Below are 72089 nucleotides of genomic sequence, written 5' to 3' on the forward strand. Positions count from 1 at the left end.
AGTAAAGTCCACCTGTGTAGACTGAAATAGGGGTGTGTGTGTGTGTGTGTGTGTGTGTGTGCATGTACCTACATGTGGAATTTCTCCTTCTAGGTGGCTTTATCCTTCCAGCTGTGTTTAAACTTCCAGCTGGGTTTATCCTTCCAGTTGGGCTTAACTTTCTATTCAACATCTGTGTTCAGAGAGCCTCGGGACTGCTTTCAGAAGCACTGCCACCTCCTCTAAAAACACACACACACACAGCCCCAAACAAGAAATGAGTGAACAGGGAGGCAGAAAACCAGGGCTGAGCAAAAGAGCAAGCAAATCCCCTTCCCAAATCACTAGGCAAAAAAGTTTGTCCCCAGAGGAATGATAAACTATATTTTTGCCCAGCAGCTTTTACAAGGTGAAAGTGTTGCTCTGGAGAATAAATGCCTGCTTTGTGTGGCCCCCTGGAACCAGGAGGCAGTCAAGTCTGGGCTCAGCTAATGTATAATCTATATTTACATGTCAAAATCCCCCCTTATTTAGGTTCTTGATTTACAGTCCTTAGTTTTCATAAAAGTCAGTCATTCGTGGTGAAAGAATGCAGAGCAGATTTATAGGATCTGAATTATGCCTTAAATCTTAATAGCATTTTTAAAGCACTTTTATGACTCATCCTAAGTAATGTTTTCCCTCTTTTTTATTTTCAAGGCATTGCTGTGTAAAACCAAATACAAATCCTTACCTTAAAAATAAGATCAGTTTAACCAACCCTGCTGGCATCAGCCCTGCTGCAGTGCCAAACCTTGTCAGCAATGTCCTTATAAGCCTCTGTTTCCAGGCATTTGTAGCTTGAATGTAAAATGTGCTTTTCACTGATATTTGCCTGATGAGATCTCAACCTGCATGAGCAGTGAATTTGTTTTCACCATCACAGTCAAAATAAAATAAACCTCTGGAGTCTGCTGTGAGGTAGACGAAGGTAGAGGGTCTGACCTGTGCCTTCTGTCCCACACCAGGCTGCACTTTGCTTTGATAAGTCTGCTTGGAATATATGTCAGCTCAGGAGCAGTCCAGTCTAGAGCAGAAATATCCCACATCCATTGATCACAGGCATAGGCACAGAAATGCTGGGCTCTGTTTGCATCCATGGATGGGCCCAGCACTGCTGTGCTGGTTCTTAACCAGCTCTCCCAAGAACTCTCGACCTTTAGGTAGAAATTTAAATATTATCAAAGGAGTCAATAGTTCAGTGGTGTGTCCCAAGGTGATTTTGTAGGGAATGAGTTTCTCAAGCTTTTTTTTTTTTTTTTTTTTTAGGAAACCGAGCACCAAGAGTTAATATGTTTTAGGGGAGATCTTAGAGCCCCTTCCAGTGCCCAAGGGGGCTCCAGGAGAGCTGGGAAAGGACTTGGGACAAGGGCATGGAAAGACAGGACTAGGGGAGTTGGTTTAAACTGGAACAGGAGAGGGATGGATGGGATATTGGGAAGGAATTGTTCCCTGGGAGGGTGGGCAGGCCCTGGCACAGGGTGGAATTCCCAGAGCAGATGTGGATCCCCTGGATCCCTGGCAGTGCCCAAGGCCAGGTTGGACATTGGGGATGGAGCACCTGGGACAGTGGGAGGTGTCCCTGCCATGGCAGGGAGTGGAACTGGGTGATGCTTTAAAATCTTTTCCAACCCAAACCATCCTGGGATTCTGTGACTTCACCTGACAGAGCCAACAGTGATGGGGACCAAACAATTGTCCCCAAAATCTCCTTGGCCACAAGCCAAGGATTTCTTTAGAGAATATATTCTAACCTCTGGTTACTTAACCCAAAAGTGCTCAAAGGAAATGGAAAATATCTGTTCTACACTGGGTTATTGTAAGCTAGAGTAAGTATACATCAAATACTGTCAACAGAGAAAGAAAAATAAATTTGGAACAACAAATATTTCCAGTAAATTATAAATATACTTTAGGGTATCTTGAACAATATTTCAAAGAACTCAGAATGTTCTCCCACTAAATCAAGTATTTACTCTGGATCCAGTCTTGCAACCTCCAGCCATATGAGAGTCTCATCCACAGTAACTGGGTTTTGAAGGTAAAGACCACTCAGTTCAATACACAGTTTTAAAGCCTGCTGTTATTCCCTTAAATGCTTTAAAATTAAAAATTTCCATTTACCATAGCTCTGGATATGAGAAACGGGTTTTAAAACACCAGTCTCCATTCCAAGCTGGTCAAAATTTACAGATAAAAAAATCCATCATAAATGCAGCTATTACCCTGGTAAATATTTAGATATTTCAACAGACTTGGTTAAAGTGTATGAAATTTTGTGTGAACAACAATTAACATCAGTATGTACTATGCATAGAAAAAAAAATTAAAATAAACCACCACATTGTGACAATTTATGTTAAAAAATACCTTCTCTCAGGGAATTCATTAAATAGTTAAAAGTCTAACCTAATGACTGGTAGGTACTGAAAAGCTAGTCATATTTTGGATACCTACATACTACTTTTAAATCCCCCAAAGAGGTCAGCATCAACAAGTAAATAAACCCAGAATTCCTACCTCCTACATTGCCACAGACAAACAAGCATTGATGTTTGTACACAATCAGTTAAGCATATTCATAAAGGAAGAAAGAATAAAGAAAAGCCTGAGGACTTGTCAACAGAGCTGAAATTGCTTCCAAACATGCAGCATTAATAATACACACCTGCTTTAGCAGGTATCAACTTGAGATGTGATTATACAAGGTTCAGAGCTCTTGGCTTTGGTCAGCCGTGGTTAAACAGATGCTCAAACTGGAATATGTGAAGAGTGGTGCTGGGACATCCTGAGGCTGTGTGCCAAACACTTGGGCTCCTCAGGCTGCTCCTCCAGACCATCATTTTGCTGCTCTTCAGCATTTTCAATGAATGAATTCGAAACCTGAGTGCATTTTCTGTCCTTGGCTCATCTTTGCAAGGAATAGGAAACAAATTGAAAACCTGTCCTGTGTTTCCCCATGCAGGGCAGGCACTGGGGGCCACACCAGCCACAGTTCCTGTCTGCTGTGTTCCTAGAAGTGTCCAGCCAACTTCCTGGAGATATCTTACATCAGTTGGAGCAGCTCCATTGGGACAGGCTGGATAAATACTCTTCCAAAAAAAGAGTGGGCAAGTGACATTGTTCTGCACTCCCCAAACCCAAAGCTGTACATTCCCGCCTCTTCACAGAAAGAGAATTGTCTCAAAGGCCACCACTGGTCACATTTTCTCCTGATTCGCAGTGTCTAGAGTCATGTAGATAGAAATTTACTGATAGAAATCTCTCCCTGATGAGCCCAGGAGAGCAGGCTGCCCAAGAGGCTGTCAGCCTCCATCCTCTGAGGTTTCCAAGACCAGATCCCAGAAAACCCTGTGTGATCCCAGAGCTGACCCTCTCAGAGCAGAAGGTTGGACAAGAGCTCCCCTGGGGTCCCTTGCAGCCTGAATTGCCCTGGAGTGCTGAGAAATCATTCTCCCTCTCTCCCCTGTACTCCTTCTGCCCCCAAAATCAAGCCTTCTCTAGGAATATTTTCACTTGTGCCTTAATATTTTCTTCAGGAAGTCTGCTGACCCTGAATTAAAAGTTCAGTCTGAGCGGGAATTACGTCTTTATGAACACTGTCAGCTATCTCACACTTTCACTGTTACTTCATTACTGTCACAAACCTTTTGCTCCCCAAAGTGAGAGCTGCCAGCTCCAGCTTCCAAATGACCATTGTAATGAAACACTTGATTTTCAAATGTTCATTGAAGCAGGAAATATCTTGAGCCCCCGACGTTTCCAATAGCTCAGGAGCACACTTTTTCCCTCTTAACAAAAGTTTCTAATAGCTCAGATGTGTGATCTGTGTGGAGGAGTTTATGGCTGAGCACTTTAGGATGCCTGGATGCCAATTGAAAGGCAACATCTCTTTAGATCAACTATGGAATGTCATTTATACAGGCAGTGAAAATATATTTTTCAGACATAAAAGTGGAGTGCAAGAGGCCATGAGATACCAGTCACTCAACCTTCTGCCCTTGGACAATCAATCTGTGCTGCTCCCAGTAAACAAGTACCTTGGTTTCTTTAAAAATAAAACTTCTGTGGTATAGATTCCAAAATCTCCCTTAGAAATTTTTTAATTCAAGAGGCAAGGACATTATAGCATGCTCTTATGGTTTTAGCTGTTGATGTTATTTGAAATATGTCCCTTTTTTGCTCTATTTTCTACTTTTTGCCTGTGCACTATGGGTGCTTGGACACCAACTGACCTTGTGCTAAATAGATGTGATTACAACGCTGCCTCACTGCCTGTACACCTGGGAAAACCTATTCCCTGGCAGCCTGGGAGCTGTGCACTCAAGTGTTGAGCCTCTTGACCGCTCAGAGCTGAGCATTGCCTTGGCAGGAGACAATCAGCAGGGACAGGCAGGGGCAGGCAATGGGGCTCAGACACAGGCAGGCACAGAACCTGTCCCAGCACGAGTTACTGCTGCCCTGGGACTGCATTAGCTCACACATTCCTCTCCTGAAAGCTTCTTTTTATTAAGAGTACACCGTGGATTCCTCCGAGCAAGCACTCCCTTTCTGGCTCCATCCCATTTGGGGTGGGAATAAACCACTTCAGAGGAAGCTTTTCTGGGGATGATGAGAGAGGTATTGGCTACTGCCCTGGGCTGCCAGCCTTCACCTGCTGGCCCAGGGCTGGCTCGGGGGCTGGGGATCTGCTTGTCCCCTTGCAGGAGCACAGCCTGGCATTGCAAAGGTCTCCGGGAGGTTCCTGAGTCACCAAGCCAGCTCCAGAGAGGCTCTGGGAGCCAGGAGGGAGGGCAAAACAGGAACTGCTCCTGAAAGAGCTTGGAGAAACGAAAGGTGGTGGGTGCAATGGCAAAGCAAGTATTGCTCAGAGATTTAACAGCTTGGTGGCCAGGGGGTCACAGGGACTCCCAGGCTGCTGGGATGACTCTGACATCCCCACTGAGCTCCATCAGAGACACAACAGTTTTAGCTGCAAGATCTGTTTTTGGAATCAGATGCTAAAGGAAACCTGCAGGAAAGGTGGAGAGGGATTTTTCACAAGAGTGTGTAGTGACAGGACAAGGGGAAATGGTTTCACGTTGAAAGGGTTTATGTTTAGATTAGATATTAGGGGAAAAAAAAAAATCTTCCCTGTGAGGGTGGTAGGGTCCTGCACAGAGTGTTCAGAGAAGCTGTGACTGTCCCTGGATCCCTGGAATTGTCCAAGGCCAGGTTGGATCGGGCTTGAAACAACCTAGATTTTTAATTTGGGCTCAAAATACTACCAGAGGAAAATTATAAGGAGCAACAGTCCCCAGTAAACTCATAAACTCAGTTCTGTAAAGATCATCCAATTGTAGAATGTTCTGCTCACTTTTCTTTTTTTTTTTTTTTTTTAAATGAATGCAATTCCACAAACAGGGAAAAATGGAACTTAATAGAAGAAACCAGGTCTGGTTTAGAACAAGGTGCTTTAATAAATGCAGTCTTTGCATTTAATCAATATTAAAATAACTGTCACTAGCCTGTTGTATATTTGTGCATGCCTGAATTAGTGAAGATGAACAGAATTTAACTGTCAGCATTTAAAAAGAAATATCAAAGGTTTGAGAGGGAGTTTTAATCCCTGAACACCATATCTGATCCTGATTCAAAACCACATGCACCAAAAAACTCTCCAGGCCCCACTGAAAGATCTTACCTGAAAGTTTTACCAGAAAATAATTCTGCTGCCTACATGCCATGACATTTTGGTGAATTTTGTGTATTTTGTTAGCTGTAGCTGAGCCAGACAGCACTGGAAGGATCAGGAGCAGCACAGAGGGCAGTGATTAAAAGTGTGAGCAGGGGGAATGGCAGTGAACGGGGCAGGGCTACATCCACTGTGCCCACTCCATGTGGGAGCAGAAATTTGGGAGCTGGGTGTCCCTGGCAGTGCAAGATGCTGTTGGGATCGCCCTGCCCAGGGGCCAGAGCTGCTCCCACCTGGCTTTGGCCAACAGAAACTTCCTCAGGATGGATGAAAGCTGAAGCCAGGCCAGTTCCATCTGGAGGGGCAGCACAAGGGTTTTTAGCAGAGCTGTAATTTTAAATGGGACTGAGAGCTGACCTCCTGCCTGACCAGAGCCAGAGGGGCAGCCAAGGGATCATGTGGCACCCTGGGAGACAGGCTGGCTTTTCCACCTCAGGAATTCATGTATATCAAACATGAACTTCATTTTTATCCGCTCCCACTGTCCAGAGATGTCAGAAACCAGTATAATTGCACAGACTGTCAGGACTCCCTGGGAATTATGTGTATTTTCTCTCTTTTGCTCTCATACAGAATCCATCTTTCCTCTAAATAATTACTGCCAGAGCTGAATCAGAGCCTGCCAACGTTGCAGAAAAGAATCCAACCCTTTTCTACAAATTTTCAAAACAAATATGACTTCACTTTGCTGATTTTTTTTTCTTAATTTTTTTAGATCCTGTCATTTGATTCTCTTTCAAAAACTTGAATGAGTTCAGGGAAGGCGTGGTACATAAGGAATCTTTGGGCAGATGCTCAGCTGGTATACAATTGGCTTCAGAAGAGAACTGCTCAGTTACATCCTGAAGATGCCTCACAGTGAATTTGAAAAGCTCTCTTGGAGATTATTCACCTCATGTGAATGCCACTGTTCCCACCAGCTATGTCATTTTAAGGATTTTAGCTGTTAAGTCAGAGGGCAGACAATAGGATGGGACAGAGCCCAGGCAATTAACTCTTCACTCGGATTTATTACTGAATCCTGAACTGGACTCCCACAGGGAACCTGTAACATGCTATTCAAAGGAAAAAGGGCAAAACTTTAAATAATTAAAAGTTTGGAAGATGAAATTAAACAGCAGCCTATGATTTGCACACAGAAACTTCAAGAAAAACCCAACAAAACAGAATAAAACCCAAAAGGACATTAATTGAAACCTTTAATCCCAACAAAGTATTCATTCTGAGATAATTACTGCCATAAAACCCTCTGACACTGACAAGAGAGCTGTTTTCAAAAGTTACATACGTAAGCAGCTTGGAACTTGAGAGAGGAGCTGGCAAGGATGAAATCCTACAGAGATGTGAAAAGGAGGGAAGATTTTGGAGGGAACTGAGCCTTTCAGTGTTAAGTCACTCCTCTGTGAAAACATGTTTTCATCTGTAAGAGACTGCAAGAGGAAAAGGATGGGGAGGATTTGCCAGCAGAAATTCAGTTCCTCCTATAAATAAGAAACCAGTGGGTAAAAAAAAAAAAATAAAAATAGTAGCAACAAACTGGACCTTAAAAGGCATTTGGGACAAATGTCAGCAATACGAAGTAGTTAAAACTGAAATCACACATTTCCTCACTGCATGAAGTGCTGCAATCTAAAAATCTCCTGCTGGGGTTCCTCTGCTCTTCCCAATTACAAAAGTTTCTGACATGCACAAAATTAAGGTTGTCACTGTCCTTTGCTCCAGCTCTGCTCGTTTTGGCACTTCCCCAAAGGATGACAGTGACTCCTGGAGCACAGCAGTGCTCAGGCCCTGCTCCATAATCGCTGGGTTTGTATTCCTGGGAAGTGTCACCTGCTTTTAACAGAGACCAGGCTGGCTGTACCTTCAGTCACCTTATCACCCTCTGTGCGCTGGCTAAGAAGCTTTAGACTGACAGATAAATACTCTTGCAAAGATTCCAAAGTCTCTTTTCCTCTCCAGAACTATGGTTCCAAGCCCCCCAAAAGTGGTGTCCATCAGTCCTGCCTGACGTGCCAAGAGCTGTCCTGGGAAAATGTTCCAGACCATGCTCGTGGTTCTTTCCTACTGATCAGTTATTCCTATATAAGTTCAGATAAAAATAGCTTTGGCAGGTTTTTCCTGAACATTTGATATGGCAAAGGGGCATGCTCATCAGCAACTCATTTTGTTGATGTGTTTTAAAATGTTTTTAACAGTTGTATGGTTAAACATTTCTATAACAAATGAAAATTTGAAACAAAACAATTTGGGTATCTTTCCCTTTTATCTCATCAAGTGTGATTTTGTGTTTTAGAAGTCACATAAATCCTTGATGTACAGAGGGGTAGCGCTCTGGAAGTTACACGTAGTTACTTTGAAACATATTCTTACTTTAGTAAGGCAAAAAATCAGACTGCTTGTTTCCTTTTGGCCTTTCCTACAGTCAGGGATGAACTGTGGCATTTTTACTTACTTGGGCATAAATCTGCCAAAAGGCACCTTTAGAGGCTCTCACCAAGACAGCAAGACACCACAAGAAACACATATTTTGACAAGAAAATGAAACGGACTCTTTTAGAGCAGATATTCTGGATTCAGGTGAGGTTAAATGACAAACCCCCAGGCAGAGCCAGACCTGTAAGCACAGACCAGGGGCACTGGAGCAGCCTGGCCAGCAGTGGCCCAGCTTTGATACTGGGAGAGGGAAATTAGTTTCTCTTTTAAGAGGACAACTAAGAAAAAACTGCCTTACTGATCCCAGAACTGATGTGGGGGAGGGAGCTCCCCCGGCACTGCATCACCTTGATTTATGTGAGCAATTTATCCTCTCCTGGGGGCAAGTGCTGTGAGTCTGAGCTGGCCTTGGGCTAAACCTGCAAGTGAGGGAGTCAAGAACACTCAGAACTCAGAGCATCTCACCCCAGACTCCTGGGAAAACAAACCCAAGAGCTGAGACAGAGCAGCCCCCAAACCCATGGGATGTGGGGCTGCTTTTTGGGCAACCTGTGCCAGGGCCTCCCCCCTTGGAGGAGCTGCCAGGGTAAAGGTGGGGGTCCTGCCAGTGCCAGATTTAATGTTCTCCTTGTTTTCCTGCCGTTTCTGACCGAGAAGAGCTGCATGCAGCTGTGGAGATGCTTTGGTGGCAGCACAAGAGGAAACCTCACTGTGCCTGTCCTGCACAGGGTTTGAACAAAACCACATCCTTTGCAGAGCTGGTCCTCAACAAATGGCACCACCACGGACTCTTGTCACTCGTTACAGACATCAGATGCTTCTAACAAAAAATTAAACCCACTCCTGTGTTTGTTTTCCAGCTGCAAATGCAGAGGTTGCTTCCTGCTGAGCTAAAACTGCTCTGGGCTCAGAATTATCTCGAGTGGGAATTTAAGCACCATGGCAAGTGCACATGGAAAGAAAAATAACTCAGTTTGGTGTCCCATCAGGGGGGATACCCTGAAGGGAGAGTTTGGTTCCTCATGCAAGAGTTAAAAGTTTTAATAACAATAATTAAAAATTATTCTGGCATATCTGTTTTCCCCAACTACACCAGTGCCTCTGTCCATTTGTGTTCACAGTACTTTTTAATTTACCTAAATATACTGAAATCATATAAAATTCACAGACAACTTGCTGCTGACCTGAGACACCCACACCAGCAGGTGCTGAGGGTTACACCTTTGAAACCCACCAGAAAGAACTTCTCCTGTCATAACTTTTCACTGATTCTTTCTTCTTCCTACCCACAGGCACAAAGGATAAGGTGCTGTGATCCCAGCTGGTACCCGGGAATGCTGCCAGCAATCCACTGGGGGTTTTTGGCACAAGAACCCTCTGGTCCCTGGGTTAATGCAGAAACAGTTTTCCTTCTGCTGCTCCAACACGGGAACACATTGCAGTTTCTGTGTGCACATTAGATCTGCTCCCAGGATTCTCAAAGGAGCAAATCTCCCCTTTACTCTCAATAATTAAGAGGCAATTCTTCAGCACAGAAATAAACGGAACCAGACTCGAACACAACCAAGTTCTGAAGCAGACCCCACCTTCCCAGCATTAGGTGCAAAATAAAGCTTTAAATCATACTTATTGATGCATTCTCAAGGATTTCCTTTTGGCCGAATCAGAACAGATTTCAAGTGAGGCGTGACCTCGTGTTTAATGATGACCTGAGTTTCTATTTTTATAAGAAAACTGGACACTGTCAATGCCCTTCTTTCCTTTCCTGTAGCTATTTATAGCTGACGCTAAAATCCATATCTGAGATCATTCCTGCTTGGTGCCTGGGAGCTGCCACTCCTTCAGGACTCAAAATAGGGAAGGAAGAACCCGGCCCCTTTGGCAGAAGGGATTTCACCGTGGAGAGGCTGCTCCCAGCCCTCTCCATTCGCTGATCTCTGCTGCCCTCTCCTGCAGCAGCTGCAAACTCACAGGATTTCAGTGAAATAACTCGATATTAAAGCTGCTATGGTGAGGTGTTTAAACTAAGAGGGGATGGGGCAGGAATTTTAGGAGTAGGGAAAATTTAAGCTGAAAAGGGAAAGTGCTCATGACAGCATATCGAGCACAGCAAGGGGAAAAATAATGGTAATTACAATAATGCTAAAATTATAATAATGATAATGATAATAGTGATAACAATAATTATAATTAAAATAATAGGAACTATGGTAATAAATTAAATAATCATATAATCATTAAAGTTGGAAAAGACATCAAAGACTAACAAATCCAACTTTTGACTTAATACCACCATGCCCACTAATCTGGATTGTCCCCAAGTGTCACATCCACCTGTCTTTTGAGAACTTTCAGGGATGGTGACTCTACCACATCACTGAGGAGCCTCTTCCTGCTTAACCACTCTTCCAGTGAAGAAATCTTTCCTAATAGCCAACCTGAATGTCCCCTGGCATAACTTGGGGCTTTTCCCCCTTGTCCTGTCCCTGTTCCCTGGGAGCAGATCCCAAATCCCCCCCAGCTGTCCCCTCCTGTCAGGGAGTTGTGCAGAGCCACAGGATCCCCCCTGCTCCCCCTTTTGTCCAGGCTGAGCCCCTTTCCCAGCTCCCTCAGCCCCTCCTGGGATTTATGTCCCTGAATTCATTTAAGATGTTATCTGAAAGTGCTGGAGTTTCAGGGAAACACAAACATTTTAAAAGTTCATCAAACATGAAGATGTGAAGGAATGGGAAAGAGAAAAATGTGCTTTGCAAATAATTTTGCGGGTGAGGAATTTGCCTGCAAAGCAGTCAGAAAGGATAAACAGATGATTTCAGTTCAGTTCAAAGAATGCTCCTTGGCTTTTTAGTGAGATGGTTGTGGCATAAAATAAGAAAAGACTCCCTCCACACTGGCTTAGTCCTGCTGGGAGAAAAAGCTGCTACCAGAAAACATCACATGCAGGTGATCTTTGACAAATTTCCTCTCTGCTCTCTTTCCATATTAGCCAGGCTGCTTTTCCTTGCATTAATCTGCCTTTCAGCTGCCTTTTAATCAAAGCCAGACTTAACTTCACAATGGAAAAAGAAAGCAGATGCTGAGGTAAACCACAGAGTAGAACTAGAAGAAACAGTTCTGAAAAAACAGGCTCCTTGGCGTGATAAGGATTTAAGAACTATTTTTCTAGAGGGAAGGGAGAAAGAAAATGCTCCATTTTTTTTTTCCAGCTTGGAAAAATGGCTATGCCTGCCTTCTTTTCCCCAATGTTGGAAGCATGGGCTGGTCTGTACAGCATTTTGCATATGCCAGCTCCAATTCAGTTGTACAACAGAGAAAAGGCAAAAAATCAATACTGACAATTTGAAAAATCAATCTTCAGATTGTGGAAATGAAATTTTTGTGCTGTCAGCAATTTCAGCAATTAAGAAACAAGCAAACAAGACAACAAGTACTCCAAATCAATCAGCTGTTCTAGGGAGGGATTGTATGCAAACCGCCAGAGATTGAGATCCAGCATTGCCATTACTGTAGGAACCAGTTAAAATTCCAGTGCAAGAAGTTATTGAAATAGAACACAGCAGGAAAGGAAAGACTCAGATATTTGAGGGGAGGGAGGAGCTTCTGTTGGGTTTTTTTGGTTGGTTGGTTTTTTGCTGTTTTGGTTTGCTGTTGTTTTTTTTTGGGGGGGAGGGGAGTGTTTTTTGGTGTGGTCTGTTTTTTGGGTTTTTTCTGTGTTGGCATTTTTTGGTTTTGTTTTGGGATTTGTTGCTGAGATCCCCAGCTGCCTTTCAAACATTAGGTCCATTGCTTTAATAAATGTCCTCATGTTCCCAAGGCAATTTTCTTCTTCAAAAGAAAAGTGGTTGGTTATCAAACCACCGAGGAAAAAGTTCATTTAGGAGCCAGGAAGATAAGACCAAAAGCTGGTCATGAAAAAAAATGGTATCTGAAACAGCAACCTTGCTAGTTTTTCCTATCACAAGCAAATTCTGGAGCTGAAGCAACACAAAAGAATTACAGTAAATCCAGACAAGAGATACAGAGCTCTGGAGAAGCTCAAAACTTTCCAAAATAGTTGGTCCTGCAGGTTACATAAAACACCTGATAAACTTGAACTCTTATATAAAGCATTATTAGAGACAGAAACCAAAAAGGCAAAAAGATGTGCATGCATAAACTTTCACAAACAATGCTGGAAAAAAGTATTTCCAAAGGGTCACCAAATTACACCATTATTTATGAGTCTGTGGTCAGATCCCAAAAGGAGGGGGAAAAAAGATTTATTCAGTAGTTCAGTAGGGTCATAAATATGGATGGAACCAGTTTGAAAAAAATGACTACCCAAAAAAAAAAAAAAAAATGACCTCTTTTTGCACTGAAATTTGTTGCCTGTAGCTTTTTATTAGTTACAGCAAGTGAAATAAAAGCCAGGCAAGTCTAATATAACTCTATTATCTCCTGCCACACCAGGGTGAAAAGCAATAACACTGCATTTTTTTAAAACCACCTGTGGGCATCTGTTTTGCCCGATGTATAACACGATCACCCAATAAACCTCTGGAAAGGAGCCACTGTTTGCCAGGGGGAACCTTCCTGACCTGCAGCCACTCTGCTAAATGAAGTAGCTGTGACAATGACATGGAAAAAATAGAAATATTTTCAACCTGGGGATCTGACTTCCAGAAAGAGAACCTTTAAACTGGGCCAAGAAAGTCACACTGAGGAAGTATTTAACAGCCTTGCCTTCACCAGCTGCTGTGTTTGGTCTGACAGACCAGACCAAACTTTGGCTCTCTCTGCAGCATCTGCTCATGAGCTGCTCCCTCCCCACCATCCACAGTCCCTCCTTTTGATGCTGCATTGGCAGGGAAGGAAAACAGGAAGGTGGAGGGGGAAGTTTAACTCATGAAAAGGGACCAATAATTTCAGTGAATAGCATGGAAATAAACCTAGTATCACCTACTTGCAGTTGCTTCTCTGAGATTTTCAATAATGAAATAAATTTAACTTCTGTGACTTCATTTTAAATGTGCTGCTTCCCTCCTTTGGGGATCTGCACATTTTCTTCTCTTCCAAATTGTTACAAGCAAGCCAGAAAGCCATTTTAAATCTCAAAACAAAAAACCCCTCACATTAACAGTGAGTTGAACACAATGAAATTCTAGAATTTATAAAAAAAATCCCCAAACTTTAACAACTAAAATCTAGGTGCTCTGTTTCAGCTCCATTTGCATGTTTTGTTTTTATTGGATTAATCAGATGGATGCCAGCTGTAATCCCTCAAAGTGTGCCTACAACTTCCACCTGGATGCTAAATTTTACCTTCTCAAGTATTTCCCCTTTTAATTACAACCTAATTTATTCAGATGGGCTGAGGAGGCAGAGAACAAGAGAGAACAGGGCAGAGTTCTCTGTCACAGGAGGTTGGGAGCCTTCTGCTAATCAATTCTTTAGAACAGGTTGTATTTATGCAAGTCCAGCCCCTGTTTGTTTCTATGAAAATTTGCTGGAAATCACTTGAATTCAGTTAAGTTGTGAAGATGCACTTTGGTAGGAGGGCTTCATTCACCACAGGTCATAAATACTCATCAGAAACGTGTTTCAAGAGGTGGATGTTGTATTTTGATTAAAGGAGAGGGAGGAAAGCACTTTGCACAAGGACAGCAAATTTTGACTGCATGCTCTGCCAAGCTCTGCCCATTCTTAGGGAAGGCAGGATTCACATCTGCCAAGGAAGTTTGTACTATCCTTCCACAGAACAGAACTTCAACGGGTCCAAATCCACCAGTCTGCAGCCAAAAAAAATTAATTTCATGTTTTTAAGGTGTTTCTTTACCCCTGGAATCAACAGGAGTGGACAAAATGCATTTTGCCTGGGAGGTAACTGTGAGATCCCAGCTCCACAAAGCAATGACAACACGGCACTAACTTGTGCAAGGAGGTGTGAAACTGGAGAGGAATTTGAATCAGCATGGGAAATGAACAGATATTAACATTGCAATTCAATCTTTCAGTGAGAACACAGCTCTGCTGAACCCCTCCTGTATTAAAGCTGTCACTTTTAAGTAAAATGCTTTTGCCTTGAGTATCTACAAACACCTCAGCAGCATCCACCTCCTGGTTTTGTTTTGCCATTCCCCCATTCCTACAGAAGCTCTTTAAGCACTTTCCCCATCCTTATCTTTCTTCATTCCTATCTTTCCCCTTCCTTATCTTTAAGTAGAAACTGAACAATTTACCATCAGAATTCCCAATTCAAAAATAGCAGTGGGTCAGTATCAGTCTCATTAAAGAATTTTATGCCACTGCTTGGATCTGTATACTTTCAAGTATAAGTTTTTTTACCCTGAACTCATTAATAGATATCAAAATTGGGATTAATTATTCTAAGAAATAATTCTAAAAAACTACCCCAAACCCTACTCTTTTGCAAGTTATATTATTCTCCTTTACCCCAGCTATTAAATTTTTAGTTGAATACAGTTTTGGACATCCAAACTAATACCTTTCCCCACTGAAGAATCTCTGATTGTCCTCATTTTCTGTCTCCAGAGCCAGTTGCACCAAAAATTATCTCAGATTATTTGCTCAGATACTCAACATCAACACTCTGGGCCAGGTTTCTTGATGTATAATAAATGCTCCTCTCTGGCTGCAGTGTCTCTAAGCTGGCAGACTGCATTCTAATGAAAGCAAATAATTTGCAATACAGTAGTAATCATTTTTACACTGCAATCAAGAATTTAGTGTTGTCATTTTCCCTAATTATTCCCCCTGAATCAATTCTACGTATATGTGTGTATATAAACACATCCACACACTATTAAACTGAATTTTTTGAGAAGTACTTCAGGGGTACTTCAGAAGTAAGGCAATTTTAGACACTGTTGGTCAATGTTTAATTTACAGGCTGTCTTTATTGTGAAACACATCGTGATCCAATTAAAACTCTAATTAGGGGCTGCCTTTGCTGAAGCTAAGCTGGAAGACCATTTTCTAGAATTTTCACTGACAGAATAAGTAAATCAACTACCATAAAACTGAAATAATTCGGACTTGTTTTAAGAATCACATCAGGAACTGAAAAGAAATAAGCCCATTTTTAAAATTCAGCTCTGCCAAAAGTCCCATGACAATATTCACCATAAGCTTCCCTCGGGTTGTACAACCACCAGTGGAATGTGAACACAGACATGGAGAGAAACTGCCCGTGGGACTGACTGAGCTCCAGAGATGTACAAATTCCAGATGCTTCACTGAACTGAAGACAATTTATGCACCCCTGCAGACTCAATCTTATGCTTTTGTTTGTTTGTTTTGTTGTTTTCTTGTTGTTGTTGATCATGGAAGGCCAAAATTATTCATTTAAAACAATGAGGGGGTAACCAGCAATACTTGTGCTGCAAGATTTTCTCCAGCTAGAAGTTCCTCATCTAGACAGCCTAAATGCCCCAAAACTTTCCTATTTCCAAAGGTCCTGGCCTTTTGCAAATGAATCTTGAAACAGGTAACAAATACTCTGCTCTGGTAACAAAACATCCCAGTTAATTAATACAAGGCTGGTGTTCAAAGACAAATACATGAAGGATCTCTTTCTGTTGACCTGAAAACACAATTTTACCATTTCCTCATTGCCAAGGATGGCCAAACACAGGTTCCAGTTATGGCTTCACTGCTGACAGAAGCTTCAAAATGCAAACCCGAGAAAAGACACATTATAAACCTCTGGGGCTACTTGCAGTATTCACAGTGCTTTGAGGAAGGAATTCTCAAAGGGGTTTAAAGAAGTTAAAATCATATTCATTTTAAAAATTCATTCAGTTCATTTTCTAGGTTGTGAGAACAGAAAGGGAGGGGGTTTCTTTCATGACTTATTTCTGTGCTTTTCAAAAACTCAGGATGTGCAGACCGTGTCCTGCTCTAATTTAACCCATACAAATTTTGCTGCTAAAGCCTGGGAATTAATACTGCTCAAACACAATGTTTCATTAGAACTAATATGGAAAATGTGACTCAGATGTACAAAGGGTAATCACTTCCTCTATTAAACCCAGCCCTGAGCATTGTTCCTGTCCAGAGGGCAAAATGACAACAGTTGAACAAGGAGCACTCAATTCCAGGGCAAGAGATGATGGGCTTGTATTAAATCAAGACACACAGAGATTTTAAAAATATTTTTATTATTGTAATGAGACTGCAATATTATCTAAATAAACTTTTCAATCACTATTACACTCTATTTTCCTCACGAAGGTTTCAGTTGGGAATGCCACGAGAATCCTGCAACCTGCACATTTGAAAGTTTATAGAAACATTCAGTATTAAAAGGCCTTTGCAATATGTATTTAAAAAAAAAAATCAGAGTTATAAATCCAAGAGTATAGTGAAGAATATTTATCTTAGAGACCCACTGACAAACAGCTTCATGACCTGTCCAAGAACAAGTTTGGGTGTGCTCACAACTCTGTGGGAGCCTTGTCCACAAGGGCTGCTACAAAAGCAAGAGCAGGGATTGAGCAGAGTTGTAGCAGTCAGTGTGAGCCAGAATCTAGGCCACTGCTAATTACAGTTAATTTTGATTAATTCTGTTGCTTATGTAATACTTAAGGCAAATTTCCTTTATACTCATTTTCCCAAGCTAAAGCAACAACATAAGCACAGTTCACAACACACTGAACAAAAGGTATTTTATGGTTATTTATGTAAGATGTGGCAAGAACAAACAGAACACACTGCAGTTAGAATTCCTACTTTTCTGCTTAGAACGATGAAACTCCCTTTTTCAGTTTGTATTCAAAAGGACTTGAACAGTCTACCTTTTTCCAATTTTATCAGAAATGTTGTTTAAGATTTGGACTAAAAGTTTTCTGGAGCTGGAGATGTCCCAAAGCTGATGGGAGTTCTCAGTACATACCCACAAATCCTTGAACAAAAGGAGAATCCAATGCACTGTCACTGTAAGTAGACAACACAAAATTACATTTAAATGAGAGACTTCTATAGGATTCTTTTCACAACAACAAACTCAACTTCAGTAGCTCCAACAAGCTGGGAAAAAGAAGAATTCAGGTTTTTAGCCTAAATGCCACAGTCTTCACCTTGCAAGGGCAATGTCCCTTCAGCAGCCACCCCTCAGCTGTAAAATTTCTCAACAGTAATACACAGAAGAGAGACATCTGACATTAGAAACAATGCAAACAAGTACTGAAATACCAAAATACTGGCAAAAAATCAGAAAAGAGGTTTTTGCTGGCATCCTTGTGTATGTGGACCATAAGATACCTTAGCAGAAGTATCTCATGAAAAAGCCATTGTTTTGGCTTTGCACAATGCTTTTTTCACCTTTTGTTAATCAGACATTCAGTAACAAAACTGACTGGGGACAGCACCAGCAGTGTCCTGACCTTGCTGCTCTGGAGGTAAAACCTTCTCCCATCCTTTGACAGGCAGAATTCAGTCCCCAGGGTGTGCAGGGAGGGCACACTTGAAAAGAAATGGAATATAACAATCCCTTAACTGAAAAAAATGATGTTCCATGGATTTCTGGAATGTTAGGAGAGTAACATTTTTAAGCGAACTTATTTAGGATTCCATCCCAGGCAGTTATGGAAATGACAATACAGTGAATTGATTTAAAATAACAGCAATTTTAAACAAAAAATTGGACTGAAAAAACATGATGTTCCAGGAAAGAACTGTGTGCTTTGCGATTTCTATTTATTTTTAAATATATTTATATTTTTACAGTACAGACTCAATCATTTTTACATATAAATACAACCATATTGAAGTCCTATTAAGATTTGATTTTTAGAAGTTAATGGACCAGACTTCTACACACGTATGGAAGCATTCCAGCACATTTTTAAATTTGATTCCTGCTACAGTTGAAAAAGTGGAAATACTATTTTATAAGTTTATCATAAGCTTCTTTCCCCTCTTGTGAAAGTGCAGACAAATTTAACAAAAAAAGCAACACCACAGTTCTTAATCCTGACTTTGAACACATTTAGCAGTATTTGCTCAAATCACACAGATCATTTATTACAGTGATTCAAAAGAAAAATGTGACTTCACCCAGTGGGATCCCAATCTGCCAGAAAACCTCACAAGCACAGAATTCTCACTCCTGTGTCACCTCCTCCTTTGGCTCTTTGAGTTCACTCAGAAGCTCCTTCCCACTTTCTCCTGCTTTTGAGGCAAAGAGAGCAGCTCCCTCCTTAAAACCCAAGAGCTTCAAGCTTCTGGCATAATCTGCATACACAGCATGGATCAATTTATGTAAATGAAGCATTAAGGAAAACACAAATTAATAGCAAAACAAAAAAACTTCAGAATCCTTCTTTCCCCTCTTCTTACTCCTTGGTTCTCCCAAGGTGAAAATGCTGACCATTGCTACCAACTGTGCTAATCCATTATTTTTCAGCACAAAAGAAAAAAAAATTCCTTTGAATCCTCCTTTTGAATTCATATTAGTATTTATAAAGCAACATGCATAGCACTGTAAACTAAACCAGACACATTTCAGATATGCTTTAGTACCTACCATGACACAATGGCATAAATCACAATAGAAATGTTAATGTCACAAAGATTTTTTCATTAATTAGACCTGAAGTTATCTACATGACTTATTAGAGGCATTTTTTATTTACAGACTGATGAGTCCATAGAACAGGATCAGGTATTATTTACATATGCATTATTATTTATAGTATATAATGCAAAAGAGTCTGTGAACTGCTCAGCTTTCCAGAACACCAGGTCAGATGTGAAGATTTAGTGACCAAAGACAGCATTTCAGAAAAAGGATATTTGTATCATCATTAACTTCAAATGCCCCATACTTCAGACAAGCTTCTACAAATAAAGCTGCTCTATCAAAGTACCTCATGCTGTTATATGGGAAAAAAAAAAAGAGAATAATTTGTTAGGATACAAACCAGAAAAGTATTCCAGGACATCACATCAAAACACTTGCATAGAGGCTTTCTAAAACTTGCTTATATCTCCCTTTCCTCCTTGAACACAAGAACTGACACTTGCTATAAATTTTTCTGAAAGATCAGGGCTGAAGTTACTCAGAAAAAAATCATAAATACTATGAATCATTACTGCTTGGTCCACGGGTGCTGGCAATCTTAAAGCACGTAGCAAACTGAATGCCAACAGTAGCCCAAAGGTTAAAATCCATTAAAAACACACTAAACTAGAAACAGATGTCAGAAATAAGCGTGGACAAGGGAAAACACAGGTTGTGCCGTTCCACCTGTACCTGTGCAACATCTCTGCAACTTTTGTGAAGCAGCCAAGAGACAGGAGGACAAGAAGGGCCTTGGATTTCTGGTTGACCTGCGGGGAGCAGAGGTGATCGACCCAGCGCCGGAGCACGTCCGCACACTCCTCCGAGCTCAGCCGGACCTGGGGGACACAGCAGGGCCTGACCACACACAGCACTCTGCTGCTGCTGCTGCTGCTGCTGCTGCTGCTGCATGCTCCTCAGGGCAGCACCCTGAGCAGGAGCTAGAGCATCTGAAACCACCATTCTTTAATGACGTGTACGCATATTCCTTGAATTAATACGGCATTAAGGAAAAGCAGAGATAGCTGTATTTTTATGCTTCACTTGGGTTCACTCCATTTTCACATGTGGTTAACATCATTTCCACCCCAAGCTGTTCTAAAGTTTTTTTTTTTTTAAATCAGGAAGTTACTCTGCCTCCTTTACTGAAAGCTTAAGGACAAAAAAATAATCTTTATTTTTCCGAAAAGCAGCATTTGCTCATTTAGAAAATCTAAGTACAACTTTTTCCATTCCTTCTTCAGGAAACACAGCAGAAACTTTACTTAAGGGACACTTTAAAGTCCTTACTGACTCCTGTCCATTTATAATGTGGAGAATTAATGCTGTGTCTGGTTAGATTTGCTGCAGTTATGGCTGCACACAAAAACAGAAGATGCAAATTTTTGTGGGTGGTGGTAATTTTGAAGTCAGCTCACACACTACACAGAGCCCAGCACAAAGTCACTCATCCACATCCAGGAGTGGGCTTTTACAGTTTATTACCAACTTTATACTGCTGCAACTATATGGACTTTCCCAAAGTGCTGAAAAGTTAGGAAATTGAGTATTGCAAGCCTTTTTAGCCCCCAGTCCTGTAATGGGGACAACGAGGGCAGACCTGTGTGGTCAGGCCAAAGAACCTGAACGCTGACTGAGTGCACTGGCTTCTTGTAACTGAATGGTATTTCTAGTTGGTGTTTCAGTTATTTAGGGAACTTCAGCACCCTCCTCAGCCTTCCTAAGCACAGATGCTAAGCAGCTGGTGGGTGTTATCAGCCCGGGAAGTGAGGAATTGCACACCTTGGCCAGCCACGCTGCACGGTTCCACTCGCCGTAGGTCTGCAGGTAGCGACAGGCATCCGCAGCCTTGTCAATCAGACACAGCAGCTGCACCCCCTCTGGAACACAAAAATGCACTCCATCAGGAAATCCAGGGGAAAAGAGTTGCTACCCAAGTGTGGAAAAGGATCTCCATATCCTCAGCACATGAAGATGTTGAGACTGCTCTCAATATAACCTGGGTGCCAGTTATTGCATCGTCGTGCTGGGCTACAGAGGCCACACAAAGGTCTCGTTTATCTTTGCTCTGAAATCAAATTTAGGGGCTCACAGGACTTCTCATCATAAAGACATAATGATCTTTGCAAATTAAATAAACAGATTTCATAGGTAGTTCCTCAATTTAATTTAATGTTGTCCACAGTGCAATTACTAACAGTCTAGAGAGTGGAAAGTCATCTTTCCAGGCAAGGACAGACTTTTAACTTTCTCAGCATGTCTGAGTATTTCAGTCATATGGTTATAACTGAAATATTTCAGTAATGTTTCAGCTCTTGCATTAAGCAAAACAAACCTGTACTTGTAAGAAAACATATATTATGAAAAATGTTCTGAACTGAAAAGGAGACAAAATCCATATTTTGCATTTTGTAACAGGACACCAAATTTTAGTTAATTCTTTAATTACAAAACTGGAAAATACGTATTTGTGCTCAGCTTCTTTTTGTGCAAGCAACTGCTAAAAGATGTACTCCAGAAGTAAGTTTTCCAGTGAAAATAAATCAAGACAAGCTGGATTTTATAACGCAGCTACTGATCATTTTTGTGTTAACAACTCTGCACAGTGTCTACTACAGCACATACAACTCATAAGATCTGTCACAGCAGGATTCACTCCTATTTCCACTGGCATCCTTAAAAATGATGGAATTATCAGTCTGCAAACAAAGAGATATTTTACCTGCAAGCTTTCCATTGGCTATCATGTTGGTTGCCACCAGTTTAATGGTGCTTTGAGATGGCCCTGAGGAGGTGACAGTTGTGACCAGGCAAGCCTTGAGTGAATCACAGTAATAATGTGCATTCTCTGAACTGGTTTCTAGCAGTAGTTGCACTGCTCTGTCAGTCTGGCAAGTGAAAAAAAAATGACAACTTTGACCACAACATATTAATTTTGTTTAAAAGCCTTTCCTATTTTTACCCTTTTTCAAACAAAGGAACAAATGGAACAAATAACAATGAAAGTTACTCTAAAACAGGCTACAAAAATATCTCCCCATCTAGTAATGACTAAGATTGCACTTCAACAGGACATTTGCAATAAGGACAGCATTGAAAACCCATCATGAATTTAACATAAGAATGCAAAGACTTTGCACTGGGCTCATACAAATAGAAAATAACAAAGTTAACAAAAGCTTTCCTTGAATAGGCTAAGTACACAAAACAGACAGGGAAGAAGAATAAAAAAATCAAATATTACCCACAAACCTGGCCCAAGAGAAGAAGTTGATCAGCACATTTCCTGGTATGATCATACGTTGATCTCTTCACTTCCTGGAGGTTTACCCTTTCCAGCTGGAATTTCTGGACAAAGAAGGAAAAATATTTTAAACCTAAGCCTACCATAAGAAGTAAAACCAGGCATTTAAAAGATATGTAAATATCTTGCCAGTTTTTGGAACAGCCTCTATTTTCAAGTACCGGGAATGTTTTAATCCAGACTAGTATGTTACTAACAAAAGTGAAATAAGTACAGACATCGCTATGAAATTTGGTTTTGAACTCTTTGACATACCTGGAAGTAAGAATTTTCACACAGTACATCATAACATATATCCAGAGGATTAACCAACTGCTCTTGAAGGACAATTGTGTCTCGTTTTGCAGGCTTTTCCTGGCATAAACTGTGCAAATAGTGGGCAGCAATAGTCCAGAAATGCAGTTCAGATTCATCCCCATAGAGTCTGACAAGATACAAAACAGGATGTGAAACAGGTTTGTATTTTTTTCATACACCACATAAAAACATGATATATTTCATTTTCTCCAGGACTGTGCATTCCTGTGGATGACACAAGTACTTTGCATTATCAGTGGGACAAACCACGAGAGAAGATTACAGAATGACATTCAGAAAGGCAAGTTACAACAGCAATTAAACTCCAGGAATGTTCAGCACATAAATATATGGAAATTGGTATTTATAATTATTTTACACTTAGTCACTTATATCCTCCTTCAACCACAAGTTACTAAGTTTGAAAACCATCTCAGAATCCAGCCAGACTAAAATTAGCTCAGTTTAGGCAGAGGAACCACACAGAACAAACACATTTGAAATAAACCCCAGGCCCTTCCCTGTTTGTACAGAACTATTGTGAAGTTCTGACATTCTGGGACATGAACAAATAATTGTAATGTGGCTGCCAGAACTGCAGTGCCACCAAGACTGAAGGAAGTTCTTTGTATCCAGCAAGCAAACAAAACTGTTTCAGTGAGGTAACATTTCATTTTGATCCTAAAACCACTCTACTATATGGGTAACAAAGTAGTTTAGGGACCCTGCTAAGTTAAAGGACAGCTGGGTGAGTTCCTGAACTCCAGCTCATTCCTGTGCATTAATAGCATCAAGATTTTTCTAAGAAACATTTCCTGTATTTATCTGAATCTCCACTACCTGGCAACCAGCAGACATCTCTGAAGGAGAGTAAAATCTGGATCAAGCAGAAGCTTCTTTATGTCACTGCAAAAGAGAAAGTGTTATACAATCTGTAAAATGCTGGGCAGGTTTTTTTGGTTGGTTGGTTTTGAAAGCAAATAGGATATATCACATATAAACTGAAAAGATCAACCCACAAAATACACATTTTCTTTTCTGAAATGAAAAAAAAAATCCTCTATGAAAACAATTACAACAGGAATTATATATAATTTGAAATAAAACTGATCTCCAGGAGCAAATGAGTGAGGAACTCTTTTATCCTTGCAATACAGGGAATCACCACCAGGGTGTATGCAAAGCTGCTAATTAGTCTGCACTAATTCTACTAATTACAATAAATAATCTTGCAGCTATGAATTTAGGTTTTCCACATGCATGAATTTAGGTTTCCCACAGATGTTTCAGACTGGATAAAAATAGGCTGTTACCTTTTCCATCCTACTAAATGAAAGGACGACAGGAAAATGGATAAAATTGTCTATTTACTACCTTTTACTATAATTGTCAAGGTTTAAATTGAAAATGTCAAAATCTGTTTTCTGTGTAGAGAAATGTGCATCAACATTATTCTGGAACTGTATCTTCAACAAAGGACTTTTGGAACAATTTTCTTCCTTAGAGCTCAAATATCCTAACAAACTTTGGAGAATTTAAGAAGCAGTGTCCAATGCAGTCTGGATCAGCATAAAGAAGCCCTAAATTCCTGAGAAGGATAAAACATTCCAAATGCTCACAGATCAGTTGCAATCATGTACTGACCCTATTAGTACCTTTAAAGCACCAAGTTTAAAATTGCATTAAAAATATATAAAATTATGTAAAAAATAAGTCTTTAAAAATGAAAATTGTCATTATTCAAGTGCATCTTCAGAGAGGCAAAAAGCATTCTTTCTTCATTAACTGGGAATTGCCATAAACTTCAGATTTTTGCCATTCCAGAATTTCATAGCTTACACAAGTAATAATAGGAAAATTCTTACTTGGACAATGAATTCAACTGCTCTTGAAGAAGGTTTTTAATATTTTCATTCTCTGGATAATCACTGGATTAAAAAAAAATAGACATTTTCTGTGTTACAAAAAAAACAGAATTATCTGAAATGGTAGAGCACCACTTGTAGGAGAAAAACACAAGTTCATAAATGGAAACAATCTTTCACATGCTTTTGGTAAGCCATTCATGCAGGATTCTTTATCCAGTTACCAGTTCCAAAACAGCAGTGAAAGATTGGGTTTGCTTCACTCAACCTCACAGTCAGTGTCAATCTTTCTTCTCCCTTTTTTTTTTTTTAAATTAACCTTGAAATTAATAAAAATGGCAATGCCTAGAGCATTATTACGTGGCCATGAGCCAATCCAGGACACAGAAATGTGCTCCTGTGATGATGTGAATGTGGCTGTCCAAGAGTACAGACAGGTCTATCAGGATATCAGACTATCACTTGCAGTTACACTTCAGGAACAACTCTGACTGCTGCATTAACTTCTAGAACAAAGAGAACACAGTTTTTCTCAGAAGCAATATAATGCCATAAAAATATTGCCAGGACTTAAAGCAGACTGCAGTTTTTAATAGCCAAATGTTGCTGAAAGCCAAAAGAAATAATTGACCTTAGAGCCTTACCTATTTATTACTTCTAGTAATAAACAATTAACTAATTGTATTTTTGACTGTCCCCAAGAGTGAGGAAACTTATACATCCAACAGTTATTGGCACAGAAAGACTAATAAAAGATTTAGCTTTTCAAAATAATAGTATGTTATATATAGATCTATATTTGTTCTTACATGTCCATAATATCTAGAGAATATTTCTCATCCCAAGGTTGATGCAGCAGGAATGCTTTTAAAGCTAATGAAGCCCTTGGAACAAGCAGGTAGGGACACCAGACAGGTTCTGAAACAAAAGGAAAAGATTCATTGTCAAGATGGTCATGTGCCTCCAGATAGCAGAGAAAATGTACCACAGAAAAGGGACCTCCAGAAAATGCACCACAGAAAATGGACCTCCAGAAAATGCACCGCCAGAACACGTACACCAGAAAATGCACCACCAGAACACGTACCCCAGAAAATGCACCACCAGAACACGTACCCCAGAAAATGCACCACCAGAACATGTACCCCAGAAAATGCACCACCAGAACACGTACCCCAGAAAATGCACCACCAGAACACGTACCCCAGAAAATGCACCACCAGAACACGTACCCCAGAAAATGCACCACCAGAACATGTACCCCAGAAAATGCACCACCAGAACATGTACATCAGAAAACGTCCCAGCTTGTTTGCAAGTACCAGGAAAATCATAAATAAATGTCTTTTCACACACCCAGCACAGGCTGCTAGACATAAAAGCTTATCTCTACACTCAAACAAAACCATTTCATAGAAGGTACAGGGTTATCAACCATGCTGAAATGAGAATTTCAGGACATTCCATAATGAATTTAGCCACAGACTCCTGGAATGCATTAGACTGGCATTAGGCAGAGCTGTGTACAATGATTATGGCTATTACTGGGCATGGTGCAAAGTGAGTAAAGCTATACCGAATATATCATAAAGCAAGTTTAGTTTTGCTTTGTCCCCATAATTCCTACAGTATAATACAAGGATTAAAGCCCATCATCTGGAAAGGATGGTGGGAAGTTTAATAAAATAAAAATCCCACATTAAGTGCCGTCACACAAATGTAAAAGTCAGTAAGTCTGTACTCAGTACAAAGGTGGGTGACAAGCACTAAATGCTACCCAGTGACTGAGCAAACCAAGTACCAAAACCAGCTCCATCATTAAAGATTCACAATTCCCTGTGCCTCGTGTGCACTGAGTGATGTAGGACTCTTGTAACTGTGATTTGGTAATTAAAATATTACCACAGAGCAGAGGCAGGACAGCTCAACCATAGGCAGCCTTACACAGGCACAGCCTCATTTCAGTGTACCTGGCTTCACAACATTCATCTTTGCAATTTAATATTGCAGAACACTCATTTGATAGCAAGAATGGCTGTGATACATTACATGTTCCCTCAAACAAACCCACACCACAGCTCCCCACATCACAGTTTATTACATATGCCTTAGAATCTACTGGGTTTTAAGGAAATTGCTTAGGAAATTGTATGAGTAAAGGTAGGATTGACTCAAAAGGCAACAACAAGAAGAGTTACTTGGAACACCAGCAATAATAAATGCAAAAAAATTTACCTTAGTTAACTAGTTAAATATTTAAATTCCCTTCTTAGACATATGGCTAAAAAGGCAAACAGCACTAATACTGCTATTTTAAAGTTCAATTTGAAGAAATTAGTCTACAGACACCTGAAAAAATTAGAAAATACATTTTCACACATAAACAAATGTTTCTAAATCATGTAATGAGTATCAGTGATACAGGTACTGACATCTAAATGATGTGCCAACACTTTTTAAGTCCATTTGCTAAACACCTGTACAAAAAGCCCTTATTTTGTTCATTTATACTTCAATTAAGATATTAAGCAGTATTAAACTTGTATTTAAAAAAACACCTGTATGACCTAAGCATAAAAACATTACCTGTATCTACGAAAAGCAGCAGAAAGGCATCAGAATCTCCACATGTGACAATGCCCTGCTCTAACAGAAATGCTTAGCTCCACTTTCTAGACAGGAGTACAGAAGCATCAAGCAGTGGATGGCAAAAAAGACATGAGCATACCTATTAAATCCTGCTCATCCATCCTGAAGCAGGAGGGTTTCATGGATAAGTCCAGCACTCGGATGCATCCATCATCTGAAGCCAGCACCACTTTGTCTGACGTGCACCAGTCCACATCCAGGATCCGGAAATTCACATTTCTCCCACTTCTTAAACTGCTCACCATTTGTACCTGCAAAAGTTCAGTTATTTTCTGGTTTTAGCAGCCTCTCCATCACTCACCGTGAGGCTGTGTCACACACCCAGGAGGCACGGCACAAAATTCGTGATGAAAGGTGAAGTTAGCCATAAATCATTTCAATAACAGTCTTTTCTGGAGAGTAGGGAATTTAGAAACTGTGGAGTAGGTCACATGGTTGTCCTGAAACAATACTATTTCCCAATTTAGAGCTGAGAAAATATCCTTCTGAGCATAGTGTACAGCTGCCTTTTTGTTGTCTTTTCTATCAGGACAGGATTAGATGTGTAATAGAACTGAGACTATAAAATATTCCTACAGTTATTTTGAAATACTTTCAACTGAAAATGTGAATTTAATTTTAAATGCTTTCATGTAGGAAACTCCTTTGTCCTAGGAAAAAAAAAGGGAACAGCTACAGGAGGAGGATCTTGTGGCATCAAAACTACTCAAATGTGCTTCAAGGAAAGACTCATTAGGTAAAAGCCTACTCTGCTTATGTAATTCACAGTAGTTGTTCATATCTGCTGTCCAATTCTTATCATCAGTGGAGCTTCATATTGCACTAATTAAGTGTCTGAGTTCGGAGCTGGTGCTCATTACAAAGTGAACAGGAAAAAAATTAAAATTCCTGTTTCATACCCTGATACCCTGAACTTACTCCAGGGGCAAAGTTAAAAGAGTACAATTTTATTTCCTTCCCCATGGTACTCTAATCCCCTGGAAGACCTACAAAGCAAACCCCAGAAGGTTTGTGAACATAACTACAGAGTTTCTGAGTAAAAACAGAAGCTAGACAATGCTAATGAATAAGCATCCGGTTTTCTGGTATTCCCCAACAAATTAAATCTATTGACCATACACAGAAGAAACCTGCAGTGAAAGCCATCTCCTGTCCACAGATTAAAGTCTCAAATTGGGGACTCCCCCTTAAATTTTCAAGGTCTGCCTCAAAACCATTACAAAAGGACGACAAAGAGGATCTCAGACAGTGTCAGCTTTAAGAGTGGAAGACACTTCTCACTGATGACAGCTCAAAGATGCTTTATAGGGAGTAAAAGTCTTCTGAGAAAAGCCACGTGACTTTATCATACAACTGCCAGCAAGAAATCCTGACTCAGTAATACTCAATCCTTCACTCATCCTGATTTTCAGAGGTGAGGTGTGGGCTTTGAAGAGAAGTGCCTGTCAAACCCACAGCCACTTACCTCTTTTGAATCCCAAATTTCTGCCCCATCGTTGTACATTGCAAGAAGTTTTTGATTTCCTTTCCCTGGGGCAAAGCGTATTTTTTTCACCCAGCTCCGGTGTGTAGGAATCCCCCTAAGGAAAGACAAGATTAGGGTCCATCATTCCATATCCAATACTGTAGGAAACTGAATCCTTTCCAGGAACTTTGCAGATCCTGGTATTGCACAGACTGAGCAGGACAACCTCTCTATACATGCACACACAAATGGATGCCTAGGTTATGAATTTATTCAACTAAAATGATGAAATGCTTAGAATAAACACGACAAACTTAATGTTAAACCAGAAGCCGTTGCAGATTTAATGTAAAAAAAGTTATCTAGCTGGTTTTAAAACCTTGATTAAATCTTAATTCTTCTGAAAACACAAGAGATTAAACGTAGGGAACTGCGACACAATAGACACTTTCTGAATTTTTATTCCAAAATAGTTGCATTTTTCCCTACAGCAAAGAACAAAAATGAGGAAGAATGAAAACATTCCACATTCTAATACTCATCATCTCATGTTTGACAGATTTAATTTGCATTCATACCTGGATACTCTAGCTTTCAAATCCCAGAAGTTTAAGTTTCCATCAACATCTCCAAGAACCAGGATATCCCCTTTCCAGGCAATACAACTAATGCTACCCATACTTCCCTGAAAATATTTAAGAAGCAGAAAAATATCTTGTGATTAACAGACTCAAATATATGAATAAATATTTCAACATTAGTATTCATTTAAAAATATTATACAACATGATAGACCAAAATCTACTCAGTAAAAACAGGAAAGAATATATATAAGACTGTGAAAACAGAACTACTGTCAGTTTTTAAGTTGAAATTCATATTTCAGATTTCCAAGTACTACATTACTAACTAATGCTAAGCAAAAAATTAAAGCATCAATGATACAGAAAAGCTGGAACTCACATCTGGAGGAATTCTTGCACTGTCTTTTACTGAGTTTCCCTCTACTGTGAGATGATAAACCTGCCCATCAGCACCTGTAAACACAAAGTGCTCTCTGGCAGAGATGTTCTGGCTCAGCTCTGATTTACTTTCAGCTTCCTGCAACAAGCTTTAAAAAGAACATAATGAGGCACAATTATTTCTTTATTGAAATCAGAATTGCATGACAAATTTTACCTAATGCACAGAAGCAGCACAAAAAGAAAAATATAGATCCTTTTAACACTTTATTTAACAGTTAACTCTTTATTACTTCCACTCTTGTGGAGATGTCCCAGGACAAGTACCAGTTTTACTTAAAGAACCAGGTAACCAATGGACTGTCACAGACACACCTGAGAGAAACAAGTACATCAAAGCCCCATGTATAAAAACTAAAGGGAGGTCCATAAAGTTGTTTTGCTTGCAATGTACTCAAGAATCAGTTCCAAAATGTTCTTTGCATTAGAAAAATGGCACATGGTGGAAAAACAACAATTGCTGTAGCACAGGATTCCAGCAGGAGGAGGGATACCTGATCACAGAGGATTCCACACTGCTGACCTCAGTGTCTGATGCCACTGTCTGCCGGGCCATGGCCTCCCTGGCTGCCAACTGCTTCTTCCTCAGGCTTTTTAAATTATGGGAAGGTGACCACTCCTGTGCAAAATGGCCCAGGAAAAATGGAAAAGACAAAGGTTTATTCCCTGAATTTACTGGGGCTTTATAATGATTTCCAAGGAGATTGCTTTCTGTAGTACCTCCCTCCGTCACCCAAGGGGCAGAGCAGGTTTCTTCACCAGTTTCTTCACTTTATCTGTATATGCTGCAGTAACACTTGCTGCAAAATTGTTCTAAAATTTTACACTATTTCAATGTATTACATTTATGAAAAGTTAACAGAATTTATTCCTTACCAAAGCAGTGGCTGTAGGGAAGTTCTTAGACATTTCTCTGAGCAGAGTACAAGTTCTGACATCCCAGATCTCCAGTGGTTTGTCTTTAAATACCACAGCTAGATACTGCCTGAAACAAATGAGAATTTACTCCAGCAAGAGTCCTTTGAGCATTTTACTTCATATGTTGTTCACACCAGCACTCTGGAGGGCCTCAAAAACTACGAGTTAGCAGAACAAATCAAATCCCCCTCTGATGCTCGTGATTCCCTCGAGTTACTGAGGAGCAAAAGAATGTCTGACAAACAGTTCTCTTCAAAGCTTACACAATTCTACATTTCTGACAGGTGGCTCTGCACAATTACTGTGCAGGAGACAAGGGGAATAATTCAGAGAGAGCAGCAGCACCTCTGATCTCACCATGTTCAGCCTGAGTTGATGGCACAAAATACCAGAAAAACACACCAAGACTGCAGGCTGGACAGAGTTTTTTCCCTCCTGCAGATGCATGCTACATCCTAATCCTGGGATAAATGAGCATAAAAATCACCTCACACTAAAACACTTGTCAGTCATGTCTTCAGACTGTTTATCTGTGGAGCTGGATGAGTGTAAACACCTTTAATCTACCACTTTTTACATTTAACAGAGGGCATGCAGTGATTTCTCCTCTCAGGCACTGCATTCATCTCCCTGCAAGGGAACCTCCTTTCTTGTCTCACTCAACACTCTCCAGACTCTTCATCTAAACCCATGGCTGTTCTTAATTTTTAATGCATTATTAAGAACATTATATGGCTGAACTCTTTCAAATTCTCTGGAACTCCTACATACAAAAATACTCCTGTGCAAGCTAGACACATGAATTTTTTCCTCTGCTGTAAAGAAGCTTGGAAGATTTAGAGACAATGCCCTATTAAATTCAACACTACTTTAATTTCATTTATACAAGAAAGTGGTTTTCCAGAGTACTACAATTATTATCTTTGATATAATGAAGATCAGGGCCTCCTGTCACAGGCTGAGCTCAAAACAATGAGGACTTGAAAAGAAACAATTTGGTCATTTATGAGCTGACTTTTCAAACAACTATATCTCACATCTGGTTTTCCAGAAGACAACTATTACAAAGGTGTGAAATACTTACAAAAGCTAAATAAACATGAATAATCATCCAACCTTTAATGCCAAACTTCCTAGTTTTAAGTAAGGTTTAAGTTATAGAAAAGAGAATTAATTCGTAACAGAAGAAAACAGTTCAGCACTTTTATTCTCCTTAATATTATTAAAAAGCCTGTTCAGTAAACACAATTCCTGTAAGAAATATCAATTACTGATTTTGCAATATGATTGGATCCTGAAGTGACAAAGCCAACCGCAGAAACATTCACAGCTTTTGCACTTGGAATTAACATTCTGAAGCATTTTCCTCTTGAAGCTGTTGAATATTTTTCTATACACTCCGAGGTGCTTTTTATCTTGGAATGTCTATGATGTTAGGAGGATTTTCATGCAGTACAGTGAAATTTATAAACTTCCCAAGGCTGATGCACTTACTTCAAATGAGACACCTTGATCATTTCGATGGCTGGCTCGTCGTTGCCTCGCTCCCCACGGAACGCAAGGCTCCTGCCTGGAGCACAAGACAGGGGAGAACAGAAAGAGCCAATAAACTGAACACAAACAGAGCAACAGCTGACAAACTGCAACCAGTTTACAAACCAGGGCAGAACATCTCCACATCACCTGTCACCTCTAACACCACTGGTGTCATTGCCAAAGTTTCACTGCATTTCATTTTACTGCATTTCAGAGTTTATCATTAAAATTCCAGTTTACATTCATTATACAGTCAAATCTAACTCCTGACTCACCTCCAGAGCACAGCAACTCAAATGGATGCAGCAGCATTACATAAATGCAGAGAGAGTTCAAAGAGGTATTATTTTCCACTAAAAGCCACTCAATGGAGAGATTCTCTCCACTCGCCAAAGAGGAAATTCATTAATAGATTTCAAGTTTGATAAGAGAAATTAACTCTGCCATGAACTAAATGTGAATGTATTTCATGGTGAGCTACATTCTACCCTTAACAGACCCATTCTCTCATCCTTTCCAACTGAAACAGTAAATCTTAAGAGTTTATAATCTCATCCCCAACAAAATTTTCATCCACTTATAGGAAGTGTTGCAGAATTATAGGTGTTAGAGGTATCACTAAAATAAATAATGACCTACAAACACCATCTCCTATGCAAGTTTCATTTTCCTCAGCTTTCAAGGAAAATTCAAGCTATAAACTTTAGCTCCTCTTATAGCTCACCACTAAATTACTTAAGCCAGCTCCATGAATAAATAAAAAATGAATAAATAGTTATCAAGAACATGAGTTAGAGCTCTCCTGTCAGAGGCTGCTGGAATTCTCTCTCCTCTGCTTTCAACATCTTAGCAATTTTCTTTCATATTTTTGTTAAGAAACGTACATTGAATTTTGTCAAAGTAAATCAGAATCAGCAGAGTTTTCCTAAGCTTAAAATAGAAAGCTGGGCTCCTAGGTGAGGGAAGAAGTAAAAAATCAAACAGTTGAAAATGCTGTGCCTTTCTTGAAAGCTTTAAAAGAGGAAATGTAGCATTTTTAAGCAAACCAAATGCTAAGGTTTCAGATACTCACATTCACTCAAAACTTAGTTGTGGGCAGACATTTTGAACCTTTTATGACTTCTATCTACCAATGTTCTATACTGACTCACCAGCTGAGTGAAAAAATCACATTCCCATTTTACATGAGATTAATTTCCTAATGCATGTATCTTTTTCTGCTTTGATTTTAAACAGTTGAGCAAAGGACATTATATGAAAAATCTTTAAAATAATGTTATGCTACAAAAATAAGCTCTCTGTGCAGCACCCTGGAAATATAAAAACTAGTGTTTTTCCATAAGCTTAAAAAAAATCACTTTACATAAAGCAATTCAGAACTAGCCATGTGCTACAAGATTCAGGCTCTTCAGTTAGAACTTAAATGGCTCCAGGTTTTCACATTCAAAAATAATTTAAAATTATTGAGGTGCTTCCTGTTCTGGGCTGTCTAATGTCCCCAGTTATACCTCGTTCTGTTGTGCTAATGTTGAGTTCATTATGAATGTATTTATCATCCATTATGGGGCCAAAATAGTTGAAAAAACACATGTAACTTGTTAATTTTGCTATCAACAGTATATTTTAACAGTTATTTACTTTCTAACCTTCCCAACTCGTTATAAAAGTACCAGTTTTTATTGTTTAAAATCCATTTTATAGTCATTCACACAAGTTCTGACCGTGTGCCTGGCCTGCTGCTGAAACAAACCACAATAAATGGTTCAACACTATTTCAGGAGCACATGAAACAGTGAGTGCAGATTATGACAAAACACATTTGGAAATATGGAAATATGTGCAGCTTGTGAACGAAATCCACCACTAATACCCTGTGTGGCTGCTTCTAAACCCCCTGCTGACACTTCTCATTGTTTTAATAAGTCCAAGATGTCTTTGCAAAGGATTTGGTTGAAGTCTATCTGCAGAACATCAGACAAAACACATCTTGTGGCTCCACAAATAAAGTTAAAGCTCCTCTGTATCATTTTATTTTGTCATGATAACAGAAGGAATAAAATAAAATAACAGGCAGAACTTGTTACTCCCCAGCAAATCTAGCAGCTCCTGGAGCAGATTTCTCAGGGAATACCAACCTGTTGGAAGGTCCACCAGCTGCAGCTCATTCCTGACCAGTCCCAGATTGTTGGGTGTTGATGTGGCAAAGGAAATGAACCCAGTCAAGCTTATCCACTCAATTCCCCTGGTATCAGAAGGAAATGCATGGAGCATATCAGCCAAAATATTTGAATTGCTAGAAGTCTGAACAGAAGTATTTTTTTCCATGTATATTCTTAAAAATCTAGCACAGACATAATTTTCTACACTTTCTGGAAATATCATATTTAAGCATAAAAAGAAGCTACATATTAACAATTATGGTGTGAATATAAAGTTACTGAATTAAATTTTAGATCAGCTTTCTTTTCAGACTGCATTAGCTCTACTTTGGTTAAAATAAAAAATTCAGGTAGAAACACAGTTAACTTTAGCAAAAAGCCCTCACAGATACCCAGCACTAGAGTGGATTAAAAGCCCTGCTCTGATCAAATCAGTGGTTACTATCAAACAACTCCAATTTCCAGCACACAGGAAAATACTCATGTGGGTGCAGTGTGGGCAGACTTCATTCTTTCACTCCAACAGAGAGATAAAGAAGATACAAGAAGAGAGACCTTGAAGAGATTCCACAAAAGAACCAAAAACCTGGTCTTTTTTTGTTTTGTTTTGTTCTTTTAGACCACACCAAAGCAGCTCCCAAGCAAATCACATTGCAGTGCTGCAAGGATGTAAAGTTCCAGTGCTCAGAACATACTGGTAGCACAGATGGATTCTCAGCCTGAAGTTCAGGAATTTCAATTCCTGAAATACACCACAGGCAAAAGGGACAGAAAGTGGCACTGGGTGGGACTGCTCCTAAACAAGATGCTCCTCCAGCCCCATCTCCCACACACACTTGGTGCCTGCAAAAAATGGCTTTATCTGTGAAATAAATCAAGGAGCTCTTCTAAACAAAACTGAGCTCTAATACACACATGTGCTCAACTTCATTTTAACACAGATAAAAGGATTAAGGTTTCCTCAAAGCCTTCAAACACAGATTACTTAATTTCCAGGAATTAAGTAATCCAGGACAAGTATTCTGTTACATCAACTGCATGCTCTGGAATATATGTGCAGCATGAGAAAGATTAATTACAGTATTTATGATTTACTGTCAGTAAATCCAACTTACACTGCATGAAGTTGAAGTTACCTAAATACAATGTACATGGGTGAAAGCAAAAAGCACTCCCATATTTTGCACAATTTACAGCCATATTTATATAATTTTAGTACAAGCTTTAAAAACATGGCAAGCTTTATTCCCAAGTCCTCAAAAAAAGTTCAAAAGTTAGGGCCCAGTCCTTTTTCCAGCAGGACCTATGGAAGTTCAACCGTTAATTTCAATTAGAATGAGAAGTATTCAATAGTTACTTGAAACATCACAGGCACGACTGAATAGAAATCTACAGCTGCAGTAATGGGTGACACTGCAAGTCTCCCAAGGGTCATAAATCCAGGGAGCTTTCTGAAATGGAAGAAATGTGAATTCTGACACCTTTCCATTTATCTGCTACTCAGCTATGTTTTTTTGTGAAAAGTCCACTCCTAATGCATCGTTATTGCTGGTAGTTATTCACCATTCTCCTGCTAAGCCCTGAAGCATTTTCTACACTTCTTTCATCAGCTCAGATTTACCAGGCCAAGTCTTTTTTCTCTGCTGCTGCCTGGCCATCTGTCAATACCAATAAAAATCCACAGAAACCCAAGACACTCAAAAGGAAATCTTAACTCAGCTAACTGCTTGCACCTGAAACAACATAATTTTTGCCACTGTCATACATAGAAATTGAGAATCTAAAGACAGTGTTCAAATTTTAATGATGAAATCAAGTAATGCCTTCCCTATTGAAATAGCAAAATCTTTGCTATCAGAATTAAGGGTTACATTCAGCTGCCAACCACTCCCCAGACTGAATCCATTCTTTTAAAATGTAACATTTAGAGATTCTATACATTCAACTTGTCTCAGTTACTTCAGGAGTGAGACTCAGTTGATTAATGTTTCCAATGCAAACAAATCACCAAGTGCACTGAAGTGGATAAAACCACAAATTACATTTCTAGTTGGGAATAGATTGTTGTGACTTTGTGACATGGCAGCTGCTACTTAAATTTAAGGATTTTAAGAAAAAGACAAAGGCAAAACGGGAAATTAAACCATATGTGCTCCCAAAGTGGTGGTAGATAGTTTTCATTCTAATTTCTCTATTCAAAGAAAGTTTTTTTAAAGAGGTGATGAATGTTTGCAAAGCAGTTTCCCAAAGAGCAGTCAGCTGAAATTCAAATGCTAAAACAGCTTCAATCCAACTGCTAAAATTTGGATGCAATGTAGTAATTTTCAAATCATGCCTGCAGGCCATAGACATTCTTGTTACAGTCAGTGAGATTTCAATTTTAAAAATAAAAGCTGTTGCAGCCTTGAACTCGCTGAGCTTCAGTGAAAAAGAATGAGCAGCACTGCTCCAGACACAGCTCTTTTGCTCCCAGAATAAGCAAAAGCAGCACTGAGTGCTGCAAATGTGCCACTGAACTGAAAGCTGCACTGCAGGCATTTTATTTGCACGTCCCAAATATAGTCTTCTCTGCACTGAAGATGTTTCATTATCTCTTGTATTCCCTACTGTCCACAGGTATCAGACTTGGTTATTTCATGGTTCTTCCAGTTTCTCTGAGGAGTAAGAATGATTAGTGCTTCTATCTGTCCCAAAGGAATCCTGAACTCCTGCTCCCAGTTTCTGCCAGGCCAAAATCCCCTTCTTGATTTTCCTCTCACTTACACTCCTGGCAGTGTCCTGACTGATTTTCCCTCTTTGTGTGCTTGAAGCATTTCTGCTGCTTCTTGCCTCAATCTCCTTATAAAAATAAAATTAAATTCAACAGAAAAGTATTTACTTCCATAATTCTAAACAAATACTGAAAGCAATATTAATAAATAGAATGAATATTCAAGGTAAGCCACAAGTACAAACTACATTAAAAGGAAGGACAGAAAGGCAATTCTTCTCCCTTCTGGTCACAACACTGATTCCAAGTTTAAATAGAAACAAACAAAAAACCAGCCAAACAAAAAGAATCAGAATTGCTAACATTCAAACTCAGTGGCCATTAATTTAGAACACATGATTTGTCAAGGAAAATTGCTTTATTTTTATTACATTCTCTTCCTAAATACAGAGCACTGACAACTCTGCTGGCCTTGAGTTACAATTTCAGGGTGTTCTCAATTACATATTAAAATAATGATGGTCCCTGAAGGTGTTCTTTCAGATAAAATGGAAACAGAGGCATTATTCAATCCATCTGCATTTTAGAGGTAAAGTAAGAACTCCCAGTGGAAGAAAAACTTTTGCATTCCATGAAAATCAATTTTAAAAAGGAAAATAATCTCCATGCCTTAATCGAAATTGCTTGAAGCATTCCCTTGAACTTGTAAAAATCATATAGAAAGTCACTCAGACAACTGAGGAAACTTTAACAAATATTTAAAAGACTGACCCTGATAACAGCTTGTGGCTAAATAGATTTCACAAACATTTTATATTCATTAAAAAGACTTGTTGCAGGCATTTGCTAGAAAGACAATATATTCTTAAAGTTTCTCAAAAGCTGCAAGCCCTTTACAAAAATGAAAAACCCAAACTAACAATACTTTTAATTATGCAAAAAGCTTTTTTTTTTCCAAATTGTGTTTATTTCCTCCTCCCTCTCCATCTTACTTTTTTTTTTTTTGACATGTGAAATACGAGTAAGGGTTTTCATTTTGAGTCCTGTAATTGCTCTAATAAAAAAGGACTCTCCTCTTGTGCTGCATAGCAGAAAGTAAAATGAAAATAATTTCATGTGTAGCTAATGGTAAAAAACCAAGAGATTCAAACAGTTTAGATGAGAAAGAGGAGTTCTATTTCTTACAGTGCCAGGTAATTACACCACAGACATTAAGAAATTACTTTACTTTTTACTTTACTTTTACATTACTTCATTTTGGTGGTTGATTCCAAGCTGGTTTCCATGATGAACTCTCACAGCTGCCCATTCTCAGTAACCTGTACATGCCCTAACCTTTTGCAGAATGCAGAGTAAAATGCAGACCTCAACCAGATGAAAAGTTCATGACACAATTTTGATAAAAATTTTTACTAATATTTGTACCAGAAAGAAGTATTTTATTTTCATGTTCAAATTTGTCTGGAAATACGTATCCAGCAAGCACCACCTTGAATATCTGTGCCATCAGTTATCCAAAAAGTTCTGCCACTGTGTGCACACAAACACACAGCACAACATTTAAGTTTTAAAACTTACTCTGCTCCTTCTCAGGATGGATAAATACTGATTCTTATATTCAGCCTTTAAAAACTTATCTTTAATTCCCTTAGGACTAGAACTGCCTCAACAGCAACTTCAGCCCCAAGGGGATAAAGTAAATAAACCCTGCCATACCAACCAACATTATTTCAAAGGACTCAATCCCAATAGTTATAAAATAAATAAAGTTTCTTGTCCTAAAAAGACTTCTTTGTCCTGCAGTGCACTGGAGAGACTGGAAGTAGTTGATATGCATCCCAGATCAGCAGGCACAGATGCAATTCCTGTATTTCTTTCAATGTAATTTTCATTCCAGTTTTGTCAGGGTGCTACAGCACTTACACAGCAAAGGCACTGTCAGGGTAGAGCACTCAACAGGCAATTTTCCTGATTTCATTAACACCCACACTGCTGGGTAACATCACTCAGGTGTTTCAGCATTTCTTTCCTAGAAAGATTACAGCAGGAATTAAAATGAAAATCTTACTTGACTTCACAGGAATGGATGCTTAACTCTTTGTGGAGGAGTCCACTTGTGAGGTGAAACACCAGGACAGAGCCATTGCTTGTACCTATAAAAATTGATTAAAAAAATACAGGCACACATTTTTTTCTTTTCTTCCATGCTTTAGTGAAAATGCAGGATTTACAGCTATTTCTCTCTCTCTCTCTCTCTCTTATTTTTAGATACCTGTAACTATTCTATTTTACAATTATACAAAAACTGTGCTAATTTCTAGCACTCAAATCCCAAATATTAAAACCTCTGCAGCCACTGATACCCACTTAGATCAAGATATTTTCCCAAACCTTTTTGTAGAGGCTGTAGAAAATCTAAATATTCTTCTTGCATTTCTACAACACACCCACCCATCTGAAGAAGAAAGGAATGCTTCTTTCTGCTTTGACTACTGGAGATGAGTAAATGTCTCAAGGAAATGTTTTAACTGTTATCCCCCAATAATGCCAGGGGAGAATCCTGGGTAGATTTTATGGAATCATTAAAGCAATTCTGCTTTCCTGAAATAATGACTTCTTTCAAATTAGAAATCAGTAACTTAGTAGCTTAGAGCTTCAATTACATCAAAAACCTTCTGAAATACTGAAACTTACAGTTTTCCAATAGACACTTCTTTTTATTCATAGCATCTCTATGAAATTCAATAATGAGCCAATCAGGTATGTTAAGTTTAGAAAGACCTTGCTGTAAATGCACTCTACACCTATTTGTTTTCCAAACTTTATATTTCACCTTTTCTAACAGTCGCAGCTCATGGAAAACCACAAGTCACATTTTAGCAGTATCACATCAGGTCATGATGGACTGCCTGTGGTTTAGAGCACAGGTCTGAAAGAGGATGCCAGAAAAAAACAGCTTTAAATAGGGAAAATTCCAAGTTTATAAATACATCAGCTGCTCACTGGCAACTATTTTAATAGCTACATGAGTTTTACTACATTTGTGGTAAGACAAAATAGATTCATCCAGAAAAAAATAACATGCTGCAAGGGTGTTTTTAGAAATTCATATCAGTGCAAAAATAAAGTCTCTGCAAAGTTCATTTGGTCTAGGAATGCAGGGCTGCAGAATTCCCTATATCCTGACATTCAGAATGAATGTAAAGTGCTGAGTGTATCAGCAGACCAACATCACAGTAAACAACAGGATAAATAAAAACTTGCTATTACATTTCATTTTCCAGGTAGCACTGCTTAAACCCAAGGCAGGAGGAAGAACCCAAAGACTCACAGAACCTAACCAAACAAGGATCACTATCTGTAATAAATTCCCCAGCATCAACTGACAGACTGTTTTTTCTGTACCAGCAGCTATACTTGTATTGAATATAGGATCTATTCTTTTCAGAGCAATGAGTAACCTGCTCAAGGCACCCACCAACAGCAAGGATGGGCTCATACTGTTTGATGTTTTTGGTAGTGAGGGGCGGGCACATGCGGATGGCGAATGGAGGCAGAGGCAGCCCTGACAGGAGTCCTGTCAGCAGGAATTTGAGGTGCACTTCCTGCAGAAATGAATTCCTTAACTCTTCTCCAGCGCTTGCACCTTGCCCTGCTTAAAAATGAAAGCTCTTGTTAGCAAGAAATTTTAACTGGAGACGTTATAGAAAGTTTTCAGACAGAAATTTATATAACAAAAGTTACAAACAATGCGTAAGACACGTTTCTTCCTCTTGAGATTTGTAGGATGAAATTTTTCTGAAGACTTGTTGCTATCTAGATTTTACAAAGAGGGGATGTGTCAAATAAATTCACTTCTAAGATTAGTAACAAAAAAATCAAAGATTTTCGCCCAAATTCCATTTTAAAATACTTTTTTTCCTTAAAGAAAATGAACTTGGAAGATTGGTCCTCAACATAAAATCCTCAAGAGGATTCATTTGATAATTTCTTTAGCAAACGGGAATTCTTCTTTTTCAGAGTTCTTATCAGAACATAATTCTAATACCTGAAGTTCTTAAGCAAGGTAAGATGTAGAGTGATTCAAAACCAGGAGAAATTAGTAGCAGTAGTACCAATGAAAGAAATTCTTACCAATCATGTTGTCTAATGAGAGGTCTGGAAGTTTATTCTGGAGTGCTCCTACAGGGACTCCACAGAAGGAGACTGGGGAATACAAAGGTGATGCACTTGAACTGCTGCAAAAGAAATGGGGACAAGTTCCTCATGCAAGGACCATCTCCATCCCCAAGGGACTCCAAGAGGCCCTGCAGCCCTGTCCTGCTGGCTGGGGCAGCTCTGTGTCATCAGCAAAGAGCAGACACCTACCTGGCTCCCAAAATATTCCATTTTCCCTGACAAAGATCAATGTTTTAGAAATAACTCTTAAGAAGAGAAGAAGTAAAAACCAAGAATATTTGGATTCTAAACAACCTTCCTGGATATGTAGTACAAGGAATCCACCTAGCACTATTTCTGGCAACACTGAGAATAAAAATACTAAATTTCTGATGAGCAACAAGAGGATCTATGCTGAAAATCTGGTACTACTGACATTCAAAAGAACTGTATTTCTTTTATGGCAGTAAGTTATTTATTTTATTCCATAGTACTTTAAAGGGTTATTGCAGCACAGCAACCTTCATTGACTGTTCAAAGCACTGTATCACTTCACACAGTATTTGGAGAGACTGCTCCAAATCTAAAATTCTAAAGGCTCTGTACATAAAAACATTGTTTATACCACCATATTCCAGTCACCTGCTGTGCAGCTCATATTGCTCAGTGTCAAATTCACACAAATCCACCAGAAAAGCATTCCCCTACTAAAAGTGTAGCTCTTTACAGACTCATTTGATCCTTACATACAACTGTAAATGAGGGATCCATTCTTAAAGAAAATTATATGGTCTGAAGAAAGCCAAATGAGAGGAAACTGCTCCCCCAAAATAAAGCGAATAGTCATTCTATCTTTTGTTTTCTTAGTCCAGACAGTCAGGATGGAACTGCCTTAAAAAAAAAAAATAGCAAATACATTTCCTGCAGCCCCACCCAAAAAGGGAACTGATCTATCTGGATGACAGTTTGTTCCTCCTCCTTCACTCACACGTGTGTAGAGCATGAAACACTTCCACACACTGAAGGATCACTGTTACCTTTAAAATATAATGAAATACTGAACACCACTTGGAAAAAAAAAAAAGGCACTTTGGTAAGAAAAATAAATCCCATTACCTGTTCCGCACATTTCTGCCAGAAATGCTGGATTTTAATTCCCAGATCATCACCCTGCCATCACTGACTATGAGAGCTGCAGCATTCTCATTCACTGGGCAGCACACCATGCTGAAGGGTCGAACTGTTTTGGTCACTCTGATGGCATCACACTGACTCCTTAAATCATAAACCAGCTCCTGAGCTGGCTCTGGATCTGGAACACCAAGGGCCCAGAGAACAGAGTGAAAAACATGGAATGTGAGCAATCAACAGAGGGAAATGTGAACCTGAATCTGCTCTCCACAATCCAAAACTCCAGGTTTATTGGTAAACTTGGAAGCCAGTAATGCAGCTCACTAGAAATTAGCAAACTGCCCAAACCAAAATAAACAAGTAAAACTATCTTTTTGGATATTTTATCTAAGTCCTTTTGTCCAGTCTCCACCATTAGATTTAAAAGACCATTCTTAGTAATATTTCATGAGACAAAAGTTTAATAATTCAAATTTTAATCTTCATTTACGCCCATATCTTAGGTCTAAAATCAGTTTTTCCAACTGACCAAATTACTTCCAAAACCTTGTGTTTGCCTAATAAATGCTTTTTTCTTAAAGATAAAAAGAACACACTAATATTTTATTTAAAACATTACTGTATATCTGACTGTTAAACCGCTTACTAATTTAAGTATTATTTAGAAATAAAAGAGTATTTAGGATATTTATATAATCTATTTCGCACTTAAGATCAGGGAATTCAAAAACTTTTTGCATTTGTTTTGGGAAAACATAGCAAAAAATTAAATTTAAATTCAACATATAAGAGACATAACACTAGAAGGGCACCAGATTCACCATCCTGTACGAGGCATGGCTGTCATTACTGGTGTTCCATTAAAATGCATCAAAGTTCATTTCTGGACATTTTTGATACACAACTCACCTGGCTCCTCACTTGGAGTTGCAGTGATGCTGCAGTTGGATCTGCGAACCCTTAATGTGATACAACCATTTTCATGTAGGCAAAATAACCCATCCCTCTGAAAACAAGGGATTACCTGGGCAGAGAGATGGCTGTTAGATTGCAAATTCAAAATCTGACCCTTTGCAAAGGATACTTGCAAGGGAGCCTACAATTCCTGATGTTTAAATAATCATTAAAAATGTTACCATTAAGGCAACACTTCCAGGAATTTTTACAGCTAAAGGATTTTTGACTAAGGAAACCAATTAATTTGTAAAAATACCTGAAAAGTTTTGATTGAAGTGTCTGTTACAATGATAAAACCCAATCAAATCTTCCTCACCTGTATGAAAGGCACCCCTGTCCTTTCAATGGCAATCACACCCACTGTCTGATTCACTTCCAAGTCAAGAATCAGAATTTCCCTGGGATACAGTAAGAGCATGTAGTTTCTTTTGGAAGGCAAATAAGACAACTGAAGACAGTCATTGAGTGTGACAGATTCAGCACTGTAAAATCAGACGTGAACTTTTATCAGGTTGTGTCAATGAACAGATCAACTTCAAAATAAAATTAACAGTTTCATTTTTCCTGCAACTGCATTTTTTCAAGTAACTTCTGTTTTGATCACAAGGCACCTGCATATTTCCATTTATCTGTCAGAGCAGTGCAAAGCATCACTGACTTTCAAAAACACATTCTGTTGAATTTTATCTAAATAAGATTACAGAGTAATTTTAAAAACTGCACTTCATTCAAATGGAACAAGTGCAACTCTTGCACATCTCAAACCCAAAGCAGTTCACTTAGGAACAGTGCTGGCTGCCCTGACATTTAGTGGCATTCATGGGAAATTACCCTTAGACACACTGCCTACTTCAATTTTTATACTGTTGTGCATATTACCTTACAGGCTTTAACCTAAGTACTTTGATAAAATCAGGTATACAGAGCATTATCTGAGAAGAAATATTTTCAACCTACCTTGGTTTTTCATTACTGATTAGGATTTTTACTTTATCAAGGGCCTTTTTGGCCCCTGTAGCAGCAGCCAGCTTGTTGTGAGAAGGACTGGAATGGGGACTGGAGATGTAAACTTTCTTCCCTGAGCTGGCAGGAGCTTTGGAAGGGGAGAAGTCAGAGATGAACACTATTCCTTCACTGGTGAGCACTGGACCAAGAAAGAGAAATAGCACAACTCAGTCTGCAATGTGATTGTGAGATTCCATTTTCATGACATTTTGGTGAGGAGAAATGCTAATAACTTTGATAGTACTGTATCAGATAGAAAATTCATAATTCTAGACAACCCAAAAGAGCAGCAGATGGTCCATTAAAATCAATTAATATCCAAAAAACTCAACTTTTCAAAATTAAGTTTATATTAAAAACTGCTGTATTACTGGCAGCAGCTCAGTTATTCTCTCTCACCAACTGTTTTTCTTTAAGATTCACAAAGCAAATAGAAGACAGAATACACACTGACTGTATCACCATTTCTTGTTCTCACACAGAGCATTGCTCAAATAATCATCAATTCACATTATTTATGTTGCAGCACAAAGCTCAGCTGTACAGCTGAAGTGTATATAGAAGGTTGAACGATAAGACAGATAAAAAATCCCCAAACTACAAAGGCTGGCAACTGCACTGTCTCATTACAGGTCAGGAGTGATGGAGTTAAATTCAAGAATAAAATGGTGACTCTCCTATTTCTCTGTTTCTTTCTGCTAAAATTAACAAATCTGCACTACATTCCCCTTGACATCTGAATTGCTTCTGGTACTGATCTCACACTGAGCCCTCTAAAATCCTTTCTGTTGAAAATAATATCTTTTCTTGGTCTTCTCATCTCACTGGCTTCTCCCTCAGCACCCACCCCTTTACAGCCTTTTACATTTCACACGGCTCTCTATCCTTGGCTTTCTCCAGCTCCCTCTACACACTTGACACTTCCTTTTGTAAAGTCCCAAATATTTATTTTCAGATCTCTACATCTCTAAGTCCTCCACTCGTGCCTGCTTTCCCCCTTCCCACACAATAGCACTTTCTGAAATGAGACTCCACACTGGCCAAAGGCTCCCTGTCTTTGCTTCCTGATTTCTTATTGGCATTTCTGACATTATTCTCTCCAAACCATTACTTTTAATTGCAACATTTACATTCCAGTTTAATAATTTTCCTGGTCACACATACCCAGGCCCCGCTGTTTTATATACATGAACTTACAAGCTAAACGTGAGGGATCAAAGGGGTCAAATGAAAAAGACAGGATATTTTCAGCATAACTTTTCTTCCAAAGTTTGGTGCCTGTGTCAGCATTCCACAGTACAATATAATTTGGTGGGTGAACTGCAAGCAGTAAATCTCTGGAAGCATCCTGATTCCACAGCCACTGCATGTCTGTCCAAAGAAATAGGGAAGAAAATTAATATTTGGAATGGTATCAGCTTGGACCTGTTCACAAATGTCTTCTCCACTATAAAACCTTTTCATCAGTCTTAAGCTCAAGAGTAAAATGAAACTGAGTGTAACACTCAGCTCTTTCAGAGCTGGTAAGAGCTTTCCCTGGTTTCACAGAAAATAAAAGGCTTCATTTGGTCTGAAGAACCATAGAAATCTTCAAATGGCATGGTCAGAACTTCTTTAAGCCTTCAGTGAATCGGTGTCGGGAGTAAATAAAACCCAATTTATAAAGCACACACAAAAAAGTAATAAAACTAAAATGAACTGTAGTCAATAAACAAATTTTCAATGGCCCAGTAACAGATTTTAAATGTTGCATTTTCTTTCAGAGGATTTATAAAACAGAATAACAAAAATCAAACAAACTAATTTCATAAGAGGACTTATATATAATAGATTTTAAAAGCCCATCAGGTATAAAGAAGCATTATTACAGGTTTTTAAAACAGCTGATAAGTGCCCCAAAAACCCCAACTCCAGCTGAAGAGCAGGAAGATGTATTTGACATAGCAAATGTTACTATTTCAACCAATAACATTCGTAAAAATAGATTCTACCATTTTGTCACAGGATCTTGGAAAACATCACCATAATGAATTAAATCTCACAGCATTCCTCTGGGGGACATAAATTTTACATTTACTCATAAAATGAACAAGCAAGCATACAGAGGGCTGGTAGTCCCAACAGGAAAATTCCCTGTCAGAACTGAGCACAGTTTATAAGAGGCAGGTGATGGATTTGTACACAATGCTCCATAAAACTCCCACATGAACATCAGGCACTATCATTACCTTGGATGGGCTTTGAATGTTCCTGTATTTCACAGCGAGCTGTTCCTGTTGCCACATCCCAAACAATGATTTTCCCTGTGGCATCAGCAGAAGCCAAACGTAAGGAATATGGAGAGCCAATATTGTGGTGGTAATTTTCCTTAGCCCATTTAACCTGAAAATATGGGAATCGGTTAAAGGAGACAAATATATGGCACAGACACCATAGTTCATATTTTTCAGATAATGAACTCAATGAAAAAGCATGGTAACAGCTAATGCCAACAGCACCTGTACCATACCTCTAAGCCACCAGCATTGTGTAAATTTAAGGTAGGTCAGCACTGTGCTGCATGACTGCATGGCTGATATTCTCAGTTATATAAATCAAAACCCCTTGTTCATGAAGGTAACTACAAGACTATGTACTGTGTATATGGAGAATCCACTCAAATATTTAGAGGAAACCAAATGGCAATGTTTAAGGTTCTGTGGGCACCCACAAACCTAAACCCACTGACTTCCAACGAAAGCTGAAAAATTATCATTCCGTTTTTACACATATCCTAAAACACGTAATTTTCCTAATCTGACAAATGTATTGTGGCACTGGTGAGGAAGGAAGGTTAGTCTTTAATTTATGTGTTGTCTCATAACAAAACAAAAACAAGTTACTGCTGACATCTGTTACCTTTTTGGTTATTTTCAACACATTGCAATTACCGATTTCCAGGCACCACTTTCCAGTTTGGGATTTCAAGCTGCACAGGCTTGTAAATTGGTAATACTTATGAGAAATCTGTGTCCTGAAATCTGAAACACCCTATCTACAACTCCCAGATTACAAAGGGATGGATAACACTGACTTCTTCCTTATCTATCCCACATGGAGCTGTTTTTTGCTATCTGCTTTTAAAGTGAACTTCTGCCCCAGGAGAGACTGCTGAAACTGGTAGAATAAAGAAACATTACTGCTAAGCTAATAGGAATTCACCTGCCACAAAAATTCCAGCCCTTGTGCCTTTACTGCCTGCCACGGAAAGGGTGAGGCAGACACAGGACTTTGTGCAGATACTGGAAACATGACATTTAAAAACTGGGACAGGATTATCATTAGGCACCACTAACTTTGCATCATGAACCAGATCTACAGCAGAATTCAAAGCCCTGCTGGCACCTTTGTGCTGCCCCTCTCAGAGGTGTGAGCAGGATGTGCCTCACAGACCAGCTGAATAAACTAATGTGACACATGCACAGCACACAATCTCTAGCTCTAGCTATAAACTCAAAGCATGTTTCTACCAGAATCACAAAGAACTCTTAAGAGACTCTACCTACAGATTTGATTTTTGCAATTCCTGCTTCTCCGCTGTTCAAGAAAGAACTACCCCTGAGGATATCTGCAGGTGGCTGTGCAACTGTAACTGCAGAAACCTACAAAGCTATTTATTTCTCAGTTAAATGTATATTACTCCAAAGCAAATTCCAAGTCAGGAAAACATCCTTTCTCAAGGGAGGAAGCTGTCACCAAGTTCAAAACAACAAAAAAAGGAGATCTTCACATGACCAACCCTAACCAGAGCCCATGTGGTGCTCCCACACCATGAACCTCTTTCCTCTCTGCAGTCTCACTGATCCAACAAATCCCCACACAGGATCTGATCTTCTGCTAAAATAAAAGATATCATTTCCTAACAGTATTAGTCACTGTCTACTTGACTTCAAAATACATCACCACGTCAGAAACAGGAACCAGAGGTGACTTTTTTTTAATTTTCACAATCCATACCACCTCATTTATAAAGCCTTGTTACCACGGTTTATCATTGCATCAACAATGACACAAAGGTCATTTGAATCCTCTAATTCTTGTGATGGATCAAAAAACTTCTCTTGCAATTAAGATGTTCTTCCATAAAAGCATGCTTTCAATACTCTTTGTAAAGGTAAAATCAGATATAATCCACTCCATACAAAGTTGTCAGTCCCCCACAAACACCTTTTGGACAGATGGACAACTAAGATGGATCCATTTTCAGGGATGCTATTACTTATTCCAGACACAGTTACAACAGCCAAAGGGGAGGATGTTTTTAAAGGAAAATAGCAAAATGGACTGCAAAAGGATTATGAAACAATTGCTTTTTTCTTCGTTTTCTTCCTAACATGTGGTTAGATGTGGTGTGTTTTTGGAGTTTTTCAGAACCGAGGCACAGGTTTTTGGGGAGAAGATCCCCAGTGGGACTGGGTTTGCTGGTGTGAGCCTCTACTACCAGGAGTTTTAAGTCAGACTTACACAGCCATTCCATCTTATTTTTACTCTTAGCACTTACAAACTCTTTTAAAAAACTAATCTAAGAACTGAAGAAAATTTATGAAGAGAGGTAAAGGTATCTGCAATGATCATGGCCTCAGAATTTCTTATATAATGCCTATTTCTTAACATACAAGGGATTTTTTTTTTCCTTCTTCCACCTCATAAATTAGCCATTTTCTTGCAGTCTACTTCTGTTCATAAAGCTTCAGGTAGTGGCTTTGAAAAATTATCTTATGAATTATTGGACTTCAGCACTTGGTTTCCTCTTGAATGTAACCAAAACTCATTAAAATGCTATCACTGCATGGATCAAAAAACTAATTTTGCTACAATTTGTTCCCTAAGCTAAGTGAAAATGTTAAAGCAGAAGACACATTCAACCTTTTTCTTCTACTTTGCAAAAAGACCCCACCAAAGCTCCCCTACCTAAGACCCTATTACTCTTCATAATTATTGACTGCCTTCTAATAAATACAGCACTTGTGCCAAGGACCATCAAACACATCTGCCAGCCCAACAACCCTCAAACCCTAAGTGAATGTGTCACAGTCCACAACCAAACAAAAGATGAATCAAAGAAACACATCCTCTTCCACCCTCTGCTCAAAGTCAAACTCTGCAATTTCAAGACAAGGACCTTCAAAGGAAAGTACAGATATCCCACACTTAAATTTTAGCCGTTTTATATCACAAAAATAATTATTCAGTTTTGTCTGCTATTGTTCTTTTTCTACAGGTAAGAAAAGAACAAAAAGCTTAAAAGTAACTTCCTAGACAAATGGTGCACTCTCACAACAGGGAGGATCAGAAAAGGCAGCAGCAAAGAGCTTAATTTCATATTTTGAAATGTTTATTTGAAATCCTATTATGTTAATAAGAGCTTTCCTAGAAATGTATCTATGTTCTGTAACACTAACAAATGATTCCAGATATTCTCTTATATTCTGTATTTGCTAGAAAGATACACCATCAACCTCAACTCAAAATTTCAGCATGCATGATGTGACTTAGCTGCAAAGAGGTCACATAAAACCCATGTTATTTTGCATCAGATTTAATGTGAAAATCACATGGAACATCATGTCGAGTATTTACAGTGATTTAGAATGATAACATAAACCCCAGAACTAAGTAATATACCATAAACCAAGTACATCTCACCTTGACAACACTGGCTTTGTGTCTTTCCAAAACCTGCAAGGTCTGAGCAGAGCTGGCATCCACTACGAGCACAAGGGAATGGCATCCATAGGCAATCAAACCCTGCCAGCCCCTGGAAGAGCACAGAGCATCATCAACAAGTAAAAGAGAACAAAAGCTCTTCACATCAGGAATGAGGGTTTTTTTGGTAAACTGAATCTACGTTACTAGACACTGTATTTGATGCTTATCAGATGGGAAATACTATTTAGTAACATAAAAGCATTGTGAAATAATATTGCACTGCCTGCTGGAACCCTAAGCTACCACAAAGCATCTCTTTGCGTCCATCTCAGAATCCTCTTCTGTAAGTTTAAAACCCCACACAGGAATTCATGAAGAGCATTCCCAAGTTTCAGATGTAAGAACACAGGTAAGAAATATATTTGCAAAGATATTATTAATTGTGTCTTTTTTATTAGTTTACTTATTTATAGGCAAAAAAGGAGCATGTAAACAATTGTTACAGTAACAGTGAAAAGTCTGCTGAGGCCTGTCTGACTTCAGAAGTTAACCACAGAATCACAGAATGGTTTGGGTTGGAAGGGAGCTTAAATCGCATCCAGTGCCACCCCTGCCATAGGCAGGGACACCTTCACTGTCCCAGGCTGCTCCAACCTGGCCTTGGCCACTGCCAGGGACCCAGGGGCAGCCACAGCTTCTCTAGGCACCCCGTGCCAGGGCCTGCCCACCCTCACAGGGAACAACTTCTACCCGATACCTAACCTCAACCTGCTTCAATGGGCACCCGTGCGCCACTGCCGGGAGGGGCTGGGCCACGCTGGTCCCCGGGCACGGCTCCGTCCCTGCCCCGGACAGCAGCAGCTGCCGGGCTCCCGCCTGGGCTCCAGGGGCCGGATCCAGCGCTGTCCCAGCCCCGATTCCCGGCGCTGCTCGGGGGCTCTGCGGACGGCGGAGGCAGCGGCGGGGAAGAGCCGAGCCCGACCCGCGGGACCCGGGATCCCCCGCCCGCCCGCGGCCCTGCCCTGCCCTGCCCTCACCAATCCGCCGCGCCCCGGTTGTGCGCGCTCAGGGCGCCCGTCAGGGTCCGAGCCGGCAGCTTGATGTTGACGGTGAAGCGCTGCATGGCGAGGCCGGCGGGGAGCGGAGCCCGGCGGGGAGCGGAGCCCGGAGGGGCCGCCCCAGCCCCGGCAGCCGCTGCCGAGCCCGCGGCCCTGCCGGCACCGCCCCTCAGGAAGCGCCGCCTCGGCTCCGCCGCCGCTCGCGGCTCGGCCGGGGCCCCGCGGCCTGGGAACGGCGGTTCCGGCAGGGATGTGCGGCTGTGGGGATCTCGGAGCGGTGCGGGCGGGCAGGGAGCTCCGGAGATCACCCGCGGCAGGGTCACCGGGGCAGCTGGGGCAGGAGCGCGCCCAGGTGGGTCTGGAATGTCTCCGGAGAGGGAGACTCCGCGACCTCCCTGTTCAGCTGCCCAATGCTCGGCCGCCTTCGATGTGATGTTTTTCCTCAGGCTGAGGTGGAACTTCTTGTGTTTTAGATTGTGGCCGTTGCTCCTTATCCTGTCGCTACCGCTGAAGAGTCTGGCACCGTCCTCTGACACCCCTCAGAGATACCTGTGTGCCTTGGTGAGATCCGCTCTCAGTCTCTCCTCATCAGAGATGCTCCAGACCCCTCCTCATCACTGTGGCCCTGTGACCATCTCGGCAGGTTCGTGGTTCGCGCTGAGGAGCCCGGGACTCGCCAGAGAAGGGGCACAGAAGGTGCCGCCGTGGCAGGACACGGTGCTGCTGTGTTGGTTGTGCATCCCTGGCCGGGAGCGCGAAGGAGCCGTGGGATGCAGAGACTCCAGCTCCAGGGATGCTGCAGCCTGGGTCACCTCCCTGTGCCATCTCCAGGCGCTTGGATGCTGCAGGACAGCCAGAACATTCTTTTTTTTCACCGTAGTGATTTCTGCTCCGAAGTACCTCTTCAGTGACAAAACACAGTGACAGACTGTTAGAACCCGAAAGCCTAGCAGTTTTAAACTTTCTGTGCTTTTGACCCTCAAAAGAACACTGCTTTTGACTTGAAAATGCCTTCCAAAATTAAATAATAAAACTAAAATCACTAGTGTGTACTTTAAATAAAAGTATGTAATTTCACATAGTGAAGAATTTAAAATTTAAAGTTTTAAAATAGTACAAAACAAAACAAACTTTCTAAAACGTTGTCTTTTTCTTCCTCCTTGTTCCTTCTTTTTCTTAGTTTTAAGTAATGATTTTTAGCTGAATAAAAAGTACCACACTATAAGTCACGAAATATAAATAAAAATATAACTAATATACATATTATTTTTAATTAAACAGTTAAGCCTTAAAAAAACTCGCAACTAACAAAATACACCAACATTTTCTTATTTTAATTTGTTAACTAAAAATACTATAAAACTCACTGTACTATAAATAAAAGTAATAAACAACTAAGACACAAAAATCCCATATCTCATACTTACAATGCCAATTCTAACTAAAATCAAATAAAAGAAAAATAAATTAGTCATTCTTTGGTACCCTCAATAGCAGCAGCAGCACATGTTGCACCACAGCGCACCAGCCCATCCTCCCACTGTCCCCAAGCTGTCACTCACGCCAGGCAAAGCCAGCTGGGGTCAATGACACATCTCTGTGCAGGAGCAGTGGATGTTTGCACTGGAGCACACCAGGCTGCAGAGGGTTGAGGTTGGACTCAGTAATCCCAAAGATCTTTTCCAACCTGATTGTGTGATTCTGTGAAGCTTCTAAACCAATTTTCTGTGCCACAGCATTAATAAGATTACAAGAATTTCGTACTTACAAGTTCATTATTCACCACGCGTGGGCTGTTGGGGTGTTTGTCTTTGAAATAATAATAGTGATTGTTATATTTTGTGGAGGAAAAGATGCCACTAGATGGCCAGAGATGGCAGGAATGTAATGCCAGCTGTGCTCTCTTACGTTGCTGCAGTGTCCCTTTGTCACAGAAGATGCAATAATCCTGATCCTCTTTTCCCCTCTTTTCATTCTAATCACAGTTTAATTTGTGCAAGTGGGAACTCAAGAAACAACCTGCAGCTGATGCCTTTTCCAGTTGTCTTCTAAAGAAATCTGCTCTTGAAGCGCTGCACATCACTCACTGCCACTTCCAGGTCAGCGTAACATTGGAATTTATTTCTTGAAACTGTCTCATCCCAAAGATCTCTCTCTCTCTTCTTAAAACTGAAATATACCTGTTTGGAGAAGTAAAGAGCTTTTTTTGTTCCCTTTTCTATGTCATTATTTGAGGACTATGTGATCTGCACCTCTGGAAATCAATTTTGTAATCGCCTGAGCAGCTAGGTTCATTAATTTTAGTTATTTTTGAAAATGGTGTGTTTTTACTCTGTGTCCTTGGGCAACATGCTGCTGCTCATGTTTTTGGAGGAATCTGGTTATTTTGTTGCTTTGTTGGATTTGGGCTTTGCAAGAAGGGTCCTTTGGAACTTCTATTGCACAATGGAAACAGAAGCTCTTCTTGACAGTTTTCCATCCATTTTCTTGACATCAGAAAACCAAGCAAAAAATGAAATGCCTAAAGGAAATAGATACTTTAGAGGTAGCTGAAGATAAGGACAGATACCAGAAAGAAGAAAGCAAAAGAGGAAATGAGAGCTGTGCAACCAATTGGTTCAAAAAATTTTAGAAAAAAGAATCTGAGTGGTTTTCAGGGTCAGATAGGGTGAAAATCAGGGTGCATGAGCAGGTGAATACATACTGAAGATTCATCAGAGGGATAGGGAGGAGATGAGGAAAAGGTTTTTGAACAATGATAAGGATCACTGGAAGAGCTGAAAGGAATAGAACTGTGAGTTATCAGAGGGAAAGCAGAGTGTGCACTGGATGAACTGATTCCCCTTCTGATCCACAGATACTCACCAGCACTGAGTATTCAAGACTGATGGACAGCAAATGGATGTGAACTAAAGATGTTCAGAGATGTTAACTTCTCTTTTTGGGGTGGTTAACTGGATGTCCACTTTCACATGTTATTGTGAATTTAAACCACTGCCAAGCAAGAATGCAAATACATCAAGGCACTTTGTTCTCTCACTCTGCTGTAAATATAATGATACACTTTGGGCTGCTATAGAAAAAGCAAATGCCAAGCTTTCAGCTGTTTAACTCTTTGATTTCCATGGCCTTACGTTAGAGCTACGGGAGCTCCTGGGATCCAGTGGTGATCTTTGGATCCACTTTGCATTCCTTTATACAAACCCCAGTTTGAGATGGGGGTGAGTAACCAACCCACACATGCTATGGGGCAGGGTCCTCTTTGCATTACAAATTCCCTTAGTGGTGTCATTTCTGCTCCCTGCATTTAAAGCTCCTTGAGTTTTCTGCTGGTTAATTGTCCCTGGTTGAAAGAGGGCTGACTAAAAACTGCTGCCACCCTCTCTTATCAGAGGTTTTGTGCAGAGCAAAAGACTTGCATGGTTGAGTCCTGCCTCAGTTTTTCCCTTTTTTTTTTTTTTTCTGCAAAAGGAATATATCTAAAGTCAAGATTCTTTTAATCACAGTCTAACTTCATAATCCCAGTACGGATCTTTTTATTTCATGTTGTATTTTCAGAAAAAGATTAAATAAAAAGTATCGACGAAGGAGATTCTATTTCTGGGGCTTCAGAGTTCCGCTAAATTTAACACGAAAATAAAACCAATATATGAATTTCAGACTGTGGAATATTTAGCTTCTAGAGCTCTATCAGACTGATGCAAAACCAGATGGCTTTAATCAAAGATTCAAACACTTGGCTCCATTTCCAAACTGAAAAGTTTAAAATTATCCAGAAACTTTCCTCCAAGTGAGCATGGTTTAATCCAGTTCCACTAAACCTGCTGGACATGTAAATTAAATTCTCAAAGGTTTTGGAGTGACCTATGAAGAGACTCTAATGACTACTTGCACCCTTATTTTGTTTTGACCAAGTTTCACCAAAGGAAAAAATTCTCAAATGCTGTTGTGTGTTTTTTTCTGAAAATATTTTCCTTCCCCTTATATATTTCTCTTTTTCTAAGGGTCCAAAATGATGATGAAGTAAAGAATTATTTAATTCACGTATTAAGCTGTGTGAATTAAATAATGATGCCAGCTTTGTGCCATTTCTTTCTAATTTCATCCTAGCCACAAGTCTGCATGCCTGCTGTAGCACAATCACTGAGGAACCATTTCTTTCTGGTCCTTTCTTTGAATATTCCTGAAGATGAGCTTTTGCCCACCTCCCTAAAATACATTAAATCAGTGAAAAATCTCTGGAGAAATAGCACAGAAAAAAAAAAAAAAAGACAGGTCTGAAAGATGTGTGATCCCTCACGGACATCAAGAGGGAATGAGGATGCCAATCCCAGATATCAGCATCCAGGACCAAATTGATTGATTTGCACCTCAGAAATTGGGGGTTTTCCTTAGAGGAGAAATCAGAATTTCCACTAGCAAAACCCTGGGGTTTTTTAGTGCTGAGTGTTCCCGGAGTTCAGACTTTGCTTTAGGAAAGCACGGAAGGGTGCCAGGCACTGTGATCCAACAAATGGGTTAAAGGGGAGAAGCTTGAAGTATTTCAGGGCTTTGGAAATATCCTAGCAACCTGAGAGAGCATTTGTATATTATTTTATGAGCTACCAATAAAATACCTTTTTTTTTTTTTTTGGTAGCTAAGAAGTAGTTTATCAGCATCAGTGCATTATGCTGTAAGGCATGGGATGATAGCAACAGTGGTGTGAAGTTGGGATTTGAAATCTGTGTGAAACAATGCAGGATCCTCAACACTGATGAATCAATCAGTGCTCCTGACAACACGAGGTTCTGTGACATAAATTTTTAATGAGGACAGGCTTTCTGAAAAAAAATAATGGAAAATGAAGCAAAAACTGATTTTAAGAGCCATCAGCAACTCCATGACTACAACTAATGAATATGTGAACACAGTCATTTCCTGAGTTTGATAAAGTGCATATTGAGAAATAGAAGTGTCCTGATATATATTGCATATTAAACAGATGGAAAAAGTTTTAATCCATGTTATTAATGTTTTGGGTTGTACAGAGTTTTAGAAACTAAATTTAAAAAAATAAATGTCCAGAAACCATGGCAACCATGTATATCCAGTAAAGTGTTATTAATTTCTGCACGTTATATAACCTATATATCAATATTTAAGGTTGGATGCAACCCAGAAATAATTCCTATGAGAGCATAAACCTTAATTATTTCATGATTATTTCATGATTCATTATTTCATAATATTTTCATTAAATGGTTTTCACATTCCTTGGGAAAATCCGTATTAGGAGTTGTTTGTATCCAATGTCCAATGGAGTTTTGGGAGCCAAAGTGTGGCTCTGCTTCAAGGCTCTGGATGGAAGACACACATGGAAAATAAATGTGTAGCATTCAGTATGAAGCAGTACAATCTGCATGTGGGAAGTGAAAAAACCATCTTGGCACATCAGCCTCTTGAACCACAACAATTCCTCCACAAAAGGGGGTGGGAATTCTGTGCTCTTATGGATTATGATAAAGTGAAACTTTGAGTCTCTTACAAGCTCAAGGGACACTGAAGATACTGAAATCCTGTTTGATAAAACAATATAAAGTATCAAATAAAATGCTAGGATGACCTGTGAAAGGCAAAATCCTTCTGTAAATACAAGGAGCCTTAGCAGGCTGACAGTGGCATTAAATCAAGGTTCTGCTCACCACATTTCTGTGGGCTGTCAGTCATTCCTGTGGCTGCCCAGGTGATGGATGTATTCCCATAGTCCCTCTGAGAGGCAGCAACTGCTTCAGGTAGTTGTTTCTGAGAAGACATCACATATTTAGTGTTTAAAGAAGTTTTATAATCCTCTTTTCCCCAATAAAATACATTTTAAGAGCGTTATGCAATGGTTTTGCTATAGGATTTGGGGTCTTTAGTGGATTTCACTGCTCTTTTTTGTAAAGTATCCTGAAAAATGCTCTGATCTTTTTGATACACTTACATATATATTAGGTGGAGGGCCTGAATCTAGCAGGTAAACAGGAGCAAAAACTAGTAGTTCCAGGAAAATTCCATAATTATGGTGCACAAAGCTTGCTTTCCATCTCAGCACAGTGATGACCTGTGACTTCCCTCTAGCTGGGCATGATTTCTTTTTCCTCTGGTGTAATTATAAATTGGTTACAGGCAGGAAGAAAAGATGCACTTTTTGGAACACAAGGTTTAAGTGCACCACAAATCCCAGACAACTTGATTTGGGATTTTCCTTTTTTTCAGCTTAAATAAAAGAAAAAGTGATCACCGAGAAACCAGTCTTTAAGAGGCAGAATATCCTGCAGCAGTGTGGCAGAAGAAAATTATCATCTATTGCAATCTGTATGGTGGCAGCAGAAAAAAATACACAGATTTGTGTCACAGGGCAATTCCACACAGCTGCTGGAGCCAAAATATTAAATAAAAGTCTTTTAAAAATTAGCTCCTGGAATTGGTTCACTGATGATGTTTCAAAGGTTGTGGCTCTTGTTGACAGCAGTTAAAGTCTGGGAACCACAGGAAAGAGGAAAATCTGTGGTCAGTGCACTGAAGGTAGAACACAGGAGGTGCTTCATTGAGGCTGCCTCCTGCCAGTGCTGCTTTCCACACTTTAAACTCTTTCTCAGGGCCATTGAGTTACAGAAAAGAATCAAATGGGTCTTAATGCTTTTTCAGATTTCAGGTTTTAAAGAGCTTATGTAAATATTTTCCATAAGTACAATAGATACTGGATCTGACTTTGAAATAGTGCTGAAAAAGCAAGATTTATTACTACAGATAAATGCAGTGTAGAGGTAAAAATCTTCATAAGGCCCATATTAAGAGTCCTGTCCTTAAAAGTGTCTGCAGGGTAGGAAATGACTTGGCTGAAATGCTGAACCTATTAAGAGACAAATACAATGTAACCATGTATATGAAAATCATCCTCAGAAGAGTCTGTTTAAAATAAATAGATCTTCTAGTAAAGAACAGAACCCTGCCTCACCAGCCATGAATAAAATGTATTTCTTTCCAGCACTCTTTGAGCTGTAAATGTTGGTTTATGTTCTGTGGCATTAGCAGTATCCATCTGTTTTTCCCTTTAGTGAAAGCAATGAAGAGAGAGGTTATGGCTTTGCTTTACTGGTGATTTTCTGCAATGTTCACATCTTCTTCTTTAAAGATGATTCCTTTAAATGTGAAATTGCTCTTCCAGCATGCCGTGAATGCCAGAAAAATCATAATATCTGCTGTTTTAGTTCATGCTTATACATGCAAGAGACATTTTGACTGGCTTCAGTTGTGATAAATTGACTTTAAGGCCCTCCACACTGTGGCAATGTTCTCATACTCAGTTTTATGTATTTTTATTTATTTTTCCAGTTCTGACTTTTATCTCTTCAGCACAAGAAAAGCAAAGGCAATTAAAAAAAAAAATCACCAAAACCCACTCAGAGACAGATATACAAATTCCACCAAAACCCAAAAAGTCCTTCAGGAGCAGGCATGAAACTCCTTTTAGGAATCTGAGCAGTGAAAGACATCTCATGCCTGAGAGGTGTGAGTTCAAGTGGGAATGATGATGAAATGCAGCCAATTAAAACATCCCTGAAATGCAGGACTTTTACAGCATTCTTTCAAACCTCATTAAAGTTGCCTGAAATGAGCCAATCACTGCAGAAAAAAAAATCAGAGACAATAAAGAATTTTTCTTTTTACCATTTCATTCATCGTGGGGTCGTAAAGCAGAGCTGCAAGAAATGCATCTGTGAACTTAAATTTACAACAGGGCAGTTTATTCAGGAATGCTAAAATGGTGGTTTTTCCCACTCAAATAATATTGGAAGCATCAGCTTTGTCACAACAAAGTTACATGGAAATGACCTTTAAAAGCACCACTGTATGAGGTAATTTAAGAAGCCAGATTATTTCCAGAGTGCAATTTGGCTGAGGAATTAAAAATCTGTGCTAGATTTTTTTACATAAGGAAATGTACCTCTATCTCTTTCTTTCAGAACATTTTCAGGTAGTTACCTTGAATCTCAGCCTAAGGGAGTGGCTGTATTCCTGTGCTGCAAATACTGGGGATGGTTTCAGTATTTCATTTTTTTCTGCTCTCCAGAACAGGACTCCTGGGAGAACAGGAAGGATGAAATATATTCAGTTGGAAGCCAGTTCACTCAGGATGTATTAAAAATAATATACTCATGACTGGCATTCTTAATGGAACATAAATTGTGAGAATACTTCCAAATATTGTCATATCTAACCATGTCCCTTTTCTTTTCCAATAAAACAAATTTCACCCTAAGCCAGATCTTCAATTCTGATAAAAATGCTTGTTTCCATCAAAGTACAGCTGAACTTTTGCCTCTGAGTTGATTATTTCTGTACCTCCATCCAAGAGAAAATAATCTTTGTGCTGCACACTTGGGCAGAGCTCCCTACCTCTAAATCCTGCCCATCCAAGCTTCCAGGTTGTTTTCCTAAATTATCACCATGCTGACAGTAGGTTGAATAAAAACCAAACCTGTTTATCTTCCTCTGTGGAGCAAGGGGACATTTTCTCTGCTTCAAAAAATGCAAGGTTCCCTTTCTGATCCATTTGTCTGTAAATTTTACCAGACCTGGCAAGTTTAGATATGATATTTCTGTTCTTCATGATGCTAAAAGCCCCCAGATCCCTGATGATAGGATTTCCACAACATCTCCTGTAATGGGGAGCAAGAATATTCTCTTACTTGGGACATGACATAAATTCATCTTCCCTTGAGAATGAAGTAACTGAAAACAAAATTCTCCAAAATTTGGCTGATTTGAGGACTATTTATTCCTTAATTCTTAATAGATGTAATTCAGTAAGTGTCTATATCGATGACTATGTGGTTTAAGAAAGGCTTTCATAATTGGAGAAAACACTTTTCTAAGACTGTCAGTGCTTTTGATGGATGCTGGGAGAAGAATATTTCTTGAACTGTCTTTGGGAAGAGTGGTTTTCAAGGTTTATATATCAGTATGAAAAGCACAGGATCTGCTGTCACCAAAGTTCCCATCTTCAAAACTCCAGCAGGGGAAAGCAGGTGGCTGCTTATGGTGGCAGCGGAGAGAAATTGGAGATGAAGGAGCACAAACCAGCAATGAAGATCCTCATGAACCTGATGAACACAGCTCAGACCTCAACTGCTGCCAACCAGGGCAAATAGTCTGTGGTAAACACAATTTTCACAGGCCAAGTGTTCAGCTATTCTTTAAATGTTTCCTTCCTTTTATTTCCCATTCCCCTGCTAGCTGTTTCTTCCAGCAAGTCTGCAAGTTTTGCTATGAAAAGGAGCTGATATTCAGTTTTAAAACAAATTAAACAGCCACTTTTTGACTGACAAGGGCAACAGATCTAAAATGGTGAGCCCAAAGCGCCTTTCCCCTGCTTGTCAATTCTGTTCCATCTTCACCCTTATATTTTCATGTTCCTTCTCTTTGTCTCTCTTTGCTGCATTTTGCTCATAGTGGGGAATAAAGATGCTTTTCATGTAGTGGATTATTGTAGATGAGTTTTTCATAATAAAAAAGTTCTCAAGCTCGCTATTCTCCACAGAATTTTAAATAAAGTATCCCTGACTTGAAGACAGAATGATCAATCCGAATCAGATCCCAAATATTAAAGCTTCTGAGAAAAAAACATTAAAAAATAATTAAATATTTAGCATTAGTTATACAATATTAAAAGCAAAGGAGACTCAGAGTCAGAGGAATGATATTTACAAAGCATTCTTGATTTTGACACAAGAAAAATGCTTAACTTATTAACAAAAACATTCCTCAAATAAAACCACAAGTTCCTAGACCTAATTTCCCAACTTTTTTGCAAATGTAGCTTTAAAATGTTAATACATACTACTGAAAACTTCTGACTTGAATTTTTAAATCCGAATAAAACATGTGAGAGTCCTTGCAGGGCTGTTTTCAGCCTAGTGGGAGCCCCAGTCTTCCTGTCCCAGCAATTTCCTTCTCTCTGCAGGAAGGGAGCAGAAACCTTCCAGAAGCAGAGAATGCAGGACCTCAAAATCCTCCTCTTATTTGGTCTGAATATAAGAACCTTTTGCACACCCTACAAATATCCAATTGTTTAATGCACAAAGTGAGCTGTAGAAATTAAATCCGTAAGATTTTCTATTTGGCGAAAATGTTTTCCAGAGGATTTTAAGTCTCCTAAATTTCCAGGGATTTGAAATGCTGATTGGCCTGTGAAAGTCAACAAATTGGATAGATGCACGTGATTTACTTGGCCAACAGTCATTATATCTTGAATATTATTAAGGAAAAAAGTTTTGGAATGTAAACTTGTAGTTCATAATATTATCGTCCTTTGTAAAGAAATTTAAGCACAAATAATCTCAAGGGCTTGTTTTTTGCAGAATATTGACAAACATGACTAATCCATTGTGCCACAATTTGCTGAGGGATAAGTGCTCCTTTACAGAGATTGAAAACAAAACAAAACAAAATCAAACCCAAAACAACAATACCAAAACACACAAACACACAAATATATAGTACTTTTTCCCTTTTAAAAGATATCAACTTGCTTCAGTTTTTGTTTTATTTTCCACCATTTAAATTTTTTGAAGGACTAGTTTTGTGACTTTCAGGAAAGTATTTTTGCAACAGGTAAGACTATGTTGGCACTGTGAATATTTAAGCTGTTCTAGACCTCTTTGTATTCTTATTTATGCATTGATTGTTGGGCAGTAATTTAAAAATTATTGCAGCAAGATTAGAAATTACACAAGGAAAGTGGCAGAGAGGAATAAGAAGAGACTCAAATATAAACCTGATTACTTCAGGTATTTCCATTGGGATCATATAATTAAGTGCATTCCTCATTTCATTACAAAATTCAGTGAGAGGTATAACTGCATTATTTTTCAGTCAGCAACCTTTTTTTTTTTTTAAATTCCAATTTCCATATTGATCTCCTCAGTCCTCAGAAGGGTTTTGGGGCGAAATGAGTTCCTGCATCTTTGATTAGGTTGAAAACAATCTGATTTGTGATTTTTTCCATATCTCTTCAGTTCAGTGAGTCACTGTGTGAGACACCTTCGTGCACAACAAGGCTCAGCAGTGAGCAGCACTGTGGGGTTGCAGGCAGATCACAAAATCCTGGTAAATCTGTAGGGGTGGGAAATGATGGCTTTCTTCACAAGCAGTCCTGAAGTAGGATTAGATAAACTGTGCTGCCCAAACATTTTGCTTTTCACTTACATATAGAAAGCCTTGACTGGCCCAAACTCAGTGGCAGCCTCAATACTAAGTAGATTTTCCTCTGATTAATGGAGATTCCTCACAAGATATGACTGCAGTGGTAATTAATCCTGTTAAGTGTTTGCTGCTGATACCCTGGCAAAGGCATTCACAGCAAGGGCTCCACCATGGAGCTGCTTTGAAAAGGAAAATTTTGTCTTGTTATAACTGAAATAACAATGCTTACGTGTTGTAGGGCACTGAATATTCCTCACCGTGCAACTTCTCAAGGAAAAAATGACCACGTGCTTATTTTGCTGTAGGAAAAACTGTCACAGGAAGATGAAGAAGCTCATCCAGGTCACCCAAGAACCTGGTGACACAGCTAGGAAAAATGTTTGTTATGTCCCAGTCTGATGCCCTGTGATCCTCAAATAAAAGGATTCACAAACAGCAGCAGGCTTCATAGCAAAAGCTCCTCATGAACTGATACGGTGTGGATCTCACATCCACCCTTCTTTGAAAACCTGTGTTCAGCTGCGAGTAACCAGTGTTTCCCATAAAAGTGCTTGTAACACTGAAACCACTCACAGCTGTGGGATACAAAGCACATCTGTCAAAAGAAAATCCTCATTAATAAAGGATGAGAATTCTGGCTCCTCTACAAAGCCTTAATGTGGCACCAAACCCTTCTTGCTGCCTGTGATAATTTTGCCTTTGAGAAGAATGATTTCTAACGTGGCTCATATCAATGCAGTTACTGCATGGAGGAATTCGGGACTTGCCTTTTCCCTCTTAACAGCGGTGAAGAAAAGAGGTGCAGTGAGAAGAAATAGTGGCAAAAGACCCTTGAAAACAGACCAGCTGTTCAGGTCTGCTGGTGCTTGCACATGTGCTGGAAGAGGCTCTGATGCTCTGCACAGACTGGGATGGGGATGCTCTGGCCCATCCTTCTCTCAGTGAAAAGGATGGTTCCTGGAAGCAGTATTTGATTTATTTGCTCCTGGCTCACCAAAACACAGCCTACATGTTAATATTTATCATGTTAATTAACATCAGATTGATACTCTGCTACAAAAGTAAAACAGCAGCAGATCAATTACTTCAGTGAAAAACTGTTGCCTTTTCAAACAAAGCTTCCAAATTTTCACAACAGCCGCTGGTGTAAAACTTGAGGCATTTGCATTTTTAATTTCCCCTTGCCATGGCTGATTTTAATTAACAAAAATTACAGTGGCAATGATTGGCACAGATAGATGCTAAAACTAATTATTAAGATGACATGAGATAAGATTTAAAATGTAGATTTAATTTTGGAAAAGAACAAAATAAATAAAAATCAGCTCTAGAGCCCTTACAAAGATTACAGATGGCACCAGTGAGCTGACCTGTCTCTTACAGGGAAGGGGATTTTGTCAGCATATTTGCATGCAGTGCTCTGCCATATTTCCTGAAGCCTTTCCCAAAAGCAGTTTCTCATACATTTGTTATTCCTCTCCATTCTTTGATTAAACAACTGAGCCCCCTTGTAGCTTTTCTATTTTTACATATTTTGATCCTTTTGGTCACTGTAGGGATGTGTTTTCAAAGCTGTCTCGAAGCACACAAAGACTTTGGATTGTACCTCCTGCAGTCCTCAAAGGCAATGGCATCTCATAATTAACAAACAGCTCTGAGTGTATCAAACATGTATTCCCACAATTTCATGGTTGAGGAAAGAAAAGATTTAGAAATTAGCTTGACTTGAGTTTTGCTATGTTTTATTGCTCTTGGGTTTTTTTATGGTAGGTCTTCTAAAAGTCAAAGAATAATGAAAGAAATATCAGAAACTGGGAGCAAAGCAGAAACGGAAAGAAAAAGAAGAAAGGACTAGAGAATGAAATTTCAGTACCATTTAGTAGTGATAAATCAAAGATTTCTAAAAACCTAGGGTGAATATGTCTCTTGTTTTTCCCTGCTCTATTTTACCCTTCAAGTCGTCAAGGGGTTGACCACTTTACTGTGTAATTGGTGGAAATTATTTGGGTAAAAAAAATCCTATTTTGTGGGCCACAAAATGTGTAGTTACACAGACTGTAACTATTTCTTAATATCTTAGAGTTTAAACTTCTGGTTACTAGAAATCTCTTCCTTTCATTGAGTTTCAGTCGACGCTCTGCTTTTATATTTCACAACACATGCTTCACAAATTAATTTTATATTAATAATTTTAAATTTGTTTTCTCTGTTCCTTAGGTAACTTTTTGGTAAAGTTCTTTTTAACTTAGGCTTTAAAATATCTGCTTTTTTAAAAGGCAAGCAGCAGTTTCATGGAATTGCTCCTGTTCCTCCCACAGGTTTGAAGTCCAAGAGGGATGATGGGATCTGCTCTGTCTCCTTCTCAAGTCACAGGGGCTCAGTTCCTCCAGGCTGGAGATCAGATAGGCTCAAGTAAGAAAAATGGAGACTCCAGACTTCATTTTGAATGCAAATAAACATCTCTCATCTCTCAGAAGAGAGTTTTCTTTGAAATGACAGAAAAATAGCCAGCAGGGGCTTCAGGGCATGAATTATCTCAGGAAATCTCATTCTAGTATTGTCCAAAGCACCTAATTCTACAGACTCTAAAGTGTGCAAGAAATAAAACTGTAGGAAGAAAGGCATGTCCTCTCACCCAAATGATCAGGCAATATCTTTATTAATATTGCTTTTGTAATAATAATACACGTAATGGCTGTTTTCAGCCAGAGAGCATTTGATGAGCTGATGCTTACATAGTGTGAAATGAAGCTCCTCTACTGAATTGAATGCAGCTCTGCTGAGTCATGTGAGGTATAAATTAGCTGATTGTTGTGAAAGTGGGGAAGAGAAACCATGGTGGCATTTCAGCAGACAGAATTTGCTCAGATTTTAGGGATGCCAAGATCAAAATTCCAGTACGGACAAAAAGCAAAACGCAGCCTTCCCTAAGCACAGCCCCTTGTGGACTTGACTGATGTCTCCCACACTTGGCAAACCCCAATAAACCATTCCCTTGGAGCAGGAAGCAGAGAAAGCCCCAAACTCCAATACTCTTTATTATGCATTTTCCCAGCACATTTTCATGTCAGGAAGGGGATGCAAATACCTCACTTTGCCAGGCAAACAGCACTTTTGGGATGGAGACAGTCTTTAAGGGGTGTTTTTAGCCTTCTCAGCTAAGGAGCCTTCTAAGTTACTCCAGTTAGGCACCACTGGAGAACTGCAAGAAATCCTGAGCTTCCTCAACTTGTCTATCTTTAAAATCACAAATCCTTGTACTTGAAAAGCAAACCCCTTTCAAGGGCATTTGCTTAATGAGACATTTTCTCCTCTGCAGGCAGAGCTCAAGGTGCTGCTGGAGATTGCAGCCAACCCTCCAACCTCCTTTAAATAAAAACCTGAATTTCCCAGTGTTGTGAGGCACAACAGAGATTTGTACCATTCAGCACTTGACTGGACCAGAATAAAAACTCTCCCTTTCTTTTAAAAGTGTTCCCAAACATCCTTATTTCCCTAGAAGAAGTCCCTGAGCGCTCATTCTTGTCTTGTCATTTCTTAAGCACCTGCAGTGAGGGCAGACATCACCTGGATTATCTTTTTAGATGAACCTCACTTAAACCCTGATGTTTAATCTAAATTACGGATTAGTTTGCTGAATTTTCCTTCCTTACTGGCTTTCTTAGCGATACAGCTGTGCTCGCCAGAGCAAACATTGCCCTTACCTTCCCTCACATTGTGTAAAAGGTTTTTAATTTCACCACAGAGCTAGAAATTGTGTCTGTCTGACAAATTCAGTTGAAACATCCCAGTTTTCTTCCAAGAACCTGGTTCTCTCCTCAGATTGCTTAAACTGGATTACACTGAGGAATAAATTACAGAAGGTGCTAAGAACTGCCAACAGCCAGTACCAAAATCTTACAAGACTCTTACAGATGGTCTTAAACTCCTCCAAAACAATAAATAAAACCAGAATTCTTACTGCAGATTTTTAAACATCTTGGAAAACTGACTCAATTTCAAGATTCCAAGAGAGGTTTTGCGCTGCATTTACATTTATGACTATACCTGAGGAGTTGTTGCTCCCAAGTTGCCCTCAATAGAAATCCACTCAGACACATTGTTGGTAGAATACAAAATTCTGGTTAAGCAGCTAAGTTGACCTTAATTTCAGTACATTGCTGTATAGCTCACTGAGGTTTTTTTAATATGCTAATAGAAATTCAGCTGGTGCACAATGATCTTGTTGTGATTTTCAAACAAATTCAGGCATAAAGTTTATAACAGCATATGAATTTCTAGTCCATGTAATTTTCTGAACTTAAAATGGGGAGGATGGAACTGTTCAGAACTGCTGCTTTTCATCCCAGCACAGGTCTCCTGCAGGATCATAACTTTGTCCAGCTCAGGGCTGTCAGCCCAGACAGGGATTTCAGCCCAAGCAAATCTTGCAGGTGAGGTTGACCACAATCCCACTGATGCTTTTGCTGGCACAGGGTGAACCCAGGTGAGTTTGTTCCTCTGTTATTTTTTCCTCCACCTTTTGCTACCAATTCAGAGCAGCTGTCTAAGTGCTGAAATCCATCCCTGATTGCCCAGTTCAAATAACCTGTTTTCCCCTTAAATTAGAAGATGCTGATTTGCTTAATGCTTTTGGAAAACAGACTGTCCTGTCTAAATACACACACTGGATATTTATAGGTCTTCAATACACAAGCCTGAAAAATGTTGGGTTCCTTCCTTGGCTGAAAGCTGGGTTAATGAGGAGAAACATCTGCCAGTCTGGAGATTCAGTAGTCCAGGCTATGTGGCAAGCATCTCAACAAAGTAATAAAATCCAACAATTTAAATTAGGAAAAAAACCACTAGGAATAAATGATAGTTACTTACAACAATACTATCAAGAAACATCCTCTCTTTTTATTTCTGAGATGAGCTGCTGAAAGTCTCAGGATATGATTTGTCTCCTGCACTGAGGGCAGGAGGCACTGGAAAGGCAATGGTCCAGGAAAGAGTGGCTGCACACAGTCCCTTACTGTGCGAACAGGGAACAGAAGAGAGAGATGATGCTGATGAATTATTAATGAATAATAATGCACACTCTACACAGGGGTGGGTATATGAAGCCCTCATCTCCATTTCCTCTCCGACAAACAGCTCAAGGAACAGCTCTCTCAACTGACAACTCCAAAACCCCAGCATTTTGTTCTATATGGGATGAGCAACAACGTCCAAATAGATTTTTAAGTTCTTCAGAACCTCCACGAAAAGAACAGTTGTACATCCCCAAACAGCACACATTTCTTTATTAAATTGCTCGGTTGAAGTTTTGCAGTTCATTCCTTCTGAAAGATGCTGCCCTGACAATCTGGCAGTGGCCTTGGAGCTGCTCTGCTCTGTCCAGTCACAGATTTGTGCTGGCAGCACTGGTAGAGATGGGAGAAGATTCTGTTCAATCTCAAGCTAAGGACAGCACATACTCGAAGTGTCAGTCTTTTGCTAAACAATCATCAAGGATTCAGTTTTAAATGGTTACTCAGAGTGATTTACATATAGGGAGCAGGAATTTAAAACCTTTGATTTCATTCCACGATATCCAGTGAGTCCTCAGTGAAAGTCCAGGAAGTTTATGTCCTGAAAACTTTTGCAAATGCTTTTAAAAGATAAGCTGTCCTCTATGTAGGACATTATCCAAAAATATGAATCCAGAATCATGAACTCCTTTGCAGAAGGGACAACATCAGAAAAAAAGACTAACAGGTGAAAATGTAATTCAAAGCATTGGCAAAAGCCCATGGGTGGTGCACAATGTCTTGAGTTTCTATCTATTGTGATTTCATCTCAGTTTGAATATTTGAGAGAAGTCTATTTTGAAAATCGAACAGCAGATTCTGATTTCTGAAACAAATCAAACTGAGTTGAAACTTTTTTTTTAATGCTTATTTTATTCTACTGGCTAGGAAGAAATTCGTGGTGAAGGCTGGGAAGTGGAGGGGATTTCTTACAACTGACATTGCTTTATAAAATCTGCCTCGGGGCTCTTTGTGGTGCCTGAAATGGTATCAGACAGGCAGGAGCTGCTCTAATGCTCTGTGTTTTCCAGGGATGCTGCACCAGTGGCCCTCTGCGCTATTAACTGGAGCAAATATTAACCAGTTCATTGGGAGTACCCTTTCTTTAAATAATGAAAAGAACTCATATATATACTGAAACAATCCCAAGGAGTGAGTAATTAATTTGTACACTTTCCACTATGAATCATAACCTCCCTATAATAAAATGTAATAGGATTGAACTTAGTTCTTTGATAAAAATGTACAGTATTGTTAGAAAGACGCTAAATCTTCAGTTTGCAGAATTGTTTAGGAGTTTTCAGGTGTTTTATAATCTGATACAGCTACTGTTGAAACAAATTGTAGCTTCAAGGGGTTTCAACATGAAAAACATAATTAAAAATTAGCATAATAATTTCACTAGAGGGCTATCATAGTGTGGATTTTTATTCCTTTTCTATTTAATTTTCTCCTTAGCAGGGACATGATAGACACACCTTCCTGAAACAAGGAAAAAGAAAGAGAAAGGTGTAATATTGCAAGAACAGTAAATCATTTATCATAGGAAGTTTTCTATCTTGATGCTATGGGTAAAATTAGGGGTAGTGGGAAACAAACACTCATGTGGATAAAATTAGAACTATTTTCCACCACCACAAAGACACTTACAGAGCTTTGTCACAAGGATGATGACTTTGGCAGCATTTTAATTGCATCTGTTATCTGTGGGCGTGGGCAGCCCAGTGAATCTCATCTGAGAGATGCAGGGATGTGTCTTCATTAACTGATGACATTAAGCTAATGATAAAATAATGATCTGTGCAGGACTAATGTTTTTACTGTAATGTAATAACCCATGAAGAGTGTATTTTGGATTGCTTTGGCATTTCCTTTAAATAATCCCTAAAAACAGATTTTTACGAGGCTGTTCTCAATGCTTGTTCTCTGCCAAAGCTTTTCTGATCTTCCTAATCCAGCACCCCCTATCTCTTCCTTATCCAACTACACAAAATATTCTGTCACTGTAGTCCCTTCCATCATTTTCTCACCCCACTTAGCAGACCAGTCTGGCCCAGGCTGAATCTTTTCTCACACCCAAGACTGACTTGCTGCAGGCTCAGCTCATTGCAGGGTAATTTTCTAGAGAATACTTCATTTATTAACTTGGGCAGAGCTCCTTCCCTTGGATGCCCTGACTGTGAGATGTAGAAAAGGGTTAATTATTAGAGCCAGACAGGATAAAACAAAAGATTTTCTGTGACTGAAGGCACACAAAATAGTGAATTGTTTATAGACTCACAACATGCTGCACACACCAAATAATTAAAACCACTTAAAAGCAGTAGCTGCATTTTTTTTAGGTAGCCTAACTCCTTTGCATGTATTCACTGCTGGAAAAGTCCTTGATTGGACTTAGCCTCCATTTTAAAAATTAACTGAGGGATTCGGACAGGAAAATTATGGGGTGGTTCAACAAGGCAACAAACAAATGCCTAAAACTCAGAGGCATTCAAGTAATACTAGCCTGTTTTAGCTCTTACTCAGTGGGCTCCTCAGTGTTTCCTCAGTGGGCTCAGTGAGCCAGAGGATGCTCTCAGCTGCCACATGGAGATGTTTTTAGACCCTAGATTTCCAGCAAAACACAACATGTTGTAACCATCCACTCCCAAGAGAAGTTTCTCTAATCATAATAATGCCAGAGGAAGATGTAATAATGACACAGAATTTGGTAGCAGATATTCCAGAGCTTGTAGGAAATCTAAGTTCAGTCGGAAGAATTTCCATACAGTAATAGGCTCCAGACTTGTATTTTCATATGCTTGTTATCTATGCAGACCGCTTACAAAGATGATTTATTGCAGGCCAGCATTTCCTTATTTTTATTATTTGTGGTGTGATTTGTTATCACCCACACTTAAGTGAAATATTTGCTCACACAACTCTGCTTCATCTCTTACAGAAGCAATATCTTTTCCAGGCACAGCCAGAGCATGTTAGAAATGGAATCTCACTCCCTTTGCTTCAAATCACTGGGGTGATGAGGAACATGAACTATTTTACATTTTGTCTCCAGAGAGTTATAAGTAATGAATCCTCTAGCACAGGGTGACTGAATGTCACTATTTCAGTTTTCACCTATAGGATGATAGCAAACCCCAATTTTTTGTCCTATATATTCTCTCTCTCACACACCTCCATCAGAAATTCAGTTTTTGCCTTAATAATTGCAGTCATCCCTCCACATATCATTCTGCTTTTTTTCACACAGTTTTTCTCTATGGTTTGATTGTGACAGACTGGGTATTCAGGGCCTTTATCCTCAAGAATCTTTGTTAATCCCCAAAGGCATTCTCCAGTTTCCTTTCATTTTCTACCACTTCTTTGATGTTGGGGGCTCTTTTCTTTATCTCTCTTGAAGCTTCCAGGCCAAATTTTCAGAATTAAAGCTGAAACTGCAAATGGCAGAATGGAATGAAGCTTGGACTGTGCTGGAGCAATAAAATACAATAAAACATCTCAGCCAAACAAAAGTGCACTGCAGAACAGGAGAACAGAAAATAGCCCAAGTAGCTGAAATCAGACATTGCTCTGAGCACTGAGTTTTCTTGTCATGAGTCATCGTGCAATACAGCTGAAAGAAAGTTATATACTCCTTGTTATTGATCAGAAGCCATTAAAAAAAAATATGTCAGGAGCAGAGGTGTGGAAGAAATGAAGTCCCACCCGTAAAAGACACACAGGAGAGGTGCAGAAAACCTGGAGAAGGAGAGCTCCCTGGAGCAGCAGCAGCTGTAGGAGGCACCTCCTGATGTTTGCCCTTCACTCCCCATGTTTTGAAATGTTCCCAAAAAGTCTCTTTTTTATACAGTCTGGAAACTGTATTTATAGCTGTTCGCAGAGAAGCTGATTACTTCTCAGACTCCATGATAAATTGCCTCAGTTAGTATCTTTTTTTCCACAAGAATTAAAGTCTTGAATTTAATAGAGTTGTAAAAGCATAACTTGAACTCTCCTGATTTCATTGTAAAGCAGGGAGATTTGGAAAGATTCAATAACTGATAATCTGCTTGGCACAAAGGATGGAAATGCTCTTCAGATGTGTCTTTCTGAGCATGCATGGGCTGTACAACAGTATTATAAAAACATTGAAAAGAATTATAAACTAGACAAAGACAATAAAAATATAGCTTATGGGATCCTGATAAGCACAGTATTACATTTTGTAATATGATGATCATCCTAAAATGAGATGCTATAACAAAATCAATGCTCACTGCTCTGTTTGCAGGGTTTTAATAGGGAGAAGTAAAACCTGTGAAGATCCTGACCAGCCCTTAGCAGCATCCCTGTGACTGTAAGAACTCACAAAAAGGCATTCAGGCAGTAAATTACTTGGAGACTGTTACAGATCCAGCTTCTCCAGAATGTCTCTTGCATCAGCCTGTGACCTCACAGAGCTATCTCTGGTAGCAGGTACTGGCTGGACTGTGAGTTCTGCCTTCCTAGGTTTGACTTTCTCAAGGCCTGGCTTTGTTTTCTGCAGTTTTACAGGGCTAGCAGCAGTACAATTCTTTGTATCCATACTGATCTCTTTCCTCTCTCAGGCCAATTATTCAAATCATTAATTGTTAGCACTTAATGAAATGTCCTGGTTCCAATCAGGTCAGAAGTGGATCCTGTTTGTCAGCCAGGTGAGCACTCAATGCATTCTCTAATTAACAAAGCTCACGCCACTGATTCCCCTGCTGCAATTCTGCTTTTAGTTCAAGCTCGGCCTAAGAGTGTTCACAGACATTATTTTGTACAGAAAAATGTGTTCTTCCAGGAACAGCTTTCACTGGAAGCTGCTCTTTTCATGTCTATCCATGCAGCCCAACAAACTGGGTTGTTCCACAGGCTCACTCCTCCTGAACTGAAATTATAATGTTGACCTGCCTGTAACAAACTGAGCAGCCACCATGGAAAGTTTTCTTTTTTTTCTGGGGGACATTCTTCCACTCTTACTAATTTTCTGGACTATTTACTCTACATCAACATCTCTGAAATGGGAAATGTTGATGCATTGCAGTCTTAAGTCAGGGAGAATTGGTTTAACAAAAGGTCAGGCTCAAAGGGTACCTGTCAGCTTTTAGTGAGTGATACCATTAGTGGCCTTTTT

The 72089-nt window shown here is 39.5% G+C and overlaps 1 protein-coding gene across 1 annotated transcript; it reads right to left on the reverse strand.

Annotated features, from left to right (window-relative positions):
- Positions 1–17724: 17724 nt before the first annotated feature.
- WDR11 (WD repeat domain 11) lies at positions 17725–50733 on the reverse strand. The gene is made up of 29 exons (XM_062496302.1): positions 50648–50733; positions 49608–49719; positions 46151–46304; positions 45120–45293; positions 43875–44061; positions 43234–43399; positions 42870–42984; positions 41946–42141; positions 40806–40909; positions 40150–40323; positions 38740–38824; positions 33938–34044; positions 31761–31836; positions 30225–30333; positions 29843–29967; positions 29290–29437; positions 28905–29011; positions 28327–28441; positions 26941–27112; positions 25022–25130; positions 24213–24275; positions 23188–23253; positions 22306–22474; positions 21999–22094; positions 21469–21634; positions 20529–20626; positions 19440–19585; positions 18980–19059; positions 17725–18445 (listed from the first exon to the last, which is right to left on the reverse strand). Exons 1-29 carry the CDS (start codon positions 50731–50733, stop codon positions 18288–18290), a joined length of 3663 nt encoding a protein of 1220 aa, XP_062352286.1. The 3' UTR covers positions 17725–18287.
- Positions 50734–72089: the final 21356 nt, after the last annotated feature.

This window comes from Cinclus cinclus, chromosome 7 (genome assembly GCF_963662255.1).
Source record: "Cinclus cinclus chromosome 7, bCinCin1.1, whole genome shotgun sequence".
In the NCBI taxonomy this organism is placed as follows: Eukaryota; Metazoa; Chordata; class Aves; order Passeriformes; family Cinclidae; genus Cinclus; species Cinclus cinclus.

What these genes read in the sequence shown, in the direction of transcription:
- WDR11 (XM_062496302.1), bottom strand. Translation starts at nt 50,733, where the DNA reads ATGCAGCGCTTCACCGTCAACATCAAGCTGCCGGCTCGGACCCTGACG. An exon ending in ATCAGTAATGAAAAACCAAG is followed by an intron (nt 43,400 to 43,874) that starts GTAGGTTGAAAA and finishes CTGATTTTACAG; the next exon opens with TGCTGAATCTGTCACACTCA. An exon ending in ATCCATTCCTGTGAAGTCAA is followed by an intron (nt 34,045 to 38,739) that starts GTAAGATTTTCA and finishes TTCTGATACCAG; the next exon opens with GGGAATTGAGTGGATAAGCT.